The following is a 62,983-nucleotide window of genomic DNA, read 5'->3' on the forward strand; positions in this document are numbered from 1 at the left end:
GAAAAAGTGAAATCATATGACACGAGATCCCTCAGCAACCCTAACCACCTTCTGCCCACCCACAGAGCCAATGAGGCAGTCACGTATGCACGTTCATGCTCCTCAAGTCTGGGCTTGTGCCGCAGCAGCACAACTGGACCAATTATCTCCGGCCAACTGGGAATAACCCACAGACTACACCCACGACCCGCGCACCAATCCAGCCAGGAGTCAAAATGAAAAGAAAAAAAAAAACGGCCCAGTGTATTCCACTGCCGAAAACATATCCACACCTTTCATGTGGCTTTTATTGGACTGCAATATGTAAATATGACAGATTGACAGCACTCTCATTTCAACACTGAACGTCAACTCTATTGAACATTTTATGTAATATTTATATTTGAGCTGACAAAACCTGTCAAAAACGAGAATATACACACAATACATACTGTATGATGCATCCTGTTATAGTATACAGCTTTATACAGTCCCATCCAAAAGTATTGGAACACTAAGGCTAATTCCTTTATTTGGATTTGACATTAAAAGATGAATATGAGGCAAAGTATCAACATTTCAGCTTTTTTTTCCAGAAATTTACATCTGGATCTGATCGACAATTCAGAAGATTCAGCACCTTTTGTCTAAATTTACTTGTAAGGTGTGTGCTGACACATTGATTTTTCTAACAATAAATATATATATATAAAAATAGCACTGAATGTCTATGTTCAGTTTCAGATTTGGGTTTTATCTTTGCAGACTGTGAATTCATATATTATATAGTTAAAGGAGTAACCAACATGAAAACCAGAGAGCTGTTTATGGGTTGAAAACAAGCAACAAGCCATTGCACAGCCTGAACAACCATTTGGACTGTCCGGAAGAAGAAAGTCGTCACTGGTGTACTAAGTAACAGACGTCTAACAGGTAGATCAAGGAAAAGCACAGCAGTTGATGACAGAAACAATGTAAGTTCTGTAAGGCAAAACCTTAAAACAACTGTTAGTAACATCAGCAACAACCTCCCGAGGGCAGGAGTGGAAGTTAAAGTATCACAATTTACCGTTCACAGAAGACTTAACGAAGAAAAAGTAGAGAGGCTTGACTAGAATATGAAAACCACTTTTAACTATAAAAGTGAATAAGAACACTAGGCTGGAACTGTCCAAGAAGTTCAGAGACTAAAGCCTGTGGACTGATTATGGACTGATGAGACAAAGCTGAACCTTTACCAATGTGATGGAAGGGCTAAAGTAAACATCCCAGCTCATCTGTGAAACACAGTGGAGGTAGTGTCATGGCTTGAGCTTGCATGGCTTCCTCTGGGATGGATTCATAGATCTTTATTAATGTAAAGTGAACTCTACAGAAAATCTACAGAAACATTTTTCTGTCAATTAGAAATTAAGAAAGATGCAATCAAACTCATTGCAAGATAATTTATCATGCAACAAAGATAATGACCCGAAACCCACTGCAGCCTGGAAAAGCATCATAAAAAAGAAGAATGGAAAGATTTAGTGATATCAGTGAGTCATAGACGTGCAGTTTTCACAGCTAGATGTAAAGTCTTCTTCATTTTAAACCTGATTACTTATTAGGTTTATCTGTTCCAATATTTTTTGCTCACAGGAAACGTTGATGGGTTCAGATAAAAACTGACATCTTTTGAACTGTGTATCAGATCCAGATGTAAATACTTGGAAATAAAAGAAAAATGTTGGAAATGTTGATCTTTTGTCTCATATTCATCTTTTCACGCCAAACCTATTTGTTTTCAGTTTACAGTAGAAATAAGTGGATTGGCTTCACAGTTCCAATACTTTTGGAAGGGACTGTATACGTCTACATGCAGTATACTGAGAGATACAAAAGTTGGGTTGGTGGACCAATCACAGTCCAGCAATAACACTGGGATGTTTAAAAACTCAAGCAGCATTGCTGTTTCGGATCTTGTTGTACCAGCATGACACATGGTACCACTTTATAATAACTTCCATTAATATACCATTAACTAATGATTAATAACAGTTATTTGTCACATTTTAAGAAACTAAAAAGTTGCTATTACATTTGTAAATAATAATAAACGCATTGGCAACATGAACTGCAATTGACAAATAAACATTTGCCCGGTTTAAAATTCACATTTACTAGTGATTTATTAATGTTCAAATTCTGATGAGCTAATGAGTGATTTGCTAAATGTTTAATATAAATATCCAAGCTGATAAATAAGTGTCATGTGTGAGCATTTGATAATATTTATATTCTGATGAAGTACTGAGTTGTGCATATCTACTGATCATTAGTTAAAAATATATTAATGAAAGTTATTATAAAGTGTTACCTGACACATTAACTGTTTTTGGAAGTGTTATATAAAGGTGTAAAATTATCAGAATGTTTATCTAGAACATTGCCAGCTTGGGTGTAACTATTTTAGCACATAAATTTAAAAAAAAAAAACACATTCTTGGACCATTCAGATTAGATTTATTGTAAATTAATGTTATATAATGTTTTCGAAAGCAGACCAGAGTTTGAATTTGTCAATTTTTTGTATTTTTGAGTTTGTCTAAGACATTTTCCCAGTATTAATATGTACCACCACTCTAAAAGGATGGCGCTTAGCTCATAGCCCCAACACGTACAACCTCTTGAACCTGAAACAATCAGTGCCTGATACAGCAGTGGGTGAGTGGGTGGGTGTTTGGGTGTTGCATCCGAAATGTCTTGATGTCTTGATGTTGCAACAGGAAACTGAATCCAGTTCTCTTGTTTTGTAACAGAGGAGTGAACGTTAAATAATAACGCTGAATCATTTCTTCATTTCTTTCATTTCTCAGTGTTTCTCAACACCAGTGCTGGAGGCCCACCTGCACCGTCCAGCAGTTTCATGTCTTCATGTTTTCCCAGGTGGGCCTCCAGCACCGGAGTTGGGAAACCCTGAGCTGGGAGAAATGGTTGACCCATATGTGAAACATGCTCTCCTCTCTCCAGAACTGCAGAGCCGGTTCCAGTTTGGCAGAGCAGCTCCGAGGCTACTTGAGATGCAGCATCACGGGGGGAACTTCGAGTTGGGAAACGTCGCTCCAGCAAATCAAACAAGCCTGGAGATCTGACCCAGCACTGCTGACATGTGCTCGTCTCGTTTAATGAGAAATACAGGTTTGCACATTTACTTCACTGACACCCTTACTGCTGCCTGAATGAGCTTTAAAGCACATATTTGTAATGGGTCAACTGGGACATCAGCCTGACGGGCGGATTTCACCGACAATAAGCTGAATTAAAAAACATTTATTTTTGTAGAAATTTTATTTCTAATTTTGTTCCAATTTTCTCCGCAATTTACATGGCCAATTACCCAATCCACTCATTAGGACTTCCTCTATCACTAGTGATGCTCCAACAGACCAGGAGAGTGAAGACTAACACATGCTTCCTCCGATGAAGTCAGACTCCACCTCTTTTCAAACTGCCGAGTAGCATCACAGCGGTAACACTCGGACGAAAGCGCAGCGACTCAGTTCTGATACATCAGCTCACAGACGCAGCCTTGTGCTGATCCACATCACCCTAGGAGTGATGAGGGGAAAGAGCTCAATCTACTGTACTGTACCCACCCAGAGAGAGCAAGGCCGATGGCAAGCTACATGAACAGGATTCGAACCAGCGATCTCATGATCAAATTAAATACAATTTAGAGGAAATCAAACAAGATTTAAGAATTGATAATAAAGATTTTTATTTTGTCTTGATTATGCCATACATTACAATAATATCAATCTAAAAACAAACATTTAATATTCTGTATTATATAGGCTAGCAAGTGAAATCATCCTAAATCTTATATCAAAATATTTTACTCATATACCAACTAAATAAAAAAACAATTTTATAAATGTACCTGCTAAATAATAACATTAATAAGTCAAATCACAATTACAGATTTACTAGCTATCCAAGAATTAGTAACTGTTAGCAATGCTAGCTACCTAGCACAGTACAGTGACTAGCTTACATAAAGCTTTTTCTACCAATAACATTTTGACAATTTTGAGCCCAAAGGTACTTCAAAATATATTTTACCAGTATAATAATATATTAAACCAAAACTACTTTTACCAATGTACTAATGACCCAAAAATAGTTTCATCAATGTACTTATTAGCAAAAAAAATACCTTTACAAGATGATTATGTTAAGATTAAGATAAAAGGATAAAAAAATAGTTGCCAAAATATTATTAGTAATGTTGTCAATTGATTAAAACAGTTAATTGCATTAATCACAAAACTACTCTGTGATTAATCATGATTAAAAATGTAAATGCTGGTATTTTGGGAGGGGGACATAAATAATTGAGAACTATAATGGTGGGAATTAATGCTATATGCCACCTTCAACAACTTGGAAGGGATTCATTTCTCTGAATGAATTCCAATTTAATTCATTCTCTAAATTGATTTAAATTCTGAAAGTCTGAATTTGCAAAACTGAAAAATAGTGTCTCAGAAAATTTGAATATTATATAAGACTAATTGGTACTTTTGGCAGTGTGGGCAGTGTGTCACGTCCTGCTGGAAAATGAAATCCACATCTGCATAAAAGTTGTCAGTAGCAGAGGGAAGCATGAAGTGCTGTAAGATTTTGTGGGAAAACAAAACTGCACTGACTTTATACTTGATAATAAAACACAGTGGATCAACACCAGCAGATGACATGTCTCTCCAAACCATCACTGATCATCAGTACATTTTACATTTTATTTGAAAATTAAGGGAAACAAATTAAACACACAAATACCAATTAAGGCCGTCCTAAAATAATCGGTATTCTTTCGGTATTCTAATCTCTAAATCTAGACTGTGACTCATTAGGCCTCAGTAAGGTAAATTACTGATGATAATTACTAAAAGTAATACAGGCCCTGACCTACTCTTATCTGCTGCTACTGGTGAATACCTGTATCTCACACTGGTTTTACACCAGTATGACAGTTGTTGTTGTTTTCTGGGCAGTACTTTGACAGAGCTGTGACTGGGAAAGCGTGGGATGACACCAGCGAGTAAATAACAAGTCCGGCTGCTCTCTTTTCCCACCTCCTCACTCCATCCAAATTAGCCACAGATGTGCATGTGGGCCATCCTCCGGGAAAGAAAGAGTTAATTAAATTACCGTCTGTTTTTAAAGGTGTCGGATCCTGCGCCAGATGATGATGGGCATGTCTACACCTGTCTCCTCTTCCTTCTGCCTCTCTGGAGCTCCCGAGTGTCACACTCACTCAGGTGTGTTTCCACAGCAGGGCTTTTCACACGCGTTTTACTGCAGCGGGACGCCACCATCACAACACGCTGCGTCGCATGTCATGCAGATCTGTGAATGCACCGCTGTTCCTGCAGCTGGAAATGTAGAAGAACTGAGGAGAATGGAAAATGTAGGCTGGAAAAAATTAAGAGAGTACTTCAGTTTCTCTAATTCTATGTTTGAGTGAAAGAAATATTGTTGTTTTATTCTATAAACATTTCTCCCAAATTCCAAATAAAAATATTGTCATTCAGAGCATTTATTTGCAGAATAAATGCAGAAAATGAGAAATGCAGAGCTTTCAGACCTCAAATAATGCAAAGAGAACAAGAAATCTATATTTGGTGGAATAACCCTGGTTTTTAATCACACTTTTTTTCATGCATCTTGGCATCATGTTCTCCTCCACCAGTCTTACACACTGCTTTTGGATAACTTTATGCTGCTTTACTCCTGGTGCAAAAATTCAAGCAGTTCAGCTTGGTTTGATGGCTTGTGATCATCCACATTCCTCTTGAGGTTTTAAATTTGGTAAAATCAAAGAAACTCATCATTTGTATTATTTATTTTATTATTTATATACAGAGAATCAGGGACTATGGACATCATGTAGTTTTTTTTTCTTCTTTTTTCAAATGTTTTTAAAAGACCTGCTGTGCATTAGAATAGATCATAAACCAGCCAATGAAACAGTAGCGTAGCCCCGCCCACCTCACTGAAAAAAACAACAACAACAACTCAGACATTAGGGCATGTCAACACAACAGAACAAATGAGGCAAAGTAATACAAGCTCATTTTTGCTAATTATCTATGATTTAGAACATTTTTTATCATGTTTATAAACAAAAAAAAATAATATTGAATAGTAGTGTCTTTGTCTGTGTAGATTGCAGACAGAAAACAGCATTTATATATTTTTCCATAACTGGAACTTAATTCAGGTCTGAAAGGGTTAATATAAATGTTGTCAGGTGGTAGTTTTTAGAACAACTTAGAATATATAGTTATAGAATATATAATACGTTTTGTAAAGGATGCAGTGTTGAGTTGTTGGCGTATCTCATTGTTTAAAGTTCTATTGTTTTCACATTTTGCAACAATTTGTCTGTAAATGCAGACTGATGCCTTTATATATTGTGTATTTTTGAGGGACATAGTAAATCCAATACTAATAAAAGCCTTAATATTATATCTATTTGTTTTATATTATATTTTCTCCTGACAGTAGAATAAGTCGAAAACCTATATAAAAGCACAGTCATTAAGATACTTGAGATCATAATACTCCATAATACTTCCATATTAACCTGTTTAAGAGTATTCATGGACTGAGAAATACCAATACTGAGGTAAAATCCATCTCTCTTCATCAGATTTATTTTTCTTTAATCAGATTAGTAAATTTACTCCAATCAAATTACTATACTGTGTTATTATGCTGTAATAATATGATTATAAATGCATTTTTGAGTGACTTTTGAGAATGAATGATCCACCACCCAACTTATACCATCTTTGTGATAGTTTTATATCCTGTGGGGTTTTGAGCGTTGAAGAACAGGGAGAGAAAGGAGGATAATATTAGTAAAAGCATGCAAAGAAACAGATACAGGACTACAGTCTGTAATTATTTATAGAACTACAAAGTGACCTATGTGCTTAGTGGAGTGGAAGAACAAAGATCTGGTCATTATATTCTGACTAGACTCTGTAGATCCATTTTGTATGGATGCAATTAGAGTCTGTAGTCTGTCTCGTGCAGGATAATTCATCAGAGCCATTCCAACCCATTTATAACTAGTCAGTCAGGTTCTGACCACAGGCCTGCTGCTGTACTGGTATTATTGGGGGACTATTTTCAGCTCAGAAGTGTGAGTGACATGGCGGCGGCAGGTAGTGTGTGTGATGCTGGTTGAGAGTGGTTCCACCACCCATAAATAACCAGCAAAGCTCTGCTCTGTGGTCAGAAACTGGACACTGATAAAGAGCACAATAATAGCTCAATAATAGCTAATCTGTGGATGGAATCGTGAACAAGCTTGATCTACAGTGTAAGTGTTTCCAATTAAGTGGCCACTGAAGCTTTTGGAAATCTCTTAAAGGGGTATTTCACCCATTTTTAAAACCACCTACATGATTGAGTTCTTCACATTGGGTCTAGTGGTACATAATACACTGCCTGGCCAAAAAAAATTGTCATAAAAAAAAAAAGCAGTGTCACAAGATTTATTTCAATCCAGTGTTGCTGGATTAATTTTTTTCACCAAGATCTTGCAGCAGCATTGATGATGGTAGAGTCTGACCACTGCACAAAGCAGCTCTTCTCCATCCAGCACATCCCAAAGATTCTCAATGAGGTTAAGATCTGGACTCTGTGGTGAACTCTCTCTCAATCCATGTGTGAAAATGATAAATAATGATCTCATGCTCCCTCAACTCTTTCACAATTCCAGCACCATGAATCCTGACATTCTTGCCATCTTGAAAAATACCTGTGTTCATCAGGGATGAAAAAATTATACCATTGATGGAATAACCTGGTCTATATTCAGTATATTCAGGTAGTCAGCTGACCTCATTCTTTCAGCACATACTGTTGCTGAACCTAAACCTGCAGACCAACTGCAGCAGCATCAACCAACCCCACATCATTTACTTATTTAAATCCAGATGGCGGTTGGGTCAGCATCAACATTTCATACATAGCCAGTCACCACTATACTTATTAAATGAGTTTTTTTTAAGTGAGATTCCCCTTCCTTTTCTGTATCTATAGTGTTTTTTATTTTTATTTTTCTAATATATGAGTAATTTGTTTTTTTCTTTCGTGCTATGGTCTATGTATGGTAAATCCGTCCAGAAAGGCCCATATCAGTATGAGCGGTGGTCTGTTCTGGGTGGTCTTTTTCACAAGCCATTCATTCTATTCCAACTTCTGAGGACAAACTAGCTGCTGAAATGCTTCATGTTCCTTGCAGCTTACGCACAATCCAAACAATGGCTTTAGGAAGCGATTTGTTTTCTTCAAGCAATTAAATGCCTACTTGATCACTTTTTTTTTTTTTCTCGGGAAAAAGAGGGAAAACGTGGCAAACAAATTAAAGGAGCACTCCATGACTAAACCTATCCCTGGGATTGGATGGAAACGGCACGTCTGCGGAGGAAGAAGAAAGCAGCCGCGGCGAGCTGTGTCCTCGGCCCAGGGAAGGGAAGACAATCCGTACCCGGCAGTTTTTTTACACTGAAGATGGAGGCAAATTATTAATTCCGATTGATGTAACCCCACTTACTCCCACCGTTTAATTAATGAGGCTTGTTATCGTCTGGGGTTTAGAGGTAATGGACAATTGCTGAATTTTGAGTGTTTACCATGCTGGAGCCCAATCCCGCCTTACCCCACCACACCCCCACCCACACCCCCAACACCCCCACCCTCCCTCCTTCCTCCCCCTTTGTAATGTATTGCCAGCGAGCAAGAGATTAACGGTGTTTGTCATTCTTCCCGCAGCTGTTTTCTAATGCAAAACATGGAGGCTAGAGAATGAGGGGAAGCAGCGAAAGCGTTTTTGTGCGGTCAAGTTTGAAATGGTGATTTGAAACAGCTACCATGGTTAGAGGAGCCGACCAACAATAAATAAATAAATAAATAAATAAAACCCAGCACCATCAACTAATCCACTCCATAAATCCTGATCTAATTAGTGAGGAGCGACACACCAGGCCCAACTCAAAGAAAGAGAGAGAGAGAGAGAGAGAGAGAGAGATTAGTCTAGTGAAAACAGAAAAGAGAGCTTTCAGAAACTCCTGCAAACTCTCTGTGTTTGTTAAAGAGAGAGATTGAGAGAGAGAGACAGAGAGTGAGAGAGAGAGAGAGAGAGACAGAGAGAGAGAGTAAGAGAAGAGACAGAAATGAGAGACTTTTAATTAAAACAATAATATGAAAGAAGGAAAACTCACACTAGAGCAGGTGTCACTTTATAGTTTAAAAAAACAAGTGATTGGGTGAAGAGAGAAAGAGAGTGAAAGAGATGGACAAAGATTGAGATACAGAACGAGGTAAAGAAACACAACAAGAGATATACAGGAAGACACAAAAATAAAGAGAGACAGAGAGAAAGAAAGTAAAAGAGAGACAGACTAAAAGAGAAAAATAGAGTGAGAGACAAAGGTACAGAATAACAAAGAGAATTACAAAGAGAGATAGAAAGAATATGAGAAAGAGATACAGAAAGAGAAATAGAAAAAGAGATACAGAGAGAGAGATAGACAGAGATGAGGGAGAAAGAGAGAGAGAGAGAGAGAGAGAGAGAGAGCAAGAGAGAGACAGAGAATATGAGAGAAAGATTATGAGAGAGATAAAAAGAGTATGGAAGAGAGGAAGACTATGAGAGAGATATATAGAGAGAGAGAGTATGAGAGAGAGAGGAAGACTATGAGAGAGAGGAAGAGAGAGAGAGTATAAGAGAGAGAGAGGAAGACTGAGAGAGAGACAGAAAGAGTTTAAGAGAGAGAAGGAGAGAGAGAGAGAAAGAGTATGAGAGAAAGAGAGAGAGAGTGATTCATATAAAGCACTCTCCTCTTGTCAGCTGTTCTATTCGGAGTTGCACCAGCGAGATGTAATTTCTAACTAAGCCACTAAATTTGAATAAATTACCTTGAAATCCACTCCCGCAAAGTGGCAGCTTTAATCCCAACATGTAGGCTCCTCATTGGCAGCGTTACAGACTGCCATCACTGCTGACAAAACAGAAGAAAGAGCACGCCAATAATAACCAAACACACATTAGGTTTCATCATTTTTACACTTTCCTGCTGATGCCAGTTCAAATTCTGTGCAAATGAATAATCGTTTTAGTGCATTCCTGAGAGAACTAATGAATTAATAGATTGTTTAAATCTATTTTAGTCCATCAGACCTCAGTACAGACCTCCAAACTTTATGTAGCTTTAGATTCAATCAAGGAACAGTCGATCTTTAAAATCCTTCTTTGAAGGCTAAGCAGCTCCATTCAACCTTACTAATCACCAAAATCAATGCAAAGTGCAGTACTGGTCAGGTTCATATTGGTGTAAAGGCATTATTGTTATTGTTTTGGGCTTTTTTCTGTAGAACAGAAGATGATAGAACCACCATGTCCAGGTTCTACAGTCACTGATTACTACCAAGCTTTAAATCTTTCAGTTGCCTCTCTTCATCAAACACTTCTGTGGACAGTTGGTAATACAGTTTTTTGGTAAAAAAAAAAAAGTATCTGTGGTGAAAATCAACATCATCAGCTGATCAAGTTAGCAAGAGACAACGCAGGTGAGAGACGAGTGCGAGTGAGAGAGAGACAGAGTGAGTGAGAGAGGGAGAGACAGAGCGAGTGAGAGAGAGGGAGAGACAGCACGAGTGAGAGTGAGAAAAAAAGACAGAGCGAGTGAGAATGAGAGAGGGAACGAGTGAGAGACAGACCAAGTTAGTGAGAGACAGCGCAAAGGAAAGAGAGAGACAGGGCGAGTGAGAGAGAGGGAGAGACAGCGTGAGTTAGAGAAAGACAGCGCGAGTTAGCAAGAGACAGAGCAAGTAAGAGAGAGACAGAGCGAGTGAGTGAGAGAGGAAGAGACAGCACGAGTGAGAGAGAGAAGAAAAGACAGAGCGAGTGAGAATGAGAGAGGGAACGAGTGAGAGACAGAGCGAGTTAGTGAGAGACAGCGCAAAGGAGAGAGAGAGACAGGGCGAGTGAGCGAGAGGGAGAGACAGGGTGAGTTAGAGAAAGACAGTGCGAGTTAGCAAGAGACAGCGTGAGTGAGAGAGAGAGACAGAGACAGCGGAAGCGAGAGGGAGGGAGAGACAGCGAGTTTATATCGCATTTATGCTCGATAATACAAAGTATTAAAAAACAAATTCTTTAGACAATTCGATATTCGGTACTACCAAGATATTTCAGATAGTGCCTTTTTTGGTATTAAATTTGATGCCCAGCCTAACTGACACGAGGCCTTTAAATACTTCAGCTCCATCCAGCAGCAGTAGTGTTTGCTGGATGTCAAGTATCGAGCTACGCATCACTCTTGTGATGTTAATCCTCTGGCTAGCCCGCGCAGTCGGACCGAGCCAGCAGCCGCGGCTCTTTGTGCCGTAGCGCCGCCGCCGAAGCCAAGGTTTTTGAAGTGTACTTACGGAGAGTGGTTGAGCATTAGAGCAAACAGCTACGTTTGAGAGTGTGTTTTATTTCAGCGCAATTAGCTACTGTCTCTCACAGAATGCCGGATTGGAGGCCTATCAAGCCCAGAATTAACATAATTCAAAGACAGAGCTGTTAAAATAAAGAGAGAGCTGCAAAAACAGGATTATTGAAACAGCTTAAAACACTTTACCGGCGCGTAATCATATTTTGACCTACTTAGCTCCGTTTCTTCTTCGGCGGTTAGCGTTTCCTTTGCAGCGAGAGGGTATTAAAAGCACGTCTCCTTATGAAACAATGCACCACTTTTTTGGGCCTCATAAACACGGCGTTTTCTTCTCGAAAAATGAGACGAGAGAGTGAGAGAGAGAGTGAGAGTGCTCACGTGTTGAGGAAGTGAGTAGTAAGAGTAAGATTACACAACAGCACATTATTTGGCTCATCGTACCTCATCAAACCATTTATCATCATTTAAACATTTAAAAGCAGCAGTGTCGTATCTATCTGTCTATATCAGGATGCTGCTCTGTGGTGTAGAACTGATGGAGGCTGTATGGAGGCTCGGGCTCAGACTCGCAGCTTTATTGGGCTGATTATCTGTTTTCTGCAGACGAACACAATAGAGCGAAAACAGTCGACAAACAAGCTTTGATGGTAAAATCCTGTTTCTTAGAATAATGCGAGGAGAACAATGGGTCATTTCAGAGGATGAGCTAAATCCAGCAATAGTGGGCTCTCACTTCTGATTTCCTCCCCAACAAAAACAATCTGATTGAATCTGATTCAACGTCCTCCTTTCCTGGAGAACCATTAAGCCAATCACGCAATCAATTAGAGGCATTTCTCAACCCAAATCTCGGCAATCCTGCGACGTGGCTCGAGCAGGACAACGCCTCGAGATGTTTCTATTTCCGCAGGGATTTGACAGTTTATCTAGAAGAGACAATGTGTCGGCTGGTTGAAATTGGTTTACTCTGCTCTTAGTCGCTCTTAGGCTTTTCAATAACGTTCAGCTCACGGCTGATTGAACGCCGAGCAGGGGGAGGTCATGCGAGTCGCCCGGACGCTACTCCAAAGCTCTGAAACACTCGAGTGGAGGAGTACAGCGCACTTAAGAGACTGGACACATGAAAGATCTTGATCCCACCCGTTCTTTGTGGTGAAGTCTCACTTCCCTCAACCGTCTAAAGAGTGGAGAACACTAATTCCGCCTTTGTCGGGTGGTGGTGGTGGGGGTTGGCAACAAGGCAGATTCAGGTGCTCTCAGGCTCAGACAAACATTTTCAGATTAAAACATTGTTCCCATTTGTTGATGGTGAAGCAGATCTCAGACACATCATCATAGATGCAAGTCAAAATATCAAAATCTACTATATTAATATTGATTAGACAAAGCAGGGTCAACACCGGTAAACAGCAGCAGCAGTAAGTGAACTGGAGTAAATAAGGTGTAGAGCAGGTGTTGTCAATATTCAGGTGATATTCAGGCCATCCTGAAGGTGCCCTGTGCAGTGTCATGTGATTATGTGATGAAACAGGTGATGTCAGTGTGTGGTGCATTCTGGGCAATGTAGTCCAATGTAGAGACTGAAGACCACAGGCAGAGACTGAGTGTGGGAGAGCTACTCTGTTTAGAGTTATAGGGCCCTATTTTAGCAAAGCTTGATTTGGGGGGGTTCAGGTTCAGTGTGTCTTTGCTATCATAACGACAGGAAAAGTATGCCAATCAGTGTGTCACTTGCCATTCTCTGTTAGAGCCAGATGCACTCTGAATTTGGCGAACAGCTACCTGGACGGAAAACGAGCATACATCCCTGCTTGAAATGGAAGCGTTGGGCACATGCCTTTGCGGTCAATTCACAGCCAAGATAGCAATGAACGTTTGACTGTTGATTGTTAAAGTCTGTCTAGGTTGTTTGTTTAGTTAGTGGTGCACCTGTGTTTTCTGTTGCCAAGATAGCAATACACCAGAAATGAAAGATAGGCGTGTTGGCTGGGTGTACGATAGCAATAAGAATTGTGAGACATCTTTCAGTACAGTGTAGAGGCACTTTGTGAGCCCAACATTACCAAGATTAACAAGGTCCTGCAACCAGTGAAACAGCACTTTTTTGACAATGAGTGTATATAAAATGGAAACTTTGTTAGGGGTGAATTGTTACATCCCTAATTTCTTTGCCCCTCCCACTCGAAAACTCTTAGCAGGGTCATATTCCACACTGATTGTGTGAATCAGAGCTTTGTGGTTTGCGTAATTGGCCAATACGTTTATCTAAATGAAGACTGAAAGTGTTTGTTAAGGTCAAGGAAGCCCCCCTGTGCATAATAAACGCATGCGAGACACGGCGCCATTGTTCTCCGACAAGGATAACAGCAGATATTAACTGAACACACTGGAGTTCCTATCGAGCCCAGGACGACACAGGGCGGGCACCCATTTAGCCTACTTATCTAAAGTCTCTAATTACTTGGGTTTATTTGATAAACAGAACAAGAGGAATGCAGAAATGGTGCAGCGAGATCCAAAGGGGATTAATCCAAACTCCTTAAAGAGAGAGAGAGCGAGCGAGAGAGAGAGAGATGAAGAGCAAAAGAGAGAGAGAGAAAGAGAGAGAACATCTTTAGCAGAATCCCTGATTTCGTTCTTTAATCATGCAGTAATTAGGAACAGTAGGGCACCCAGTTCCACTTGGCATTTTCAGAGATTGGCGGGAAAAAAGAAAAGACTGTGTTAGTCTCGTCTCAGGGGGGGAAACTGTCGGAGCATCGTTCTAATACACAGACAATGGCATCTCAGCGAACAACGGGCTGGAGCCGAAGCAGAGAGGGCACGGCCGCTTATATACGCTGCATTACTGAGCGCTAATGTTTAGACACAATTAAAGAAAATGTCAAAGCGATGACACATTTTAAAGTGACGGTTTGGCCAAAAGTCAAAATTTCCCCATTGCCCAAATGCAAAACATCAGCCAAGACATGTGTGGTAAATGCAGTTGAGCTTCTTTAGATCCATGAGGCTAACAGTGAGACAAACATTGGAATGCTATACTGTGATATACTGTGTAGCGACATGTTCATGCAGTTCTACCATACTATACATGATTTACAGTTAGTTATTAGGGATGCACGGCTGTTGGGGACATTATTCAGATATGTTTCTGGTATAGAATGTTCTTGGATCTGTGTTACAGAAGCTGAATCAGCATTACAGAAGAATTTAGCAATTTACAAGCAAACTTGGTCATGTTTTGTCATGCAGGGCTTCTGTAATGTTACGACCGATGCTGCAGTTGGTGATTTGGTGGTGGTTACATGTGGTCAGAGCTGTAAGATCTGCTGTGTTGCTGTGCTAATAGCTACTTACTGTATGGGCTAAACAATGCACTCTGGAAAGAGGTATCCTGTTAGTGAAGAACTTCCTCTGTGAGTCTTACACATTCTCCAAATATATGAGTTTGGGTTAGAACTAAGAAGACGTGAGTTGAGACAACCGAGCCAAGACAAGGAGTAAATCACAGGCTGGTAATGAGTGTCTGTGAGCAGTGCCCCAGCTCCATGGTTCCATCTAGCTGTGAAACAAGGGACTGCAGCTTACTGTGACCAAGGAACTTGGTAATGTGTTCTCATGAAGGGATTTTGTAATGTTCTGCTTCGTCGCTCTGCCTCAAGACGATATGTTCTTTTAATTTTTAAAAATCTACCACATTACAAATTGTGTAAAATATGTGTAACTCTGGCTGAGCTGCAGCTGAGAAAGTCTTTGAATGCCTGAAGCTACAAAACTGCACTGTTGAACTGTGAAACTGAAACTCTTGGTGCTTTGGTGGTGTGGTCAGAGCTACAAGCTCTGCTGTGTTGCTGTGCTAATAGCTACTCACTGAATGGGCTGAACGATGCACTCTGGAAAGGGGTATCCTGTTAGTGGAGTTAGAGGAGCACTTCCTCCGTGAGTCTTACACATTCACTGGCTGCTAACATGCGCCTGCAATAGTTCACCAGCTCTACGGTTGCATTTAGTGGTTGAACAAGGTTGAACTGCAGCTTAATGTGACCGAAGAACCTGTGTGTAAGAGGCTATAATCTTGAAGTCCTGTATAAGTATATGATATGATCAGCTCTCAGGATCAATACTTATACATAGCCAATCAATCATTTTATCTCTAATATCCACAGATGGTTTCCATAAAAAAAATATTTTCTTGGGTTTAAACTTTTTTTTCTGATTTCTCATTTAACCTAAAGACAAAACTAAAAATGCACACTTTAATTGTACAATTGAATATTACATTTATATTCATTTAATCCACCTCTTATACAACATTTACAGCTCTTCACAGGTCGACTGCTTCGCACATCCGACATCCGAGGATGGGAAAGAGTCTCTGTTTCGGACTCTGAGGAAAGAATAAGCGTATTCACGTTGGAAGCAGCACACTTGTACTTGTGTTTTGAAGTCATTGCGACCCCTCCCCTCCCCTCCTCTCCCCATCATTTGCCCCCCAAACCAACCCCCCCGCCCCCTTCTTTTCCTCAGCAGCTAAAATAAAGAGCCAGCTTCACAGGCAATCTCAGTCTTGTTTGTGTAAGGTAATTACTACTCGTCCTCCCGTCCCACCAGTTCTGATGATGCATGAAAATAACCACCTCCCCTCCCTTCCATCGGAGCTGAGGAGAGAAAAGAAAGAAGAGAAGGAGGGATGGAGGGAGGGAAGAAAGGGGCGAGAGAGAGAGAGAGAGAAAGAGAGACAGGAGAGAGAGAGAAAGAGGAGAGAATCTGGGGGCGACACACACTGCTCCTTCTTTGGGCTCTGATTAATTAGCTGGAGTTGGTAATCAGTTTAATAAGGCTGAAGTTGCTGGTGAGAGGTCCCCTTTGGCTGGGCCTCGCTAAGCTGAGCGCAGAGACCACGGCTCCGCCATTCTTCCAGCGAGTAAACACACAGCCCCTATTTACATAAACAGTTGTTTCTTTTCTCTTTCTATCTGTGCGTGTGTGTGTGTGAGTGTGTGTGTGTGCACTTGCAAAAAACGCTCCCCGATTTACCAGGCTGGCCTGAAAAGGCCTCACACCACTGGCTAAGTCACTTCAATGAGGGGGCAAGACAAATTCATGAATTTTTCAGGGGATTTATAGACTAATTAAATCTGGGCTTTCCAAAGGAATCGCGGCTGCCCCGTCCTGCATTCACAAACACGGGCCTAATGCAGCTAAGCCACATGACGTCAGGCTGCTAGCATTCAGCGCTAAAGAACGCTAGCGGAGGAACCAAAGAAATGCGGCTCGTTTTGGTCAGGAGGCTTTAATCTCCAGCATTAATTATCTCTTCTTCTTTTTTTGAGTAACACAGTGTATCATGTTATGGGAAAACCAGCAATAATAGGCTGCATGGCACTGGATTTTGTCTTATATCTAAAGAAGTTGGACAATGAAACTGAAACTAATAATAATTTATTGCCCTGACGGACAGTTCTGGTGGAAACAGGAGAGTTGAGGTGCACATTGAATTCTGTCGTGATTTGAGCAGCCGCGTTTTATGTTCTTTGGATACAATCCGGGTTAGCACCCGAACATCCCTTTCAGACCTTTTTTCTGTTGCGTCCACAGTTAATCCTGTTGGATGTGGTTGGTCCGTCTTGGTGGTATGCTGACATTACCCTGAATACCGTGGCTCTTGATGCATCACAAAGACTTGCTGTCTTGGTCACAGATTCGCCAGCAAGACGTGCACCAACAATTTGTCCTCTTTTGAACTCTGGTATGTTACCATAACATAATGTGGTGTGCATTGTGCATAATATTTTGAGCAAAACTGTGCTCTTACTCTGCTAATTGAACCTTCACATTCTGCTCTTACTGGTGCAATGTGCAATTAATGAAGATTGGCCACCAGGCTGCTCCAATTTGGCCATGAAGCCTCCCACACTAAAATGACAGGTGTTTCAGTTTCATTGTCCAACCAATGTACATTATTGTATGTTGTGAAAGACCCCTCCAACTTGGAGATACAGCTATACAATAGTTACTGTATTATAAGGCGCACAATAAACGTCTATTTTCTAGTCTATTTTTATTAACAAGGCACATTTCATGCAACTCTAGTAAGAAATATGGGTATCGCAAAGTTTTCATTCTAACTCTAAGTTAAGGAAACAAAACTGTAATGCTAAAAAAACACATTTCAGACAAGTCAGACAAGTCAAATAAGCGCTGGATGTAAATCTAATCTAAATCGACTTCTTTCCTGAAAACTCTCCTTAATTTGGGTGAGTTAAGTGCTTCCGTTTATTTATAGTAAGCTTAGATTTCCAGATTTCCACTAAAGCAGAAGCATTAGCATTAGCGGCTAATGGCTTACCGGGGTAAGCAGCAGGCTACAGGCCGATAATACACACTGAAAAAACTAACAAAAAAGTAAGATAAAGAACTCCAAAAAGTTCCATGAGGAACATACAATGATCTTATAAAATAATAAAATATGCAACAAACAGAAGAACTACAGCCTGTAATTTTAAGAACTACAAAGTTTGCTATATACAGCTCAGGGAAAAAATAAGGGACCACTTAAAAATTATGAGTTTCTTTGATTTTATCAAATTGAAAACCTCTGGAATATAATCAAGAGGAAGATGGATGATCACAAGCCATTGAATTTTCGCACCAGGAGTGGAAGCATGAAGTTATCCAAAAGCAGTGTGTAAGACTGGTGGAGGAGAACATGATGCTAAGATGCATAAAAACCAGGGTTATTCCACCAAATATTGGTTTCTGAACTTCTGAAAACTTTGTGAATATGAACTTGTGTTTTCTTGGCAGTATTTGAGGTCTGAAAGCTCTGAAATGTTTTTGTTATTTCAGCCATTTCTTCTCTTCTTTTTCAGCCATTTTCTGTAAATAAATGCTCTAAATGACAATATTTTTATCTGGAAATTTGGAATATGAAAGAAATGTTGTTTGTAGTTTATAGAATAAAACAAAAATGTTAATTTTATTCAAATATAAACCTATAAATAGCAAAATCAGAGAAACTTCTTCAGAAGCTGGAGTGCTCTCTTCATTTTTCCAGAGCTGTATCACTCAGTGGAGTGTCCTGATTCACTGCCCCCATTTGTCATTCATTTAACGCGACGTAAAGCTCACGTATTCCTTGAACACAATGACGGAACTGACGGAAATTCATGTCATTTGGTTTCTACCTTACAGCAAGGGGAAGAAAGTTGCGAGCAGTTGTTTCCTCGAAACTTCCGGCGCTGAGCCTTTGATAAGGGACTACCTCATAACCCGAACCCGTGCATGATAGTGTGCTGTTACAACACCGAGCCAGTCGAGTAGCTGATAGTGCAGAGAAATAATTTAAGCTGTGTTAAGTGGCCTATTGTAATTCAAATGATAAATTATGCTTGGCAGAGGTTTTAGAATGGCTTTTACAAAGCAATGCTATTGTTTGTGCCGGGACAAGGTTTTAGGCAGCCAGAATTGAGGGAATTACTTTAGAGAGTTCTGTGAAGTTCCTGGGGGCTCGGGGAGACAAATTGGTTCAGCCGCTCATCAGGCATGCTCGGAAAGTCAGCCCTGCCCTCGACGCGAAAAACACTGAGACACGAACAACCCGCCGAGCCACGGCGCCGTCGACGCGCTCGTTTTTACTGCACAGGCAAATGTATTATCAGCCCGACTACTGCACTGATGATGATGGATATAAATTACACTGTTTCACAACTTGCCAAGTGCTGTTTTTCTAAAGGTTCCAGTGATGTCATTAAAATTATACATCAACCTGCTTATGGCTAGAAAACACTGTTTTCTTTAAAGTGACCTATATGCAGTCGAGCTGCTAAAACTGCTAAGACCTTATTCAGTTCTGTACTCTGGGGCTACACTCTGAAGTGAAGGCAGAACAAAAGGCTTTTTTGTTTTCATGTGATGCCATGGATTTAAATTGGATGCGTGAGTATAAGATCCATTTACTTAAAAGTGACATACAGTACAGGCCAAAAGTTTGGACCTTTGCGTTTTCTTTATTTTCATGACTATTTACATTGTAGATTCTCAATGAAGGCATCAAAACTATGAATGAACACATGTGGAGTTTTATGTTTCTATATATATATATATATATATATATATATATATATATATATATATATATATATATACGTATATATATATATTCTAATTTCTTCAAAATAGCCCCCCTTTGCTCTGATTACTGCTTTGCACACTCTTGGCATCATTCTCTCAATGAGCTTCAAGAGGTGGCCACCTGAAATGAAAAGTTTTCCAACAGTCTTGAAGGAAGGAGTTCCCAGAGGTGTTTATTAGCACTTGTTGCTCTTTGCCTTCTTCACTGTGTGCTCCAGCTCACCCCAAACCATCTGGATTGGGTTCAGGTCCGGTGACTGTGGAGGACAGCTCATTTTTTGTTAAGTACATAAACACTCCACATGCATTCATTCATAGTTTTGATGCTTCAGTGGGAATCTACAATGTAAACAGTCATGAAAATAAAGAAAACGCATTGAAAAAGAGGTGTGTCCAAAGTGTGTCCAAACTTTTGGCCTGTACTGTATATATATTATACCTCATTTTACATTTTACAAGTTAGAATAGGTCTATAGAACAGGGGTTAGAAATTAGGTTTGGCTGTGGGCCAAATATTTTTCAAGCCATTATGTGGTGGTGCCACAAAAAAAAATTCTGTTTTGAAAAATGAAGTGTAATGTGATGGAGTGCAGCAGTGCAACAGTTGATCTCAAAGCAGGTAAACCCAAGAAGCTCCTCACGCGGGATCAAACCTGTGTTGTCAGTGTCGTGCTCCAATACACTACCGCTGCTCCAGCTAGTGAACTGGGACACGGCCGGGGAAAACACTCCTTTCCTGATAATGTGAATAAATATTATTAATGTTGCTCAAACACTTTCAAAATCTACCTTTTTGGTTTTTTTATCATTAGTGGGTATTTTGTTTTGGAGATGAGGTCACACCGAGTTTGTCCCAAAATTCGAGTTCAGCATTACTTTTGCTATGACAGCGCCGGCCTTTCAGTGGGCTAATTCCAATCAAGCTAATGCGGGCAATTATTTGCCAGTCCAGACTTCTTTTTCTTTTTTTTTTTTTTGTTTAGGAAGTCGAAAATAAATACCCTCGCAAAAAAAAAACTGAGAGCATGCCGAGGCCAGCGTTCATTCTGTACAGTACTGCATTCGCCAAGCTAATCACGCTAATGCTAATTACGTCACTTAAGCCTGTTCGGCCAAAATGCCCGCGGGCTGTTTTCCCGAGCGCTCGGTGTCCGTTCGTTGGGGTCGCGGGGTTTCGGGACCTGGGGGTCCGCGGTGAATCATCCAGCGCAGGTGTGTTTACACAGCCAGCACGCCTCGGCTCCGCGGCTATTCGTTGGGATCAGCGGCCTGTGCCAGTTCTCCCAGTGCAAAAAGAAACAGGACACTGGCCTTTCTGTGCACGTCGGTTTGTCTTGTTCCAGGCTTTGCAACTGAATCCTGCAGCCGCTGAAGATGAATCTGGGTAAAGCAGAAAACAGGGGGTGAATAGAGGTGTGTAGAACAGAGCTGTTTAAAGATCATGCAGTATTGAGATTATGATCATTAAACACAGACTTTAGAAACTTTATTTAATTACTGAAAAGCTTTAACAGAGGATTTGCTTTATCCCTTTAATACTCTGTACAACATTTTTTAGTAGAGCACTTTTTAAGGCACTATGAGTCAGTTGAACTAGGATTAGGACTAGACTAGACGTAAACTAGACTATATTTTCTTCATACAAAATGCTATGTAGTCCAAGACAATTTTTTATTTAAATATCCATTATTAAACCTAAATTAAAAAAAAACCCTTTACAGCCCTGTTTTCTTTAAAGTTTAATAGAGTTATTTCTAGTTTTCATCATATCAACAACTGTTTTGGTAAATTAAATCTTACTGATGTTAAATCAGGTGAGCTGCTGATGGAACTGAGCATAATATACACATGCTGGCTGAGGAGCATCCAGGAGAAATGTGGAATCTCTACACTTTGTTCTAAAGCTTGGCTCAGGATACAACCTATTCACCTAAAAATGAGAAATTCTTGTTACTTTTTACTGAATTTATGTTTATTTGCATCTGTTTAAATCATATGTGGTGCTTTTTTTCAAGCAAAAACAATTGTATTGCTAAGATAAATGGACTAGTGTGATTTGCTTAGGTGCCTAAAACTTTTGCACAGTACTGCATATTTAAGTGCCATCTCAAATGTTTGATACGAGGAGTATACTTCAAAGTGTGGGGTATTTAAAAATAGCTCAAACTAATACAAAAAAAAGTTAAAAATAACAAAATAATATAAAACTAAATGAGAATGAGAAGGATGCACTGGACCTATAAAGCAAGACAAACTAAAAGCATCACTATCAATCTTACAATGTGGCACAATATACTAATTTCCATTTAAGGACATCAGAGCTTTGCAATAGTGCTGTAAAATAAACATTATAACAGTCTAATAGACTTTTTTTTTATTTATTTTTTGTTTCATTTTAAACCAGTTTTTTCCAACATTAGAAAAGAAAGAATGAGGACTAAAGTAGAGCTGAGGCCTAATGAAGGACTGGAGGATGATTCTCCTTAAACATACTGCAACGTCTCTCTCCATGACCAGAAAATGAAATATTCGCTGGATTAATTAATAACACGTCCAGATAAAAGCGTATTATGTGCTTGCTCCTTTCAGACGAGGACGCATTATGAGTGCGTATTCAGCATATTTGTTCTTGGGAACATTTATTTCATTTAAAAGTTGCCGTAGTTTTTAATTGGAAGCTCATTTATATGATTTGGTTTTTGCGCAGTTATTTTTAGAGGTTAATAAGCAGTGTATTTAAAAGTGCTCTCCAAGCAAAACACAGTTTTTCTATCTGAATTGACGCAACGCGCTCTTAACGCCGGTTTATGGGGTATATACTGGTGTCTGTGATGGTTGCGGAGCTGCGCGTGTTTTTAATCAGATTGCCGAGCGCGTCGTCTGCTTGACCTTGATCCTGCAGCTCGGAGGAAGTTGGATGGATCGAGGAAAACTTGGGAGAGGGTTTTAAATGTAACTAATTGAAGTGAGATACACTGGGAATTTCGCCTGTCTGATTCTTGGCAACCCGGGTATTGGAATTTATCAAGACTTCCCCAACTTTAATTAATGAAAATAAATTTGAAATAACATAGGTTCATAATTCGATCTGAAGCACACTGGGAGCCCAGGAGACCCGCCGCCCCTGTTCAAACTGTGTGAGAGTATGAGACTGAGACACAGTGTACCACTACTGTACTCTACTTGCTTCTTTAAGTAAAAAAAAATACTAATTTTAGCGCAGTATACTGTATATATTATATAGATGTATTACACACAGAGTGATCTATTTTAAGTGTTTATTTCTTTTATTGTTGATGATTATTACTTACAGTCAATAAAAAACCCAATGAAGAGATCAGTGTCTCAGAAAATTTGAATATTGTATAAGACAAATTGGTACTTTTGGCAGTGTGGGCAGTGTGCCAAATCCTGCTGGAAAATGAAATCCACATCTTCATGAAAGTCTTCATGTTTCATAAAAGGGAAACATGAAGTGCTGTAAGATTTTACGGGAAAACAGGACAACTGCACTGACTTTGGACTTATATATATATAAAACACAGTGGATCAACACCAGCAGATGACATGTTTCTCCAAACCATCACTGATCATCAGTAAATTTTACATTTCAATTCTAAATCAAGTTCAAAGTCAGTGCAGTGCACAGTCAGTTTTCCCGCAAAATCTTACAGCACTTCATGCTCATTCCCTATGTTGACAACCTTTATGGAGATGCGGATTTCATTTTTCAGCAGGACTTGGCACACTGCCCACACTGCCAAAAGTACCAATTGGTCTTAATATAATAATTCTAATTTTCTGAGGTACTGATTTTTTGGGTTTTATTGGCTGTAAGCGATAATCATTAACAATAAAATAAGATATGATAATGTATGAGTTTCATATTTTTTTTACTGAATTACTGAAATAAATGAACTTTTCAAAGATAATATAATATAAATATAAAAAAATTCTGTGACACTATTTTTTTGGGGTTTTCATTGGCTGTAAGCCATAATCATCAACAAAAAAAAAATGCTTAAAACAGATCACTCTGTGTGTGATATATCTATATAATACATGAGTTTCATATTTTTTTAACTGAATTACTGAAATAAAGTAACTGATATTTAAAAAAGTAATGATACTCACATTTTTTGAGGTGCGCTAATATACTATATAGGCATCCTATATTGTGCACCTTAATACCAAATAACTAATTGGAATTTACCAAACTGCAACAACCCCACAGGCCTTCTACAGGCCGACTTCATTTTCAGCATTCACTCTGACTCCCTAAAAACAGGCAAAGCAACATGAAACCAAGGACAAGGCCACAGCAGAAGTCTTTAAACTCATTTTCCTGAGAGACCAGAGGTTAATTTTGGCTCTGTAATGAATGTGTTTTTCCTCATCTGATTAACAATCTTTTTGTCTCGACACATCATTATTTAATGAACGCAGCGTCAGAATAAATGACATCTTTTGTGTTATTACCCGGCGCATCTTGACAAACAGGCCCTGCCGAGTGACCCGTCAGCCTCTCTCAAGAGCGATGATTACACTAATTAAAGCAGCAAAACATCTGCGCAGGGCCGCCGACGTGGCGGAATTAAGCAGGTCATTAAATCAGGCGAGGAAAATGTCAACATCCTCGCAGGCAGCCAGCTCCTCTTTTCCTGCCTCTCTGCCGCATGAACACTCGCACAAACGAACTCCATATTCCAGGCCAGGTTCAGTCGACACAAAAACTCATACATCATACTGGAGCATTATGTGTCGAGTATATCATACAAGATTTTTAAACACTGCAACATTATTAACTATGAGTTTCTTTGATTTTAACAAATTGAAAACCTCTGGAATATAATCAAGAGGAAGATGGATGATCACAAGCCATCAAACTGACCAAGCTGAACTGCTTGAATTTTTGCACCAGGAGTCAAGCAGCATAAAGTTATCCAAAAGCAGTGTGTAAGACTGGTGGAGGAGAGCATGATGCCAAGATGCATGAAAAAAACTGTGATTAAAAAACAGGGTTTTCTTTGCATTATTTGAGGTCTGAAAGCTCTGCACCTTTTTTGTTATTTCAGCCATTTCTCATTTTCTGCAAATAAATGCTCTAAATGACAATATTTTGATTTGGAATTTGGGAGAAATGTTGTCAGGTGGAGAATGGTCACAGAGAAATTACAAAATTACATCTTGCCCCAGGGACATTTCAAGAACGTAAGGTTTTACTTTTAGTGATGATCTGCTCCTTAAATAGCTTGAAGTTTTGCTGTAAGCCAGATTTTCCTGTTTTATCCAACACTTGGAACACTTATCGACTTCATCTGCTCTGCTGTGCAGATCTCCTCCAGGTTCCTCCTCTCGTATTAAAGCTGGTTGTTTTTCTTTGTCCTCAAGTGATGCAGGTTTTCACTGAAGTGGGATTACAAAGTACATGTTGTCCCTGTTTTTCACGGCGTTTTTTCTGCTAAAAAAGAAAACCTAGGTTTTCATGCACCACATCCTCGTTCAGGCATTTAATAGGATTGAGTATTGCGGAGAGCGTTTTTTTTTTTTTTTACCCCCTCTTCATTCTGTTTCTAACAATACCCACTTTTCCCTTAAGTGCTTCAACACATGCTCCGGAGAGTTCCGTCGCCGCGCTTCACAACAAATCAGCACGGGTCACGGGTCAAGCCTGGCCTGCAGAAAGAGCGCCGGCGACCGCGCGAGCCGCCGCTTCACGCGAGGACGCCACAAAGTGGATTTCTGCCCTTCTTTTTTTAATGCTGCACCAGCCGGGCTCGAGGCACCGCACCACGCTCAAAGAGATTAATAGGCTGAGATGCTATTGATAGGGGTGGGACGGAGACGTCGGGCGGCGCTCCGAGCCGCCCGTGTTCTCTCGAATGTTCCGCAGCTCGTGAAATGGTTTATGTACGCCGCCTGGGAGAGGCTTTCCGCATGTCTTCCAGATGCTTGAGTAAGAAATTACAGCAAATGATGAAGAGGTCAGCCTTCAAAAATGCCGAAGAGCATAAAACAAGCTGGCCGGGACGAGCGTCAGCGTCTCAAGGCCTTTTGGCGCAGGTGATGTAAATTACAGAACTCCGAACGGAACACCGAACGGAAAAGACGAAATTGTCTACGATGGTCTCTTTTTGTATGGCTTCTTCCCATATAACTTATTCCATTGCTGGGTGGTCTGCATTCTGATGCATCCATGAATATGGTGAAGAAATTCTATCATCTAACATCAGTGAGGCAACCGAGCAAAATGTTTGGAAAATATTTCAGAAAGCATCCTCTCGAGGCTGCGGTATAACTGCCAAACAGCAACATAAGAAGTGAGTGTGGAGTCAGTGATGATGATGATGATGATGATGATGATGACTACCCTACACCACTCTGTGACTCTGTGTGCTTGTTCACAACAGACATCCAGGTGAAGATGAAGCAGCAAGTGTTGACAACCCATCACGTTCCGATCAAGTTTCTTTGGCCCAGATCAGAGTTTCATCGTTTAACACTGAGAATCTGATACTGGCATCAGAGATTCAGAGGATTTGTTGGTTATCTTGTTGGTTCTCCTCTTTGGGTGCCACCTTTACAAGACATCTGCAAGACAACACTGCCTGTGGTATTTGGCACTGAGACATCACAGAAATCCTGTCGAGACCTGTTAGGTATGATGATATGGAGCTCCACCATCAATGTGATAAAAAAAAGAAAAGTTCTACCAGGAGACTCTAATGTTATGTCACTTTAATTTCACCAATCACCAACTTTTACCTGCTAAAATAATGCATGTTTCCCCTCTATCCTCTCTGCTGCCACCAGGTTGGCAAAGTTTGATTGTCTGAGGAGTAATCTCCGCCCCTGCCTTCAAAACATGACAGGTTCAGATGCTTCAAGCCCTGAGGTGACAATGGGTCCTACGGCAAATACTTTCACTTCAAACTACTATATATTTCTGAAGTTTCTGGTCAATCTGTAAAGATTTGTCTTCATTAAAAGTTCTTCTCTGGAACGCTTTTCTCTGGAGCTTTCTGGTAGAACTACAAGATTCACGAGTCCAGAAGCCTCTGTTCTAGTCCTACAAAGTTTCAAGATTCAGTTTTGAGGTTCAGTTTGTTGTAGGCGCTTCTGACAGTGAACAGGACGTCGATGGTCTGATTGACAGTTTTAGTGAGGTCTGATAGTGGGTGCCAGATGGATGGGACATTCCATTTCCAAGTTGTGTGAAGGTCTAAAATTTCTCTATTTATAGTGTCATGCGTGCACCTGGAATACATAACAGAAGGCAATGCGACAAGACAAGACAAGACATCAATGTGGTGCTAGAGCAGAGAGTTTTATTGCCTTCTATGATATATTAATGATTGTTCCCATTACCTTGCCATGAGCATGCTGGCTGACCAATGTCCAACATCACTCACAAGATAACACCTCACAACACATTCAGGTGTGGGTGTTTCTTTTTGGTCAATTTGCATACATATGTCCTAGGAAAAACAGAACACAATGGCAAAAAATGCATTAAAACAATGCATTAAAAAAAACAGTTCCAACAAAGCAGAATTGGCTTAAGTTGATCTGAATATGACCTCAGCCTTAAAGTTAAAATGATTCTTCCGCATGCTCAATGCAATTTAGATCCATTCCTACCAGAGAGGGCCCTAAATCATCCCAAATTCCAAAACTAACGGACATCAGCTTTAATACACTTTTTTTTTTCACAAGCATTTTCCAACATTTAACAATTAAACCAAACTTTTTATTTCTAAATCTGATTAAATAACTGAAAAACCTGTGTGTTTGCGTGAGCCGGTGCCTCGGTGCGGTGCGAGAACCGATGTACCCGGGGAAGTTTGCCCACCACAAACAAGTGACACATTAACCACAAGAAAACAAACAGTGACTTGCATCCAATGTTATGACAGAGCCGGAGATGTGTCATCAAAGTAAAGTCTAAAACAGTGCTAAGCGCTGCCAAATAACCCTCTTATTAAAGAATGCTAAGTGAGTTTAATTACCTCATTTACATACACTAACTGACAGCTTTTCTAAAGCGGTGGCGTGGATCCACATTAGCCGCATTCATGGCTTTAATCAAAGCGAAGCATCAGCAGCACTTCTTCAGATTATCTCTCCGCAGAAAAAGACGGCGTGCCAGAGCGAGCGGGGCGCCTCGGCCCGACGTCCTGCCAAGAAGCGCCGCTCGTCTGATACGTTACAGATGGTCCTGACGACGGCTGGGTAAAGCCTGGCTCTCTCTCTTTTACACCTCTTTAGCGAGCTGTCTCTGGAACCGCCGGTGCCAAGCACACGCCTGCGGGCTACACCGGCTAGTTTGTGCCACAGTTGTCAAACGGCTGTTGTCAGGGTGGGTAGTTTAAAGCTCTAAAATTGCTATTTGCAGATAGCTGAGCCTCGGGCCAGCGGAGCATAAATCAGAAGCTCCGGCTCCGTCTATCTGCATTCTGACTCAAGAGCTGTGAGTGATGACCTCACTCACTGCCGTTAAACGGAGACAGCGGGAAAAGTGTGTATTTTGTGAAACCAATGCATTTCTCTATCTCTCTCGGATGATATTGATATGAAACATATTTTTGGTAACACTTTATTTTAAGGACCACAAATAAGGCGCTTATTAATGTCTTATTATTTGCTTAATTAAGCCTTAATTAGACATTTGTAAATGATTTATTCACTACATATTAGGCTTTATTCTGTGTAAATATAGTGTTATTGGTGCTTAATTAGGGGTCTGAAATGTATGAAATATTTATTCAGTTCTTATTTAGTGTTCAACACTAATTAGTGATGAACAGATCCTCACTTTAGAATATGGTGCACATCTTGGTCTATTAGTGACTTATTAACCCCTTTTTAAGTACATCGTGAGGGGGATTGATTGATAAAAAATTTATTCAATTCTTTTTAGTGTCTAATTAGTGATGAACAGAACCTCACTTTAGGATATGGTGCACATCTTGGTCTATTAGTGACTTATTAACCCCTTATTAACTCAATAAACTCCAGCATAGCCATAACCTTACCAAACTCACATAGATCAAACTGCTGCCAATTATAATAACATGCTGCTAATAACATGTAGAATTAGCTAATAGTTATAATGCTTAATAATCTAATCTGCTTAACAGGGTGCTAACATAACTGTTTATTCTGCACTATAAGAACTAATACAGCCATTATTAATCATTTCCACATAACAGACCCATAATTAAGCACCAATAACACTGAATACACAGAATAAAGCCTAATAAGTAGTGAATAAATAATTTATAAATGTCTAATAAGGCTTTATTAAGTAAATAATAAAACATTAATAAGCGCCTAATTTGTGTTCCTTAAAATAAAATGCTACCATATTTTTTTGTTATTAAGTTTTAAAATGTTGTAACTAATTCTTTTTAATTAGTAAAATATGCTTATCTTTAAAATATCTGCCAAAAACAATCGATGTGTGTCGTGAATTACGAATTAGAAATAACAGAAATACACAGTGCCCTCTACTGAATATGTTTAGTCCTACATACCTCTGCTGATTGGTTGAGATGGGTTGAGATGGCATCATCTTCAGTATAGTGACAAGATATAGTGCCTCAAATTGAGCTCAATCGAAAATTTGAGCAGCACAATAAAGGGTTAATATAAATCAGAAATTGTGTGGTTTAGATTTTCCAGTCTTTTCACTTTTGCAATAGAAGGCCCTATTCTTTGAGTGCATCTCACTTTTTTTTCACTTTTTCACAAATTTGAAACTCATATATTATATAGAAGTATTACACACAGATTAATCTATTTTAAGCGTTTATTTCTTTTATTGTTGATGATTATGGCTTACAGCCAATGAAAACGCAAAAAAACTAAGTATCTTAGAAAATTAGATAATATTATATATAGACCAATTGGTACCTTTGGCAGAGTGGGCAATGTGCCAAGTCCTGCTGGAAAATGAAATCTGCATCTCCGTAAAAGTTGTCAGCAGAGGGAAGCATTTAGTGGGAAAACCAAACAGCACTGATTTTAGTCTTGATAATAAAACACAGTGGATCAACACCAGCAGATGACATGTCTCTCCAAACCATCACTGATTGGTGGAAACTTCACACTAGACCTCGAGCAGTTTGGACTGTGTGTCTCTCCACTCTTCCTCCAGACTCTGATCCCTTAATTTACAAATTAAATGCAAAATTTACCGATGATCAGTGACTGATTCAAACCAGTGACCTTGACGTTGGCCCGCTACCCACTTAGTTTCATTCCTGTGTGCAACTTCTTTTTTTTTGTATGACATGTATAAGTGGATGACAGCAGTATATTCTCTAATTCTGCAGTTGATATATAAAACTGTATGTTGTTTCTAACCTCTGAATAGGAACAGCCTAGATGACCGATAGATTGTGTCCCAGCAACTGGAATTTTCTCTCATGGTGAAAAAAGCTGAAGCTACAAACTATCCTATAATGTAGTAACTGATCTCCAACCTGTGTATGAAAGACAAATAAAAATTTAAATATGCAATCACTCTTAAACATACAGTTAAATATATAGTCTTTTTTATATTTATTTATTTTAATCTAAGGCTTCCATTGAATCACGTTTAAAAGACCAGCTTTACACACAATCACTACTATCCACACACACACACACCTTACACACTCACCCACTGCTAAACTCCTCGTTTACGCCTGCTCAAACCTCCTTACAGCCAACAAATTTCATTTTGCTCAGGCAAATCCTATTGCACATTATCCTGTACATTGCATTAGGCCTCTAATCTTTCCTTTCTCTTCCGCTGCTCCATACCTCCGCGGAAGAAAGGAGAGGCTGCTGATTAACCCAGTTAATTCTGGGAACTGAACGCAGGCACGTGCTAATGTGGACCAGATTTAATTAGGGAGAAAAACAGTGTGAGTGAACTCAAAATGAACATTTAGAGCAGAATGGGAAGGAGAAGGCTGTTTATTTAAGTAACCAGCAGCAAACACTGCTGTCGCCGACACTGGTGTTCTTTTTATTTCCATGAAAAAAAAAAAAATAAAATGGAAAAAAAAAAATGGATTGATTAAAAAAAAAAATAATAAAAAGAAATCTGCAAAATAGGGACATCATATACATCGATTACAGTAGCGATGCACCGAAATGAACACAAAAAAAGAAAAAAAAAATCAACATAAATTTTGCCTTGATTTTAAAGGAACATTGCTTTTCAACATTTTTAACATCCCAGCACACATCAACAAAGTACAATATTTCTTAAACCTTTAATGTCCTTACAACAAAAAAAGTATAATGTATTTTGTATGTTTTGTGTTTGTGGCAATAATAAAAACAAAAAGAAAAAGAGGGGAAAAAAAAAATATTTTTAAAGACACTGTTTTTTTTTACATACAAAAATTTAGGTGACATTTTGTTGTACACAAAATAAAAAATATCAAAAAAATATCTGTTGTTGTTGTATAAAAGTAATTTCATTGCTTTGATTAAAATCTCTGAATTTCAGCTGAAAATTATTTGCTTATCTTCCAAAAAAATTACCAAAAACAATCAACATGGGTCATGGTTTACGGATAAGAACTAAAAAGGCAGACACAGCGCCCTCTATTGGATATGTTCAGTCCTATATATACCTCTGCTGATTGGTTGAGATGGCATAAATTCTGCTCAACCAAAAAACATTGAGCAGGATATTAAAGGGTTAATATAAATTAGTAATTGTGTGTTTTTTTTTTTACTTTTCACTGGGCTAAACAATGAAAGTGCTTCTTATGCCATTTTTAGATGAATAATTTTAATTTCAGCTGCTGAATATTATATATGGTGCATCCCAAGTTTACATAGACACTGTAACATCTGGATAGCCGGGAAAACGTCACATGAAGCCCATGTTGCTTTTGGTTTCCCACCTTTTCTTCGCCTCAAAGCTGAAAAAGAGAAATTAGAAACGTTTTTAATTTTAAAAAGTGTATATACATATACATACAAGTATATACAGCTCTGGAAACAATGAGACCACTTAAAATGATGAATTTCTTTGAGGCTTTATTTTTTGCACCAGGAGTAAAGCAGCATAAAGTTATCCAAAAGCAGTGTGTAAGACTGGTGGAGGAGAACATGATGCCAAGATGCAGGAAAGATGTTTTTTAATTTGATTAAAAACCAGGGTTGTTCCACCAAATATTGATTTCTGAACTCCTAAAACTTTATAAATATGAATTTGTTTTCTTTGCATTATCTAAGGTCTGAAAGCTCTGCATCTTTTTTTTTGTTTGTCATTTTTCATTTTCTGCAAATAAATGCTCTAAATGATGATATTTTTATTTGAAATTTTGGAGAAGTCTTGTTTGTAGTTTATAGAATAAAAGAACAATGTTCATTTTACTTAAACATAAACCTATAAATAGCAAAATCAGAGAAACTGATTCAGAAACTGAAGTGGTCTCTTAATTTTTTCCAGAGCTGTCTATTAAAACATACACTATAATACTAAAACATTTCTTATTTCAATACATTTCATTGTTCTTTTTTATATATAGTAACAGGCCTACGCTTCATAGCGCAGTGAAAACATGTGGAACTTGAAACAAGGCTTATATAGGTCAAACAACAAAGCAAATTACAGCGTGTTGGCCGAATCCGCCGTCACAGAAATGTAGGAAAGTTCGGTGAGGGCAGCGGGTCCAAGCACAGTTGGGGAAATCTGCTCACACTTGGGTCTTTGATGGCGTGGAGTGGTACTTCAAAAGGCCTCGTTCTATACACTGATTACGGCCCAGAGGATCAGATATAGGAGAGGATTTCCAGACAAGAAGAGGGGTGAAGTGTGAAATCTGCAGCGATTTAAAGGGTCCATACTCCACAGTTATCCTGTTCTCTACCCTTGAGGTCCACTTTTGATGTTTGTGTGGGATTATCATTTTTACATGACCGTTTTCTAAGCTCTCTTTATGCCTTACAACTAAACAAGCCGTTTCGTTGCTGTGCCTTTAAGGCTAATACATATGGTAATGATCTCAATTCTGATTGGTTATTCCTTGAAACATTTCCGGCTAACCCGCTGTAGGGTGTAAATGGGTAGGATTTTGTTTTAAAACATTAGTATTTCTTTTTTAAGTGATAATTTCCATGCAGTAAGGTTCTGTTATGAGAAAATATCATCAAGTCAAGATGCCAAACATCATAATGATGCTCTGCTGTATCCTGTTTACAGAAGTAGTCTAGCAGTTATATGTTGTCAAGAATAATTCAGTATATTTTAACGCTATTTTTTAGCACTTTAGCAGTTTTTACACTGATCTGTACCAATTCTTAATAATTAATACCTTTTTTTTAATCCTTTTTTTCTCATTTCAGCGAGATTTGAAATAATTTAGTTGCGCTCAACATTACTTTTCGTCATAATAATTGTCATGATAAGATATAGGACCCAATTTATTAGAACTGCTGTGGGAAGAATAAACATAAAAATAAATGTTTCTTGATTTAAAGCTTGATTTTGGGCCATTTTTGATCAATAGCTACGTTTTAGACAATTCTTGATAAAACCTTGTTTTTGGTCCATTATTATTTTAAATAGGTTTTGGTCCTTTTTTGATTTTAAGCTTAGTATTGGTCACTTCTAATTAGCAGCTTAGTTTTGTGATTTTGTGATTGATCAGTGAGTTACCTGGGCTGCTAAAGCTGTACCGTAAAAGATAGAAAAGTTGTATCAGTAAAAATAAACACTTCATCAGTATTGTATAGTTCTCAGTAGTTTATCAGTTACAGATCCAGGCTTGAACATGACAGGATCTGGGTCCACCTATTAGTCGCCTATTAGTGACCACTGTTTAAATAAAAAGTGCAGATCATAATGTCACAATAGAGCTCAGAAAACAGAGGGATTAGCTTATGTGACATCACAAAATGTATATATTCATAATGGACACTCAAATGTTGACACTTTATTAAACTGCAGTTTGAGAGTAGGTAGTAGGGATTAGAATACAGAAACTAAGAGAGGAAATAAATAGTTATTAAATAAACAAACAACAGACCCCCAAGCCAACTGCTTCCTCTTCTTTCGGGCGTTCCTAGAAGCCTCCTCTTGCCTCCTCTTGTGGGCGAAGTCACGGCAGTCGGCGGCTTCCGCGATCTTCACGGCCAGCTATTAACAAGGAGACAGAAGATGAGCTCTGTTAGCTGGAAAATTAGCGGCCTGCTTGCCAAAACCTCGGCGAAGTGCGGCAGGGCAGCTCCGTGGCTCCTCCCGAAATGCCTGCGGTCCTCTTTTGTTTCAACGCCAAAACGGCTGGATCCTATACTACACACTGCAGCTATGAATAGCTACATAGGTTTGTAAATAAGACGATATTACTCACGCCACACTCTGAGATCAGAGCGCTGCAGCCAAAACTGCTGCGTTTGCCACGGATGGGGGGAAAAATATTAATGACATTATCTCCGCTAATCGCTTCATCTACGGAAGGCCACTATTGCAAATCGTGGCTCATGCAATCGGGAGGAATGAAAGGGAATGCAGAAGCCGCCACATTTGTGTTGTGGTCGGAAGAGACGATGTGTAATACAGAATAATCCCGCGAGGCAGGGATAGAAAAAAGGAGCAAAAAAAAAGGAGCAAAAAAAAATCAGGTTCTGGAAACAAAAGGAGAAGCGTACCCTCTCGAGACAGGCTTATTATTGAACCATGCGAAACTTTGATAAACACTTTCGAATAAATCACAAAAAAGCCTTTTCTCTCTTTCTTTATTGGTGGAAGGTGGAGGGCGGGGGGGGGCGATAATTCCTTATAATACTACTGAAGAATACAATCAGGGAGAACAGAGAAAGAGGAGGGAGAAAAAAGAAAAAAAAAAGGCTGTTAGGTAATGAAGAAATGTGCCAGCGTTTTTAGAGTTGAAAAAACCTGGAGAGAGTTGAAAAAAAAAAAAAAAAAACGGATGCATGAGGAGGAGAAGAAGAAGAAGAAGAAGAAGAAGAAGTGGTAGACAGGGGGGAGAAAAAAAATGTTTCAATTATAATTAAGTGGGATAAACTTTATTAGAAAGACTGAAACTAAAATATCTCCTAATGCATGCCGGGATTAGGAAGGTCAGAGCGAGCAGGCAGGAGAAATTAAACTCTAAAGGCTTTTTATCGCCATATTTCAGGAACCAAGGGTGTAAAATGTTCTAATTTGGGATACATTAAAAGCCATAAAGGTCTTTCAAAAAGATTAATGGTACTTTGCTTGGATTTACGATAAGGCCTTTAGCAGGGCTGAGAGAGAGCGCGGGCTCTAGCCGGGGCCCTCGAGGCATTCATCTATACAGTCACTTGGAAGATTTGTTCAAAAAAAAAAAAAAAAAAGGCAAAGCGTCTGCATAACCTGAAGCTAACGCACTATGACAGTTTTTTAAATTCCTCGCCGTATTTTTTTTTCTCCTCTTCTTTTTCTCGCTCTCGAGGTTTTAAGAGGCACAAATCATGTTTTCTAGTCAGGCGAGTAGAGAAAGGGGACGTTATAAAGGGCGATCATGCTCGTGTCGGGTGGAGATGCAGAAGGAGATAAGGAGATAAGTTGCGGGCGGGGTAGAGGGTTGGTTTAGAGAGGCGCTAGGTGTTAAACGTGGGACAGCCTGCTGTGATCCCCAAGAAATTGCTCCTTTATTAAATTGTTGGCAAATTGTGCCAAAGCTCTGGCTTTTTCATGTCTGCTCTTATAATAAATAAATAAAAAAAATAAATAAACAAATAAATATCAAGTAAGTATGTACATCAAAATGTGGTCTATGTAGCGCATCAGAGAGAGAGAGAGGGATCCGAGCGACGGGGTGGGTAGTGGCGGTGGGTAGCGGCCGTGGGTACGGGTGGGTGTGAGGCAGGGTGGAGGCAAGTGGAGGACGCTAAATGGCTTCTTTTGAGGTTTACACCAGCAGATTTATTGGAGTTTCCTCGACACACAGATTACCTACATTAGCCTGCTCTCCTGTGGGGAGAATTTAAAAACGCAGAAAGGTCTATCAAACACAGCTTTACGAAACAACCCCCCCTCTCCCTCCCTCCTTCCCTCCCTCGAAAATACCAAAAATTAAAACCCCACCCTGCTCAAACCCCTCCCCTCCCACCACAACCGCCCCGGCTCCAGCGGACCCCTCCCATTTCAAACGAATGCACAGCCAAACCAGAGCTACGTTTAAACGGCATTAAAGCGTTTTTTTTTTTTCTTTCTTTCTATAATCGGTCCAGTCGACAATCCCTGATTGTCTTTGCCGAGGCTCAACGTTAATGTCAACCAAGTTACCTAGGAGACGGCGCAGATCAAAGAGAGACAAAAAAAAAAAAAAAAAAGGTGTTGAGGGGGGGTGGTGGATGGTGGTGGAAGGGGGGGTGGGGGGGAAGCCCTCAAACGTCTGATTAATCAAGCCTTGCAAACAGCTTATTTCTTTTTAGCCCGCATGCAAGTATGAAAATGAGATTCGGGGAGCAAGTACATTGTGCAGATTTGTTCATTCTTATCGGAACAAAGCCGGCGGCAGCTTATTTCATGGATCACTGCCGCTGTCATCGCTGCGGAGCCGAGCAGGTGTCGGCTCCTCTTTCGGGCGCGGGGCGAGAGAGCGAAATTAGCAGGGAAGGGAAGGAAGGAAGAAAAAAAAAAAAGTCGCCGCAAATTAGCCTCTCATATTTGCCGTAATGTGACATTATTTTTCATTTACTTTTTTTGATCCACTTTTCAGCATTTCTCTCTTTTTCCCCCCCTTTTCTCGAATCCCTAACCCCTATCCCTACTGCCACATACACACACACACACACCCCCGTCCAGAACTGCCACCACCCCTCCCCTCAATCCGCGACTTACTGCCAAATCCTTTCACATCAGACGCGGACGCCGAGGGAGTGCGGCACGGGCGGAAATAAAGAATAAAAAAATAAATAATGTCGAAAAAAAAGTGGTTAGTAGGACAAAATAATATTAGATTTATATATAAAACACACACACACACATTATAAAGATGCAATGGGGACACACATCCTAATCAATTAATTTAAAAAAGTGTTTTCCTAATTTTTCCGTTGTCATAGTTGCAAAAGAAATCAATCACTGAATCATAGTTCCAAGAGCTCACTAAAATCCAGTGTTATACTGTAGCAGGATGCCACCACTGCAACAATTCAGCTGGTTAAATGTTTTCCCTTTCTAGATATTACACCTTTATATATATATATATATACGCGAGTGGTATTATTATTAAAAAGTCATCTCCCATGACTTTTGCCATGTTCCATGAGTGCTGGCCTGTGGGATGTGTGTGTTTGTCTGTTCTCAGGGACAAGTCTAGCCAGATGCTGCCGGTCACGGTCATTTCTAACCGACTGTGCTTTCCACTGTGGGTGGTAATGCCTTCTGTGATGTATTTCTGGTACATATGTGAAGCTGTGGATCGAGGAATTTTCATCCCATCCATCTGCACGCACCATCAGGCCTCGCTTAAAGTGGTTTAAATAATCAGATTGCCTTGCAATTAGGCTTGCTGGCTATTATTCAGGTTCACTCACAAGATAGCACCTCACAACTTCTTATGCAGGTGTATGTATGTGTGTGTGTGTGTGTTCCTAAGGTATTACCTGAGGTAACACTTTATGATCTATTCACATACTGCTATCTTAGTTTGAGAGTTTTGACATGTTAAAAAGAATGGCAAATATAAAGAATGTAATAACCTATAATATGTCTAAAACTCCTGTAGATGCAAATATATGATGAAAATAAATTATATCTAAAATATTAAATACATTTAGCATCAGCTGCTATTTATTTGATCCCTATTTTAAATGCAGCATTTACTGCATTTATCCACTGCTAGCTTTATTCAGAGGGATTAATGGCATCACCTTTGAAAGGTCTGAGAGGTATAGGAACATATAGTATGTGTTCAGTCTGTGCAGCTGCAACCCTACACCACTAGGTGGATTCTTATGCCTGGCTATGGGGGTCTGCTCTTCAACAAGATCTTCTGGGGACCTCCAGTGATGGACAGAGTGTATGGTGCTGCTAAAAGGTTGCTTTTTACACTGGATAGAAGTGTGGAGACATCTTCAATCCTCAATCCTTAACACAGAAATCAATTACAACTTTAAAACTTCACTTTAAAAACAGAGGAGGACCAAAACCAATCAGGACCAAAACTGTTAATAGATCAGAAATAAGATCAGAACTTAGACTGTTCAGATATGTGAACCTCAAAATATTTAATCAAAGCAAAAATACTTTATTATTAAAAATAGAAAAATCTTCATATTTTGCCCATCTGCAATTTGTTTTACAACAAACAATATATTAGCTATTGGTTTATACAGCATATCATCGCTGTCCAATGAAATTGAACACTTATATCCAAAACAGCAACTTAACAGGAGAGAGAAAAAACCTTGTAAACTTGTAATGGAAGTCAATGTAAAGAGAGTTTATTTCAGGTGATTTTGAAGAGTTACTATTGGTCCGTTCAACAAGAAATTTTGGCACAGCGTAAGGGATAGTTTGTCTGTTCAAATTATGTAGTAAACTAAAAATCGACAAAAATAGAGATAAGTGTTTTTCATAGGACAGCAACGATATATCAGTAGTACACTGCCTGCCCAAGAAAAAATCTACTATTTTTTTGAATGCCTTTAGCTTTGATTGCAGCACACATTCACTGTGGCATTGTTTCAATAAGCTTCTGCAATGTCACAAGATTTATTTAAAATAATCCAGTGTTTCATTAATTTTTCAACAAGATCTTGCAGCAGCATTGATGATGGTAGAGTCTGACCACTGCACAAAGCAGCTCTTCTCCATCCAGCACATCCCAAAGATTCTCAATGAGGTTAAGATCTGGACTCTGTGGTGAACTCTCTCCAAACCCATGTGTGAAAATGATAAATGATGATCTCATGCTCCCTGAACCCTGAACTCTTTCACAATTCCAGCACCATGAATTCTCTTGGCATTCCATGGCATTCTCTTCATCTTGGAATATCCTTGGAAAATCCATTGATGGAATAAGCTGGTCTATATTCAGTATATTCAGGTAGTCAGCTGACCTCAATTCTTTCAGCACATACTGTTGCTGAACCTAAACCTGCAGACCAACTGCAGCATCAACCCCACATTTTTTTGGGGACAGACAGTGTTTTAATAACGTACACTATTTTAAGGCACCAATCAGAGAATTTAAAGTCAGAGCATTGGATTCTTCTGTATCAAAAATAAAAGACAAACACACACATGCAAGTGCAACTGCAGAATGGATGCTTTTATAGCAAAATAAAGCAAATAGCCTGAAATCCATTCATAAATTCCCCACTCCCAGTGAAGCGCCTTCCAATTAAAACGTGTGAGAAGTGGATTAGCAGGGCTAGCATGGCTCCGGATGGCTAAATCACCTCGCAGAGCCGCTCCGCTGCGTTTGACGCACGCACCATTAATGACCGGCCTAATTCCCTTATCACACCACCTTAATGCCTAAATAATGTGCCCTTAGTCAACTCCGGAAAGCAGACCCACATACAAACCAGCACGGGTATCAGACTGGGTGGCCTGTTTGGCAAAAATTAGCCTGTAATATTTTGCTTAATGTGACGTTAGATTTCACTGCATTTTTCTGTGTGAAAGCTGCAGAGCAGCTGGTCTTTTACAGCTCTTCTATTATATACAGCTCTGGAAAAACAAATAAGAGACAACTTCAGTTTCTGAATCAGTTTCTCTGATTTTGCTATTTATGGGTTTATGTTTGAGTAAAATGAACATTGATGATTTATTCTATAAACTACAGACAACATTTCTCCCGAATTCCAAATAAAAATATGCAGAGCTTTCTGACCTTAAATAATGTAAAGAAAACAAGTTCATATTAATAAAGTTTTAAGAGTTCAGAAATCAATATTTGGTGGAATAACCCAGTTTTTTTATGCATATTTGCTTCATGTTCTCCTCCACCAGTCTTACACACTGCTTTTGGATAAATTTATGCCTTTACTCCTGGTGCAAAAATTCAAGCAGTTCAGTTTGGTTTGATGGCTTGTGATCACCCATCTTCCTAAGTATTAATCAGTACTAATTACAATGTAATAATAAGTAACTAGGCACAGTTCTATTCTCACCCTGGTTTGGATCTTTGAACAGAGTGTCTATTAACCCATAAGAACCCAGACCCATTTATGAATATTGATGCAAAATTAAAAATTGCATCAGATAAATTCTTTAAGGCAGCTTATTCATGCTTTTTTCTTTTTATTTCTTATTTTAAGGTTTAAATCCTGATGTAACATAAATTACAACCTGTGTTTTAATATGTTGTTCTAGAAACTGTATTAGAACTAGTTATATGGAATGTAATTTTTTTTATTTTAAGCGCTTAAATTGTTAAACTGGATGGAACCGTTTTTAGGAGTTAGTTCTATTCCACTTTGTCAATCACTTTGTTCCTAAGTGTTTGTACGGTATAGCAGAATACGTATTTAAAAACTGATTTCTGAGGGAAAATAAAAATAGTGACAATATTAGCACATGGTAAACTCACTGTGTCTTCTAAGCAGTTTGGAGAAAATTATAAAATATAGAGATGGGTGGAGCTACAAATACTGCAACCTGCCAGCAGAGGTCTAGATCTGTGGTGGCTTCACTTTTGAGGGACATTGTGCTGTCCATGGTTTCTTCAGTCATTGGTGGTAAGCATAAAATACTGTGATAACAGACAAATTAACTGGAATTAAAATTTAAAAAGACCACAATTATTATGTTTCATTACTGCATGACAATTAAGCAATTCTAGCAACAAATGGAACTAATCATTAATGAGCTTTTTACCATCTTTTGTGCTGAGTGTACCGCTTAGTCTCGGACACTGCAAAGTTTTATTGCAGGTGAAGATAAAGGCAAACTTTCAGATTATGTGGACAGGAATATTTCTATTGTTTTTTTTTATCCTCGTTTTTTAATTGCGGCTGATAATCAGAACCACAATGCTGCCTAAAATAATGAAGCAATTATCACTTTTATCAAAATCCTGCAGCACTATTAAGCACCCCAAGCTCATAGCTGTTTTCCACTTCTTCTTTTTCACAGTGCTGTCCAAATGAGCCACTTGTGGTTAGGTTTTTTAATTTGCGTTTATGAAACATGTTTAAATATTATCAGGTTATACTATAAATTTGATGTAACAGAAAAGAAAAGTGTGCTATAGACATTGGTGTGCCTTCTGTTGAAGCTTTGTTGCTATCTACCTCATGATTTAGGCCTTTACCAAACAATTACTTCAATATTTAAAGCCTTAATTAGTTGCCAGCTCTCCTCTTGGAAATCTACTATTGAAAACAGTTCTCAGTTTGGAGAAGTCTGCAGTAGTGGTCGTTCAGGTCGATCAGCCAATTGCTGGTACCGACCAAAGACAGGACCTTTGCATCTCCATCTAGCAGTTGAAAAAGAGGTGCAGCAATCACTGACTTGCAAACATGATCTTACCAGGCCTCAGGATTGGATAACTGGAGAAATGCTGATACATAGCTAATCGATTTATAAATCTGTACTCTACAATAAGACAGACATCTAGGACAAACCACTTAGGAACAACTGGTCTACAGAGGTAGCCAACAGTCTCAGAACACGCTAAAATTCTGACATTTATCCACTTAGAACAGGAACATTTCATGCAAATGTGAAGGACAGTTTCAGGTAGGCTCTTTAACATTGATGGTTGAGTTCAGATCATGATGAGATTGTGATTCTAACCTGCTTATCAGTCAATGCAGATTGAGAGTGTACCAAGTTCAAATTTTATGTTTAATTTCTATGTGACTAGCATTCTTAGACATTTGCTACCGGGTGTTAATAGAACAGTACAGTCTTTATGATAGTCTTTATTAATCTTGTGATAAAATATATCTAAAATGATATTGTTACATTGCGATATAGTATGGTATATAGTAAGTTGTAGAGGTGTACTATGGTGTAAAAGTTTAAATTCTGACTTGATATAACGAAGCTGTCTCAAAGGAGTGCACAATGTTCCGTCATTACACACTGCTTAGGCTGGTCTGGCTCACATGAATAACAGACCTACAAACAAAACTATAAGCTTCAGCTCTAGTTCTAGCAGGAAACTCCAGTGCTCATCACTCGTATCTCAACCATCACCAGCTTTTACCTGTCTTTATAAGGCCTTGCCTTACACGCCCTTCTCTGCTCCCTCCCCACCGCCTCCAGTTTGGTCCCGCTGGCTGTCCGGGGGGATACATACAGCAGGATCTGCAAGGGTCCAGATGCTGCATACCTGAGCCATTGACGGGGCCTATACTAAAGACTAACTTTAACTATATATGTATATATATATATATATATATATATATATATATATATATATATATATATATATATATATATATAAATAAATAAATTGTTAACTAATACATAGTTCATACTATCGAGGTCTGGGTGATTATCCTGTGCTACATCAAGAGTCCTTGGGCAAGACTTCTAACAGCACATTGGCCCAACTCTGTAATAGGAATAACCTTGTAAATCGCTCTGGATAAGAGCGTCAGATAAATGCTGTAGATGTAAATGTAGATAACAACTCTAGAATTTGGAATGGATTCAAAAACACTACTGTACCACATCAAGACAATAATCATGAGACAATAATCAATATATAATAATGATACCACCCCCACTAGCTACTCTATTGTGCCATTTTCTATTACGCCAGGTCATACAATAGCATCTGTTTTTTTATCGTTTTTTTTTTATTTTTATGGCAAGCTCTTAAAATGTCAGAAGCATGTGGACCATTGTGTAGCACTGTCCTGTTAGAATGGCTCACCAGAGGTTGCAGGACCTCATTAAGGTATCGATGGGCTGCCATTCTAAGTCACCTCATGGCATGTAGACTATCCACCAAGTTTCATTTATGTCAGTTGACAGGACCCCTTCAGGGTGCAACTATTTTTTGATGAAGAGTGTTTATCAGTAAATCTCATTGCAACTGTCAATCTGAGTCAAAGAAGCCTGTAAATCTCCATTGATAATATGACATCTAAAATAAAGCACACGCCAAAAGCTTTTACAGCTAAAAGCCTACAAATCGGATGTCATATGCTCGCTTGATTTTCTTGGCCATGTGAAAAGATGCAGTTAATGTAGGGTATCAATCTCAGGGGTGGGGGGTGTTTGAGAGGGGTGTAGTGAGGTAGAGGGAGGGAGGGAGGGAGAGAGATCAGGGTAGGAAAAGACAAGAGATTCCTGTAATCTTGCCACCAACTTGACAAACAGCATTACAAGACAGGCAGTGGAGGCAGTCTCTCAGAGGGGGATCTGCTGAAAAGCCTTTGGTATAATGCTCTTGTCTGTGTTTCAGACCCAATAATCTGATCCAGATACACAAGACCGTCATCTTCAGGGAACGAGGGAGAAAGGGAAGGAAGGGGTGGGGGGGCAGGAGGGAGAGAGAGAGTGAGAAAGAGAGGGAGGGGAAAAAAAAAAGTCGGAAAGTTCGTCGGCTTTGTACGTGTTCCATTATCTTCCCTCTTCTGAGTAGGCAAGGCTTATTAGCGAGCTTTGAACTCACACTTACAATAATGTGCCATCAACAGTTTTATAAGCTAATTAGAAAAACAGTTTAATTAATGACTGACTGGCAATAAAATGGCAATCAGGAAAAAAGAAACCGAGGGTGCTAAGCTTCCACTACCACCAATTAAGGGCTAATTACAAACAAATTATATATGTGTTTTGCTGTGGGCTTTAATTTAAAAAAAAGCTTTAATTAAAAGAGAAAACATGCTAATTAATTAAACAGCACAAAAAATCTACATTGAAAAGTATGCTTTGTCTATCAAGTAATTAATGAAATACAATAATCCAAATGAGATTCCCCAGCATTTGATAAAAGCTTAGTGCCCATTTTAAACCCATTTCAAAATTAATGGGCGAAAAAAAAAAAAAAAAAAAATTAATGTGACTCATCCAGAGATATAATAAAAGTTCATTCGGTGATAAATTGCTTATGCTGAAGGAAAAAGGAACAAAAAGGAGACTTTTCCTTAACAGTTTTCATGTCGCCGGAGGGCCCGGCACAGAAATCGGAGAGGGTCTTGCATTTCTGTGGAGGAACAGGAGGAGGAGGAAGAGGCAGTAAAGGGATCTAAAAAATATTTGATACAGAAAGCTGCATTAAAACAAACACTGTAAAAAAAAAAAAAAAAAAAAAAAAAAAACACTATAAAAGGTGTCAGCGTACAATGAGCGTAATCACATGCATTACAGTGCATTCATAATCAGATTACTGCAAAAATCTGATTATTCAAGTAGTCAACACCTTTACTCCAATTTATTGATCAGAGTAAGAACTGATTAGGAAATATAATAAAGAGAGATGGATTTTAGCTCAGTAATGGTGTTTCTCAGTGCATGTTAACTCACTCTGTGCTACAACTCGTCCCAAACAACCTGGATTAGGTTTTTATATCAGGTGTTTGTTTGTGAAGCAAACACTTTTTTTGTCTACTACCAAACTGAATATATATCCAGTGCGTTTTGTGTGAATTTAACCAGGTTATAAGAAGCAGTAAATCCATTCCGTTGAAGTACAGAGTTATACAGGAGTTTCAGTAAAATTTCTCCATTACCAAAGTTGGAGCAGTATTAGCATTAGCTGCTAACCGTGCTAAGCGCTAGCTCTTTCGCCATTCAGAGGTGATCATTAATTGGCCTGTAGCCTGCTGCTGCTAACCCTGTCTAGCACTGCTGGAGCAGTATTACAGTATTAGCATTAGCTGCTAATCGCCAGTTTTTTCGCCATTTAGAGGCGAGTATTTTGGACTGTAGCCTGCACGCTTACTGTGTTAAAACAAGCTACGTGGGACAAACCACCAGCACGTTACTCACCCACATGAACAGTTTTCAGGAGAGAAATCTGTGTAGATTAACATCCAGCTCTTGTTTGACTTACAGAGAATTACAGTTTTGTTTACTTTAGCTTTACTTTAGCTTTACTTTGTTTACTTTAGCTTTATTTAAATTCCAGCAGCGAGACATGATGAATTAAAAGGAAAACATGGCGACACTCTTGTTCCTTACTAGTGTTGCTTAATATGCCTTATAATCCAATGCGCCTTATGTATGAAAATAGACCAGAAAATAGATGTTCATTGAAAGTGCGCCTTATAGTCCATAAAACACGATACACAAAAAAATCCTACCAACAAACCAAGCCATCATAAATCCACAGATATTTCAGGCCGCTTCTATTCGATTCTATATTCCACTCACAAGAAAAGACAGTAGGTGCTTCCACATGCTGTTAAAAGAAAAAAAGGTCATGACAGCGACGATAAGTCTGTTATCTTGTTGTGAACGTGTCCCATAGAAGATAATAGGTGGAGGGAAAAAAGGAAAGCTTGGTGTGATAACAGCTATCACTTCCTGAAAACGCTGAGGAACAGGTGGCAGAGACTCCCCACATGACTATCAATAACCTCCAATCCAAGCTGAAGAGAGAGTGGCAGGAAAAGAGAGTGACCTCATATCCATCTGTCACAGCAATCCGTCATCAATGCTGTCAAAGCCGCGGGGCTGCTGATGGATAGGGAGAGGGACTCCACTGCAATAGACAGACAAGCTCTCTTCACGGTCACTCAAGCTTTGAGACACCTAGCCTTCTATATATTTAATACACTGTTCTAATAAAAGGTAATCAATGCCAACAAGGGTATTCCAGGCATTTTCTAATTCTTTATTTAATTTCTAACCCAATTTTCTCCCCAGTTTAGCTGAGCCTACTAACCCATACACTAGGACTCCATAAAATCACTTCTTTATTTTTTTTTTTTATATATTTTTTATAGTATCTGGAGTAGGGCTTCAAGGATTAGTCGACGTAATCGATAACGCAGACTAGGAAGAATTATCAACATTTTATATATATATATATATATATATATATATATATATATATATATATATATATATATATATATATAATTTTATTTCTATTTTTTTTTTACTCAGCCAATTACCCAACCCATTAGGTCTCTCCCTATCACTAGTGATGCCCCAACAGACCAGGAGGGTGAAGACTAACACATGCCTCTTCCGACACATGCAAAGTCAACCACCGCCTCTTTTTGAGTTGCATTGGAGGAAAGTGCAGCGACTCGGTTCCAGTACATCAGCTCACAGATGCCCTATGCTGCGGACATCACTCTTTGGAGTGACGTGGGGAGAGAGCGCCATCTGCCTCCCGGAGGAAGCAAGGCCAATTTTGCCCCCTTTGGGCGCTGGCAGCTGATGGCAAAGATGCAAACACAGAATTTTATTGTTGATGTGTCGTTAATGTGTAATGGAGAGAGAGAGAGAGAGAGGGAGAGAGACACATACACACAGTGAGAGTGACAAATCCTGAGCATTCTGATTGGCCTGTCCTCATGCTTAGTTGGCTCAGTTAACCATTACATCAACTAATCGTTGCAGCCCTAGTCAACTGTACACGGCAGCATCACAATGGGACTGAAGAGCTGAGAGAGCACCATCTGTGCACCCAAACAGATGTTACCATTATACAATTTAAATTCAGAAATTCTTAAAATGTTACATCCATACTATAAAAAGTTATAAAAACACTTTATCGATTTGCGAATATTTTTTGGCCTTGATGTCCCACTCTCATCCATCCTGCTTCTGCCCCTCACCCCGCTTCTCTTTCTCCATTAGCCTTTCTCCCCATTCCCTGTACGTCTCTGTCTTTAATCATTTCTCATATTCTCGGGCTCCTGGAGCACATGAAATGGACATGCCACCCCCTGTGGAGTCCCACCAAAGCCTGTGTGTTTTGAAGTGGTAATGTAAGGCTAATAAAGGTGATCACAGCAGAGGCTAACAGTGGGAAATAACACAGTGTGACAGTGCTTTGTTTAGCGCTGCTTTGTGTGTCTACAGCAGCCCAACTCACACAGCTCCTCGCCTTAGTATTCCTTCCTTATTGGGTGGAAAATTAAACCTCTTACAGTGAGTGGACCACTTTCTGAAAGCACTACCGTCAAACTTCACAGCAGTTCAACTTCCCCTCACTACTCACGATAATCACTTTTAACTCTTTTTAACCTCTTATACCTGTGTAGAAAACCATGTCCACTTAATACAAAACTATTGTAATTAACCTCAGTTTCATAGGCCCCAAGATAGAACTGTGTGGGTCTCCAAAAGAAAACAATGTATAAACAAAAGTAATAGGACACCTACTCACTCATTGTTTACTCCATAATCAAGGGTATAATCAAAAGAGCATTAAAGAGTTTATCCTGCTTTTTATGGAAGCTTTTTACTAGGTTTTGAGGCATTGTTGTGAGAATTTGACTGCAAACAGCATCAAAATCAAAGAACATTGAAGAACTAAACCAAATGTTTACCAAATAATTCACAATAGTCTATCTATTAGGTCCATATGTGGGGTTTGAATGATTTTAGCTATGAAAAACAGACAAAAACAAAAACAATTCTGATGAAACAATAAAAACACACATTATACATGTAATGTACGCTCTTAATTTGAAATCAGTAACGCATTTTTTTTTTTTAACGCAAATTATTTACGCACCCAAGTTTGACCCGAACTTCCGCCGTAATCTGCCACACCCTTCCATTTAAACGTCCCTTTATACTCACCAAATTAAGTTCTTATTCAGAAATACTTACAACAAAGCTGAGACATTTACAATAAAGTAAAAAAAAAAAGTTCCCTCTATCTAATTTATCTTGCAATCTTTATTCCAGCGCCTCACGTTGGTTTTATCTCCCCTCGAACATACAAGTATATACTGGTATTTTAATTACCACCACTAGTGTGAATATAATTGCATTTTACTGTTCTTACATTCAGTTTTTTATATACATTTAAATGTCCACTTGCATCTTTAGAAAAACAAGTGTGATTAATCACAGTTAATCACAGAATATTATCGTCATTAATCTAAACAGGTTTTTTTTTAATTGATTGACACCACTAACACACACATACAAACACATACACAGTTATACTTTGGATCCCCTATATTCGTATAGTCAGAGAACGGTCAGAGGAAGAAGAAGAAATGGGAAATGCAAGTTGCACTGTGTGTTTGAGCCTGAAAATCCACTTCTTTTGAGTAAAGCAGGATCATATGAAATCTCCTGACACTGGGTGAGTCAGTTATATTTAGCAGTCACTTAATGTTATGCTAATTAGTGAAATTAATTACCCCTTATGAAACTTAAAGCTGTGTCAAAGAATGTACAGTAATCAAAGAATGAAGACATGTGTGTTCCTTAATTGGAATGTGCACAGCAGTTAATCTACCAAACTAATATAACAGAGCGCATTAGGGGCTGCAAGCTATTCCCAGTACAGAGGGACTCATGAGGCTTTTGAGGGGAGAAAAAAAAAAAAAAAAACAACGTGAGAACTTTCCCCGGATATACGGATCTGTACACCAATGAGTAACTTTATTTAATTCACGTATGGTTATGAGGTTATGAGCACCATCCTGGACCTGGATATTTTTTGCGTGGGTAAACATTTATTTGTTAGCATTTGTTTTGGTGGATGTCAAACTTGCGTATTAATTTTCAAATAGAGCCTTTAAAAGTCTTTAAAAGCGCTTTGTAAATCTAAAACAAAAGAGTTAAAGCTCCCGCCGAACATTTGAATACAATTCCACGAGAACGCAATCTCAAAGAAACCTGTATTATCCGCAGTTCTGTGTCTTCAATACTTGGACAGAGATGAAAGCACACGTATCGTCCGTCGCATTTGGTAGGAAGGCTTCAAACGTGGTTTTACCAAACTGCGTTAACGTACAGATTAAGGGAAGAAAGCAAAACGTTATTAATTGATTAAAGAGGCTAAAACATGAGAGCAACAAACAATCTCTTCATGCACCAGAGAATTTCGCCAGGCGCTTTACATCTCGAGACAGTGCCTCTTTAAAGTGATACAAGAAATATAGGAGTCTTTGAGGATGAGCAGGTTATGTCTGAAATTGCACCAGCTTTAATCCATATGCTTTTCTCTGAGGACCAGTCAGACGCTTAACCCAACACTCACGTTAAATTATGGGTGCTCCAAACTTACCAGTCCCCCCTCTATCTTATTGTTTCACTCGCAACTAAACACCTTAATTTAACGCTGCGTTAGTATATAAACATATTACAGAACGTATGATATTCCATATGTCCGCAGATACAAACGTTATTAAGACCTTGAAATTGAGGCTCGCCACAGTTGGGATTACTGATTATTTAGCGGCTCATCGTGCCGCTTTGAAACGGCGGCGTCTCGAGTGCGGTTCGGGCTGGCCGGGGTGCTGGGTGAGTGCAGAGAGAGCGGTGATAATCAGCGCTAGCCGGATTAGAAATTAGGGCGTAAAATGCTGCGCTAACACCCACACTGCCCCCGAGGATTCGCCGTACAGGCAACATGTTTCTCTCTCTGTTTATCTCCGACTCGCGGTTGGAGCACTGGCGGCGCATCAACACGAGGCTGGACTGAATTGTCAAGAACGAAAGAGCAGATGCTATGGATGCTAAGTGCTAGGGAAGGTTATGGGAACCTAAAAGACTAAAGCACACTATTAAGGTCATTATACTGTGAGCAGAATATACAGTAAGATACAGTATGTACGATACACTTAAAAATACAATAAAAATACAGGTGCTACAAAGGCTTTTTTAGAAGAACCATTCTTTGTTCCACAAACCTCTATTTCTGTAAGAGAAATGTGAGTGTGAGGAACATTTACAACCAATTAGGCTTGGGTGAAACTGTCTGTGGTTTGATTTCTTCATAGGATTTGCTTGGCCCCATACGATTACAATAAATACAATAAATAATCAATCAAGTAATCAATGTGCAAATGTGAAACAGCTGCTAATCGTAGCAGAACAACGTTGGTTCCATACCGGCAGTGTTAAAATTTAAAGGGTTAGCTTTTGAAAAAAATATATATATTTTCTTGTTCTTAACCCATAAGAGCCCAGACACAATTCTAAATATATTCATATATTTAATATATAAATATCATTTCAAAATTGAATCAGATAAATTAATTGAGCAGCTCATACATTTTTTTCTTAGTGTGGATACATGACTGTAAATATTTTAAGTTATTATAACAATTGAGCAATGATACACTTGAGGTTCATGCTGTGGTTATAGCACAAACCTCAAGTGTATTGTTTTGATTATACCACAGTTCCATTATCACTGTTTATTCAAAGATTTTGAGTTAAAGAGAAGGAGAACATATGATCTGTTTGGTTATAAACACTCCGCCAGTTAAAATAGTTCCATTGCTGCTCTGTTTGTAGCTGCGCTGTTTGGCTTGTAAGCGCTGCATTGTTGCTAGGTTACATTACAGTGCATTACCGGCTGATAAGGGCACTCATAGAACGCTTCTTAGCCAATCACATTACAGGGTCGGAAATAACTGTGGTATAAAAAAACAACAATGTCTTAACTATTATAAACATTTTGTTCTAGAATCAGATCAGAACTAGTTCTATGGAATGTAAAACAATTCAGAAGTAGAAGTAGAATTAAATAATACACTTTTAAAAGGAGCTTGTCTAGTTTTATCTCCAGAACTAACCCAGCACACCACCACATTCTGTAAATAAGGTCAGATTAACAAACATAGTTTCACACACTGTCCTGGGATGATGTTCAAGTGTGTGTCAACTAAAAACTTCATGAGTTAAAGCAAAAACAAAAGGCTGTAAGGCACTTTACACACATCACCATGGGTTCTTTTCGGTTAAGCCGGTTACTGAGATGTAATAAATGGTAAATGTGATATTAAACATACCAACATCACTGCTTGTGTGCTTCACCTATGGTACTTCCACCCACACTGACTGGTCCATATAACCTTAATATCATCCTATTTCACAGTACACAGCCCTACATTAAAGGATGACACTTCTACAACCAGTAGCGTCTGCCTTTAACAGCATGCCCCAAGCCGAGAGTGCTTAAGGGAGCTAGCACTAACACACACTCGCGTGCAGCGGGTGCCAGGCTTCTGTCAGGCCCAGGCCTCAGCTGTCTGGCTGCGAGAGCGCGAGAAAGGGGCAGGTGAGAGAGGGGGAACACTCCGCTAAGTCTGCTCAAATCCACTAGTGCTATAAGAAGCTTTCAGAGGCAACACGGTCCTAGTATGTCAATCAAAGAGAAAAGCCACTCGTTTTTTGGGTTGCCCAACGTTTTACTCGCTCACTTTGCCAAGGTGCCTCTCGGAATTGTGGGAATGTGGGTTTGGTTTGTTGAGGTTAGTTATGTACCGTATAGGTTAGTTTCAACATGGTTAATTAAGATGGAAAGATAGTAAAATAGTCATTTTGTTGACGTACAACAAAAATGAAGTTTTAATTGACTTGCAGAAAATAGAAGGTAGAAAAAGAAGAGTTTTAAACTAAGGGTCAATATCAATATAATGCATTTTTTTTTATTGCATAGAAACTCAGTATAACAATACATTTTTCAAGATTTACTCGGATTGAACATATTATTACAAATATATAGATATTTAACCTTTATTTTGAAATACTTTATGCACATTTTATACAGTTTATTTGGTGTGGGGGGTGTCGCCTGCTTAAGTTGAATAATAATTTTTAAAGTGTCTAAAAAAACACTTTTTTTTTATTAAGTATATCTGCTATAAGTTTTTTTTTTTTTTTTAATGATGTAAACTCACTTATTGATATAGCTATTCTCACAAAAATAGCAAGAATTTTTTTTTTTTTTTTTATCTTGGAAAAACTCCGCCCCTTTAAGAAAGTAACCCTTTAAGAAAACATCACAGCCTTCATTCTGTTTAAATTTATTAAGTGACTGAAGACATCTGATTCATGTATAGTAATTAATAATATTAATTTCACCTAGTATTTAGCTTCAGAGGTAAAGCTGACCACACTGTTGCAGCAAAATACTGTATCACAGAAAATATCAAAAATGTATCTCTGAAACTGAACAAGGTCACCATGAACACTTTTACCATTGTAATTTGAGTCCAAAATGCATAGTATTTTAATAATAAAAAAACATAAAGCAATAAACACACTTGAAGGAAGGCATATGCATTAAAAAAACGACAGCATCTAAAGCAGCCTTCTGTACAAGCATGCTTGGAAAGCATTAAGCAGTGAAATCTCTTGTTTCTTAGAATGCTTTCTACATAAACTGTCGAGATCTACCTAGAAAAGAAAAGATAAGACCCTTGGAGATGCTCCGCAGATAAGCCCAAGTGACAACGGCACGGATTACTGCCGTAAAGAGTACCTGAAAGGGAAATTGCCTGAACCGCGAGCATGTTGTCTGCATTCTGGAGCTATTTAATGCTTGTTCTCACGGTGGCATGGCTGTTAGGAACATGATTATCACCTCTCTTTAGAACAAAAATAAACCTACCCTCAATATGATCACAATGGGAATTCATTAGTGCCAAGCAAACAGTGGCATTTTCACACTCGTTTTGGAGGAAATATAGGCCATAATTGATTACGGAGGGGGAACTTACTATTTGAGGTTAACAAGATTACCGTTGCTCCACCCAATTAGATGGTTAAATTATTTCGATGGAGCACTTTATGGAAGCGTGACCCGAGATTGCTTCAGCCACAAATTGTAGCAAATTTGGCTTAGTTGGAGATGAATTAACACTGAAATTGCAAGATTGAAAAGCGCATACAAAAATAATCAGCTTGAGAAACAATTTATCAGTGACGTGGTGTTGTGACACTGTGCTCTGTGGCAGATACCTACAGCATCCTGAGTGCTGTCTGCCTGTGGGTGACATACAGATATGTGCAGTCTGCAAGGAACTGAACAGTAGGAGTGTGCTGTATTGTATGTTATACATTAATATCATTATAATTTCAGAAGTAATAACAAAAAAAAATGATATTGTGATAATGTGAAATGTGAATTATGTCTTGGAAGCAGTCTTGTATTTGTTTAGCTATTTATAGTGAAGCTATAGTTTTACTGTTTAGGTTTTTAGTTTATAGGCATATTAAATACAGCCTTTTATTATTACATCACTTTATTATTAAACTTGGTAAATTAATTAAGTCTTGGTTGAGTCTAAAACTTTTTTTCTATGCTGCAGTTGAATATTATTGAAATTATAAACTTTTCAGTGTTATATCAGATCCTGAAACATCATAATATCACTTATACCCCTATGTCCACCCCTATGTCCAGTTCTGAGTAATTGGAATAAAAATGGATCTGAAATAAAACAATTAAGATGAGGCTGAGGTGCAGAACATATTTTTGCAGCTCTACAGTTGCTTTATAAGTATGCTTTTCTGCTTTGGTCTACAGCAATGGTGGGCAACAAACTGATCTCAATTTGGCTTAAAGTTAGTGTTTTATCTCATTAAAAATGCAGTAGTTACATGTTTTGAAGAGCTGTTACTGGTAAGAGTGGATTTGTAGTTACAAATAGGCAATGATAATGTAAAGCAGGTATAGTGAAAACACTAATATTATATCTTTTTTTAAATTAATTAACATGTTAACATGCACAAGCAGTTGTAAACAAATTGTGCAAACCTAGCAACAGTATATTAATAATATAAATTTATTTTCTTTTTAAAGTATTTCAGCTAAGCTTAAGGTCCTCCAGCTGTTCGATGGTGGTCTTCTTTACCATGATAGACAAGTGACCACTTTATATCGATCATGTGAGTGTCATTTAATCAAAAGTAAATGTACTTGATCAGAACTTTTTGGAGAACATATAGAGTGGATCTGGCTGAACACTTATTCCACTCAGTATTAAAGTCTTAACCCTACGATGCAGCGGGACGGCGTGTCGTTTTAGAGGCCGCTAAAGCGAAGTTCTGAGACGTAAAAAAAACTCTGGGAAAGTAGAATGTCTTTTTAACAGCAATTACACGTGTGCGAGTGTTACATTTTCTGCCAAATTAGCTTCAAACCGCTTGATCCTGGGCACCTTTTCGAAGATGTGGCGTTTTTACGGAACTGCGGGCCCTGCGTTTAGGTACGAGCACACTTCAAAGGTGCAAACTCGCACCTGGAAAAAAACGTTTTAGCACTTGGCTTGAGAGCATTGTGCCCGTCATTAAAACGAGGAGCCAAAAGTGCGGTAGACACTGTCTCACTTCAGAACTGCGGGGGGAGGGCTTTCCATTAACTCCAATGGAAAAGGCCTGCAGGAGGTTCTGCCTGTGTGCTGAATGGGGCACGCACATTTGGGGGTGCCGAGCGGCCGCTCGCGCTCTTTCCCGCGCCCGTGCGGGGGCGTGTTTGTCGCCTCTGTGTCTTTCGTAGGCAAAGTGGTCGCAGACCCATTAGCTCGATTTGTCACGGTGGGAGCACCCCCCCAAGATGGCTTATCGGCATGACATACCTCGCGAGTAGCCAGCCTGTCACTCAGCTCCTCTGCCTTGGCGTAGTCCCCTTCAGCGATGGCGCTCTCCATGCTCTTTTCCAGGCCTGACTGGAGATGAGAAAATGAAGGGGGGGTAAAATGAAGTGATTTTTAAATAGAAATAGAAAAGGAGAGGAAAAAAAATCAAAGAGTAAGTTAAAAAGTCCCCCTGGCTCTCGGTTTAATGTGATTGCCATTACAACAAATATGTAGATTTCTCCGCACAAATGAAAACTGTTGATTAAATATTAGGACAAGAAAGACGGATCTGTCCAGAATAAGAGGGGAGATTATGTAGAGCACAGGGATGCTCTCTAATTACATATTTCCATATTTACAAGCAGTCGCTGGTCAATAAAGTCAATAATTGCTGCAGAACTGGTGCAAACTCATTAGGAACTGTAAATACAACACAAATCTAAATCAAAATCTATTAAATCAATTAAGGCTACAATGTGAGCATGTGCAAGTCAGATCTCAAGATGTCCAGTGTCAAATTTAACCAAATTAATTATTTGCAGCTGCTCTACATATTTGTTAATAACTTTATTAATTTAACTATAATAACATATGAAAAGACTTTCTATATTATTTTATTAGATATGTAAAAAAATGTTATTGCCACTGTTGTTTTTTTTTCTATTTTTTCTTTTCTTTTCTATTTTTTATATGTTTTTAAAGTACATTTACAACATAATTTATAACAATTAACACACTCCTTCAAAAACCATTTATAAACCCTTTATAAAGGAGCCTCATTTTAAAGTGGCACACTTATATATAAATATATGTTTTATTATTTATAAATACAGAATTACATTTTGTCAAATAGAGAGAAATGGCAAAAAATGCAGATTTGCTTTACAGATTCATATTTATGATAATTGTTGTAATATTAAAAAATACAGAAACTTCTTAACTGAACAATGTACTCTGTGTATTTAAAAAATGTAAAATAAATGATAATCTGCATATAGTAGATGGCACTGAATATGATGATTAATTTGTATCCGTAAATATGCTAAATTATGGGACAAAGCAAGTCCTGCACTGTAACTATTGCACATGCTCATCGCAATGATAAAACTTTAATAAGAAATTATATATGGTGCAGCCATACTACCAAGTATTGCAAATGTCATAACTACAGTAACGTAATAATAAACCACATGACAAACCAACTGAACAGCCCAAAATAAACCCTAAACTCTAACCTTTCTATGTCTTATTTAGGCCAATCAGAAGATGATCAGGACATGTGAGACCTTAAACGAACAAAGCTGCTGTCCCATCTAGGTTGAGACGGTTGGGAGAAACAGAGCAGTGGAGGTCTAAGAATGTCTTAGATGCTATGTGTGTTCCTTTCTACATCTAGTATCTCATATTCCAGGCATGGAATCTTCTATTCTGCTTCTCATCATCGAATTACAGCCTTTTACAAGAGCTATTAACTTTTGTGTGCTGAGGGTTTCCACTACAGTCATAGCCCCTTTAGAAAGAGCCACCTCACGCTTACAGTCTTAAAGCTCAACCGGAGAACAGACAGTGCAGCAACATCCCCGTGTCAAGATTAAGGTAATCTCATCATTAAATATAATCATTCCCATTCAGTTCTTCTCAGTGCCATGCTGAAGAAAGGATGCCTCTTCAGACTGTCGCTCACATTTCACATGGAGAACAATTGTGCTACACGTACAGTAGGCATGCAACAGGGAGAAGGGTAGGGAGATAAAAACAGCAATGCTTCTGTGGCATCGGGGTGGAATTAGAACACCCACAGACTGCTGCTGCATTAAGACGGCAGTGAGCATTGTTACCTTAAGCGGAGGCCTGCTACAGGCAGGAGGCTGGAATCGCTCGTTGGTGCCAAAATACTGCGTTAGCTCCTCCCAGTGCTTCCCGCGCTCCTCTTCACACTCCCTGCAAAAAGCAGACCACAGTGACAGCTGTTTGTGTTCATTATCAGTTCAGCTCAAGACCACCTTGAACGCTCTGTTAGATTAAAACATTTCTATATTTGTCCGTTTCTGACAGCGCCACCACAGAGCTGGGCCAGTTTTACAGATTTCTGCTTTATTCTGATTTTCTCTCCTCCTCAGCTAGTCGATACATTTATCTCTCCTATAGCTAAAGGTACTGCAGAGCTACTTCACTCATCTCTATTCATTTCTTCACTTGCAGGCCCAATAACATTTTACCCCTTACCCCAACCCCTCTGTTTTGAGTGTGCACGCCAAGGGGTAGGGCTATCCCGATTCTTGTTAGGCTGGAGGGGGGTAGGTTATGGGAAGGGATAGGGCATGTTAGCCCTTCATACAGAGATTTTTTAGATTAGGGTTCATACACTTTACGAGAAATAGACAAATTCTGTTGTGTGTTTGTCTGCACATCAGCAATGTGTGTAACTGAATGCATTTATTAGATGTGGTGCCCAATACATTTGAAAACACTGGGTTTGGTGCCAATATGCGTGTTATCTACCTTTTTTGTTCCGTATCACCATCCTTTTCTTGAGTGCTGTCTATTTGTTTGAGAGAAGAAGAAAAAAAGCAATGAATGAAATGTAAGCCTCTGATAAATATACTATTATATTTACAGCCATTAGTATAACTCCACACTAGACCTACTCACCTTTTTGGTGCCGTGTTTTCCTCCGCCGTTTTCTGTGAGGTTGATCCAACTTCTGATCTTCTTTTTCCCTTTGGAGATCTTTAAATTTCTGCATCAACAAATATTGAAGCACATTCAGAGTTCACTGAAATCAGTTCTTATATTAGCACATTAAAAGCAAGATATTATAGCTCAGTTAAGATTTAATACCTAGCCAGTATATTTACCATAGTGGGTGCTATGGTAAAACAACATTATCCATGACACTTTCAAGCAGCATTACAGAAGATTTTGTAGTTTTTGCTCCTGGGCTCCCCCTACAGGTGGGGAGTGTGGCACACATTTACACCCATGTAGTACAGATTGTCATGGTCATGGTGTTTGACTAGCTTGGTGATGCTGGTTAGCCAATTCATTCTTGCTGGCCATGAGATGGGCAACCAGCATGGTCTTGGTGGCTTTCCAGCCTAGGTTAACCAGGTTGGTCTTGATTTAGCTTAGGTTAACTAGCTTGGTCATGCTGGTCAACCACTCAGTCCTGCTACTCATTTAGAATAACCAGGTTGGTCTTGCAACTGATTTAGGTTAACCAGGTTGGTCATGTTGGTCAACCACTCAATCTTGCCAGCCATTTGAGTTAACCAGGTTGGTCTTACTGGTTAACCAGCATGCTTTTGCAACTCATTTAGGTTAGCCAGGTTGGTCTTGCAACACATTTAGGTTAAACAGCTTGGTCTTGTTACTTATTTAGGTTAACTAAGTTGGTATTGTTACTTATTTAGATTAACTTGATTGGTCATGTTGGTCAACAAGCTTGGTCTTATCACTCATTTAGGTTAACCAGGTTGGTCTTGCTACTCATTTAAGTTAACTAGATGGGTCATGTTGGTCAACAAGCTTGGTCTTATCACTCATTTAGGTTAACCAGGTTGGTCTTGTTGGTCAAACAGCTTGGTCTTGCTACTCATTTAAGTTAACTAGATGGGTCATGTTGGTCAACAAGCTTGATCTTGTCACTCATTTAGGTTAATCTTGCCTTAAAGCTTGGTCATGCTGGTCAACCACTCAATTAACTAGCTAACCTAGCTCTTCACCAGCATAAGTTGTATGGTAGCTGTGTTTTTGTCTAGATGGCCAGTTTTCTTAAGGGTTGTCAGGTAGGTTAGTTTACTATATGTTAGGTGGATTATGTTTGTAGAACAACCATCTAAAACAATTTACATACCATAAACTGGATAACAAGCTTAACTAGAGTGTAATATAGCTAGCGTTAAGGATGTAAATAAAGCTAACGTTATATTTTGTTAAACAGGTAACGTTAAATTTCCTTCTTATCACAACCGGAGGAAGGTTTGCGTACCTGCCACAGCTGTGGAGGAACCCCGGGTAAACAGCCGTCCGTGGAGGGCCCAGTCTGACCGCTAGCACAGCCGGACCCGGCCTCTGCTCGGTAGGACAGATTGGAGGCTGGAGGAGAGGGCGGGCGGAGGTCCGGCTCAGCCCCGGGTGAGGGAGCCTTGAGCCGGCTGTCCTCCTCCTCTTCTCCGCTGCTGCTCACATCAGCCTCGCTCAGCCCCTTCGGCAGAAGCCCGCTGTACATGTCGCTTCTTACCGGCGGAGGCAACCTCCAGAAATTGACCTGAGCTGTTTTTAAGAGGCTACATAATCATAACATATTTATTAATGTTAATAAAAGTTTATTTCCATATTTACAGCGCGAGACACCGTTTCAACCCCCGGCGCGCGAGCTCACTCACTGCAACACACGCGCACTGTTGTTGTTGGAGTAACGGCTCCTGCTATTGGTCGGAGCGAACCGGACTCGGAAAGAAAGCTCACGCTGATTCGTCGAGCAGTGTACTGAGACACGGACCCGCGCCATCATTGGTTGTCTGGTAGCGGTGAAATCCCGGATCTGGGATCAGTGTTATCGTTTTTCGTTGCAGCTCCGTAATCCGGAGGACCAGAGGACTGAAACTGATCTCAGATCAGCAGTAGAAGGTAATGAAAATATTCATCCTCGCCTTTTAAACAACTCAAAACTTATTAGCGCATCTTAAAAAATAAAATATCATAAAAAAACGTTTGTTTATTTCAATAATTCAGTTCAAAATCAGTGAAATATTAGTTGTTTATTTATTTTATTTTATTGTTGATTATTATGTTTTACAGCCAATTAAAACCCAAAAATCAGTATCACAGAAAATTTGAATATTGACCAATTGGAGACCAATTGGTACTTTTGGCAGTGTGGGCAGTGTGCCAAGTCCTGCTGGAAAATTAAATCTGCATCTTCATAAAAGTTGTCAGCAGAGGGAAAACATGAATTGCTATAAAATTTTCCTGGAAAACAGTGATATAATACAGTGGACCAACACCAGCAGATGACATGACATAGATGGTTTAATGTCCCAAAAAATAAATAAATAAATAAAAATAATATGATAATGATATAATAATAATAGTTTTATATTTTGCCATTGTCAGATATCTGTCTCCATTTATAAAAGCTAACAGTCACAGTTACAGTACAGTTACAGTAATTATTTTTTTAATTATAATGTTATATAATTATGTTAAGGCAGTTGGATAGTGGATAGTGGCCTATAATTCTAAGCAAAGATTTTTTTTTACTATAAGACGCACTTTAATTTTCCCAAAAATAAACAGTGTGCCTTATAATCTGGTGTGCCTTATGTATGAATTCTACCATTCAGAAATTAAGGAGCATTAAAGCCACTCGCTGAGGTTCAGCATTATAGGGTGAGTTTTCAGTAAAGTTTCTCCAGCACTAAGGCTTGGTGCAGCAGCATTAGCATTAGCCACTATCTGCAGCACTAGCTCTTTTGCCATTCAGAGGCAAGTATATTGGACTGTAGTCTGCGTGTTTCCTTTTTTAAAACAAGCTACGTGGGAGGAAATGCTAGCTGATAGTGCCCTGGGTTATCAGAACACTCAGGGTTTCTCAGTCTAGCGCCATCAGGTGGCATTTACATCCTGCTAGCGTTGTGGTTAGCGGCTAATGCTAATGCTGCTGCACCCAGCCTTAGTGCTGGAGAAGAAACTTCGCTGAAAACTCACCCTCAGAGAACATATTGGAAATCTAAGCTTATTGTAAATAAACAGAAGCTCTTTACTTACCCAAATAAATGATTTTGAGGGGAGAAATCTGTGTAGATTAACATCCAGCGCGAAAAATACAGTAATATAAATAAAGTCATGTTCAAAGCTTAAGAGTTTGACGACTATAGCAGCTAACAATCTAACAACCAAAAACCTTACTTCAAAATAAATTTAAATGCCACATTTTAGAGCGAATTCTTTACTAATGGGCAGGGTAGGTTTTTCGCCAGAAAATAAAAAAGCTTGTTCTTTTTCTGGTAGAGACATGAGGCTGCATTTTTTGTTATTCATTCATAACAGAAATAAATGAACAACAGCTCAGCTCCAGTGTTTGTTCGGCAGTTGATAATTAAGCACCCCCACCCCCTCTTTTGCGAAATGATTGGTTCAATTTATTCAAACAGCTGAGGGCGTCACCTTATCTCTCACGTGATTAGTATGCAAATGTGGCATAGCCTGTGGCTGCAAACCCTGCTGCTTAACATGCTCATTTAGATCCACTACCATCAGTGTGCTTTAGTGTTTATGTGCTTTAATGGTCCGACTGCAAATGCTATTTACTGCAGCAGTTTAGCTTGCGCTGATACGCAGGAAAATGCTCGCGTTCATTGTCTTAATTGCCTGAATAATGCCTAAGGTTGTAGCATTTTAATTGAACTGAACAATACGTATAAAGACTTTACATTACAATACATATATTGTTTATGTTCACATACTGCATTTTTGTATTGCATGTACAGTGTTAGCTCCACTAAGCATATAGGACACTTTGTAGTTCTATGATAATAGACTGTAGTGCTTCTGTTTCTCTGCATGCTTTATTATCCTCTTTCACCACCACAGAGCAGCAGTTTTTTGGGTTGTGGGTCAATCTTAGCACTGTTGTGGTACAAGTGGATCTGATGCAGCAGTGCTGCTGGAGTTTTTAAACACCTCAGTGCCACTGCTTTACAGAGAATAGTCCACCAACCTAAAATACCCAGCCAATAGCATTCTGTGGACAGTACACTGTGACCACTGATGAAGGACTAGAGGATGATCAACACACTGTGCAGCTTCTTTTGACTTCTCTACATCTACTGTAGGTAGTAGTGTGTAATAGAGCGGACATTGAGTGGGCACATTGTTTAAAACCTCCAGCAGTACTGCTGTACTTTATTATTATTATTATTATTATTATTATTATTATTATTATTATTATTATTATTATTTTACATTAGTGGTCAATAAACAACAACAGATATCGATCCAGAGGGTTTTAAATGAACTGGGAGCTAAATGGTCAGGCTGGTCAGTCAGACTGAATTGTAAGATATTAAACTCACTACTAAACTAAATAAATCAGTCCAGAATGTCTTATTATATAAAGTGCATTACTCAGCAGAACGTCTTATGTACACTGTTGTTATTTTTCTCATTTTGTGCATTATTATTTGTTTTTTTACAGTGTTAATTTCAAAGTTTCTGGTCATTTTATTCAGGCCTTATGTTGAGTGTAAATGTAATGACCAGCGCTGAAAGACCAAGTCCCAGAAGTGTTGGACTAGACCCAGAAGAGTCCTCCAACTTCGCCTGACCTTGTGTAAGCTTATGCAAATTTTACCCGTCTAAAGATCAATTTCATCTACAATGGCCCGACCTAAACTGCATTTGATGCGCTTAAGTCACCCGGATATATTAAAAAATGTCAGCAGGCTCGTTGCGCCACGTCCCCTCCGCTGCAAACCGATAGCCCGCCGCTTCCCCTTACGCCTAATACCAATTTAATTACATACGTGACAACTGAATGGCAGCATGAACTTTTTAAGGTAATTTGGTGACCCAGTGTCATTGGTCATGCTACATCAAGCCCCGCGCCCCTTTTTACGGCCACTTCTAAATTATTTTTCTTATTGATTACCAGACATTGTGTTCCTATTTCACAGTTGAATTATTGTTGTCTCACGGTGGCACTTTTTCCTTTGGCTCGGGCTCCAGTTCATTATTTCTGTCATTTCTTGGTAATTTCGAGTTGGCTGTTTAAAACTTGGAGCCCCCTTATTAAGTTTTGGCTGTGGCGGATAAGAGGCAGTAAGTGCGGCGAGATAAACTAATCATCTTAAACCCCTAATTATTAGTATCTTAGTGTGACAGGCTGGGTTTCGCCAGCCAGCCGAGCTGAGCCTCAAATGAGAAAAAGCACATCTGAGGAAATGGTAATAATTTTAAGTCATCTGGATCTGGCTTGGGGTGGCAGAATTCATTAGAGCAGATTAGCTGAGTGTGTACAAAGTAAATGAGATATCTAATAGCCAACTCGGAGGTCCGCAGACTCCTCATTTAGTGTGGAAAATCATGAACCGCTTTGCCGTCCATCTGCTTATGGTTCGACCCTTTCGACCGACCTCGTGCTCGCCGAGTTGCAAGTCCAGCCTCGCGTTGTCCCCCACTGTTTAATAACCCTTGACCCTTGGCCCGTTTTTACACGTTCGAGCCGTGCGAGCGTAGACGGGCGACGCCGCAGCGGGACCACGTCGCCTAGATCAGTTTGTTCATCAGTAGTCCGACGTGGGGGGGCAGCCGGCTGAATTGTTTTTGAGGGGGATGCAAAAGAAGCTAATTATGAGTGTAAGGAGAAGGTTGGGGGAAAGAATAATAAGATTACAAAGAATAATTTGCAGATATAATTACACCAAAATTGGGTACACACAATCGTCAAATACATGTATTGCTTGACCTGGGTGAGCGAGTGAAATAAATCCTCCTTCTATAGCCTTTGTTAATTTGTTTTTATCATCTCCAAGTGGTGTTTGTGCAGGCAGCGCAATTTGCATGTGTAATTCCACTGTGCAAATTGACAACAAGTAGATAATTCTGGGGGAAATAGGCTAGTCGCAATGCCCCAGCTATCTTCCAGAGCCTATTCATTTTGAGGAACTGCTGAGGCATGAAACTCATACATCAACTATTTCCTGACAACGCTCAGACTTATTGTCCCCTAAAATGTCATTACAGCCATTATTTATGGAGCTAATTCATTTATTAAACCATATTTACTCTGACAGAATGTCACATTGTAGCCTGTCGTCCACGCCCGTCGTCTTTAATGATGATTTTAGGGTGATTTTTTTTCCCTGACGCTCTTTAAGCTAAGGGAAACAAAGGCTTTAATGGCTTTGGATTAACCTTGGACCAGGGCTGCACACAAGCAA

General features: G+C 39.1%; 1 protein-coding gene across 1 annotated transcript; it reads right to left on the reverse strand.

Moving 5' to 3' along the window:
• Positions 1–30,554: 30,554 nt before the first annotated feature.
• Positions 30,555–58,451, reverse strand: fam204a (family with sequence similarity 204 member A). Its single transcript, XM_007238581.3, has 7 exons — positions 58,030–58,451; positions 56,691–56,778; positions 56,541–56,580; positions 55,877–55,979; positions 54,039–54,128; positions 33,647–33,756; positions 30,555–31,534 (listed from the first exon to the last, which is right to left on the reverse strand). Exons 1-7 carry the CDS (start codon positions 58,267–58,269, stop codon positions 31,483–31,485), a joined length of 723 nt encoding a protein of 240 aa, XP_007238643.2. The 5' UTR covers positions 58,270–58,451; the 3' UTR covers positions 30,555–31,482.
• Between the last annotated feature and the right edge of the window lie 4,532 nt (positions 58,452–62,983).

The sequence above is a fragment of the Astyanax mexicanus genome, chromosome 7 (genome assembly GCF_023375975.1).
Source record: "Astyanax mexicanus isolate ESR-SI-001 chromosome 7, AstMex3_surface, whole genome shotgun sequence".
In the NCBI taxonomy this organism is placed as follows: Eukaryota; Metazoa; Chordata; class Actinopteri; order Characiformes; family Acestrorhamphidae; genus Astyanax; species Astyanax mexicanus.

Coding starts and splice junctions, on each gene's coding strand:
- fam204a (XM_007238581.3), bottom strand. CDS start 58,269: ATGTACAGCGGGCTTCTGCCGAAGGGGCTGAGCGAGGCTGATGTGAGC. Junction 56,779..58,029: donor TTCCTCCACAGCTGTGGCAG/GTACGCAAACCT, acceptor TTGTTGATGCAG/AAATTTAAAGATCTCCAAAG. Junction 56,581..56,690: donor GAAAACACGGCACCAAAAAG/GTGAGTAGGTCT, acceptor TCAAACAAATAG/ACAGCACTCAAGAAAAGGAT.